Raw genomic sequence first — 72,089 nt, forward strand, 5'->3', positions numbered from 1 at the left:
TCCGCCTAACAACAGTTGGCCACTACTTCTATCCCTAAAGTAAACAAATAATGTAAGCATAAAAAACAATATCAAATCTTAATGCTTGGATCTCATCTCTTCATAAAAACACACGCATATAATTTTCAACCGCTTCATTTCTTCCTAGCAAAGTCATTACATTAAAAAAAGCATAAACATTCAACTTAATCTAGTACTTCTTCATGCAAAATCTACTATATCTTCTTAGAACCAAAAATAAGAATAAGAAATTGGAATCAAAGGACATGTAACTATTTACTTTTTAATTTTATTTTAGTTTCAATTGGAAATCAAAACAGGAAATACAATAGAAACACAATAGAAATGATAATATCGATTTTTCTCTCTCATTTTATAAACTGAAAGTAAATTTTTCAGTTACTTTAAGCAAATCAAAGTCTTCCAAAAGGCAAAAAAGAAGATTTGGTAATTAAAATGTGAAGTGGTTCACACTTGACACAAATAATTGTGCCATCATTATTACCTAAGCCATATCAAGCATATTTATATGATTTCATGTACATTCAATAATTTCACTTACCATTTTAGTTTCATAATTGTTTTTCTAGAGAATATTAGTTAGTGAATCCCTTAAACCTATTATTGTAGTCCAATTTAAATGCAAACTCAACCAGAAAGGAAATTAAAAGAAGAAGAATATGGGTAGAGTTCTTGAATGAGCATAGACCTTATGATTTTGTTGATGTGTTATTCTATGATATTTGAAAATAATCAAAGCATATATATACAGTTGACAAAAGGGGGAAGCTCCCCCAAAATGGTGAACTTTTTTGGTACAAACATAATAGGGAATAGAATTAATTAAGTTCAGTGATCCACCAATCGACGTGGGTGCCATGAAATACTGTTTGGTTAGTTTCTGTATCAAGCATATTTATATGAGAAATTGAAAGGACACATAACATGAAAATTCAGATAAATTGATATAAATCAAGCAACTAAACCTGAACTACATTACAACACCTTTAACATTATAGAAATCAGACATTCTACTCTATTTTTTCAGCAAAGGAACAAAATCTAAACTACATTACAACACTAGGCAAAGAATTTTGATAAACCACTATTTTATGGTTTATCTTGTGCTCAATTGAGTGGATTTTATCAATCTTTCATACACTTATTCATACAAAATGCATGGTTTTACAATTTCCTTCCTGATTTTGTGCTATGATTGAAAACATGCTTCGTTGCTCTTAAATTTTACTAATTTTAATCCTCTCTTATTATCATTCGATACCATGATATGTGTGTTAAGTGTTTTCAGAGATTACAGGGCAGGAATGCCTTAGAGGATGGAAAGGAAGCATGCAAAAGTGGAAGGAATACAAGAAACTGAAGGAATTGTAGAGCTGTCCAACCTGACCTCTTCGCACTAAATCGATCATAACTTGAGCTATAGAGGTCCAAATGAAGCGGTTCCAGTTGTGTTGGAAAGCTAACATCCGGGGCTTCGCAACGATATATAAGTTTTCATAGCTGCCCCGAAGATAGGTGACGCGCATGCGTGGATCACGCGTACGCGTGACCTGGAGAAAATGCAATCCACGCGTACCCGTGGACGACACGTACGCGTGACTTTGCCGCGTGGTGGACGTATCAGAAATCACTGGGGCGATTTTTGGGCTATTTTTGATCCAGTTTTTGGCCCAGAAAACACAGATTAGAGGCTATAAAATGGGAGAATCCATTCATTCAATCATACAACTTTCATATTCATAATTTTAGGTTTTAGATGTAGTTCTTGGAGAGAGAGGCTCTCTCCTCTCTCTAGGTTTTAGGATTTAAGATTTCTCTTAAGGTTAGGATTTCTTCTTCTTCCCAATTCCAAGTTCAATGTTCCTTTAATTTAGTTTCTCTTCTACTTTTATTTATTCTAGTACTTTAGTTTATCTATTTCACTTGTTAATTACTTATTTTCCCAATTTGGTTTATGAACCTTCCAATGTTAGATTTGATTTTATATTTAATGCAATTTGAGGTATTTCAGATTCATGATTTTAATTTCGCTTTTTATATTCTTAGCTTGAATTGATTAATTAGTGACACTTGAGTTATCAAACTCCTTTGTTGATTGATAATTGGAATTTGCTAGTTGATTTGGATTCCTCTAAAGCTAGTCTTTCCTTAGGAGTTGACTAGGACTTGAGGAATCAAATTGATTAGTCCACTTGACTTTCCTTTATTTAGTAAGGGTTAACTAAGTGGGAGTAATGAACAATTCTCATCACAATTGATAAGGATAACTAGGATAGGATTTCCAGTTTTCATACCTTGCTAAGAGCTTTATTAGTTGTTAATTTAATTCTTACAATTTACTTTTTCTTGTTCCTTATTCAAAAACCCCAAAAATATATTTTTCCATAACCAATAATAAATACACCTCCCTGCAATTCTTTGAGAGACGACCATAGATTTAAATACTCCGGTTATCAATTTTATTAGGGGTTTGTTACTTGTGACAACCAAACTTTTGTACGAAAGGATTCTCTGTTGGTTTAGAAACTATACTTACAACAGGGATTTATTTATGAAATTTTTTACCGACAGAAAATCTGGTTCGTCAAATTTCTTCAACTTTAGTGCTACTACTTCACACCATTAACAAAATAATGACAAACCAATCAAAATAGTAACTTGTCTCGTTTCAAATTTTAATTTTCCCAAATCAAAGTAGCCAAACAAAACAAAAGCTTAAGAGTTTCTGAGTACAAATACACCTTTCAAACACAAATAAATTTGATTTAAGCATTACACAATAGTAATGGTTAAATCCACAGATCAAATTGAATATTAGAAGAAGAGAGAAGTCTTATTGCTAGGTCACAAACAAATCCATAGATTAGGACAGGACCGAAAAATGAAAGGAATTAGTAAATTAAACAACATTTGTATAGAACTAACCTGGATCAGAGCAGCTAGGACGACAAGTTGGTGGTTGACGTCGACAGCACCGGGGAAAGGCGGCAATGCAACTTCGTCCTTCGATTGTCCTTTGAAGGAGAAAACGAGGAGATGAGAAGATGGGGGCTACAAAGATGAACTTGAAAGCAGCAAATCACTTAACTAGCGGTGGCTATGCCAGCGACGATGAGGTGGCTATTCTTGAAATGGTGCTTCAGAGGCTGTAGTGATGACCTTGAAGAAGAATGAGAAGATAGAGTCACGAGGGTTAACAAAGAATGCCCTAATTTATATTAGGGTTAATGTTTGAATTATTGAATTAGAATGGGGGTAATATAGGTACAAACTATAATTAAAATTTCTGTCTCCGTCTTTTAAATTTTCTGTCTCCAGTGTCCTTATTTTTTGGAGGTACTGAAATACTGAAATTTTGAATACGGAGACAGAAATTTAAGTACCAATTTAACATAATACTAAGTCTCTGTCTCCCAGTCTCAGTTCCAGTCTCTGCAAACAAACGCTACCATAACAAGTAAAGAAGGAAAAGTCTTATAAAAATTTAATTTTATTTATGAGTTTTATTATTTACTGTAAAATACTTTTGGAAACTTTTTTTAACCTTTCAAGGTTTCACATGGTTAGACGATTTTTTTAATTTAAATATAATTACTGATGTGGTGATGTACCACAAAATAGTATATAATATGGTATTTTTTTCTTACACAATACACACCCTCCCCCACACACACACTGCTACTACTATGGGTTTTATACTTGGAAAGTTCTGTGGTGCTTACCAACATAATCATCATGTCATGCGGAATGTACGTGTCACTGTTGAAATGTGATGCGTGGTTGTGGATAGTGGTCAAATAAACTTTGTTTATGCAGTAACAGTAAGGGAGCGTCATCGTGGTTCAGTTTTTGTTTGTGCTAAATTTGTTAATTAGGGTAAATAAAGTGTTTATATTAATTAATAGTTTGGGTGGGTTCATTGTCTGTTACTGGGCTATGGGTTTTGATCTCTAGTAGTTGGATTTTTGGTATTTTGAGTTGTAATACTAATTTAGTCTAGTAGTGTTGTCACAAAAATAATGAAAATGAAGTTCTGGTTCAAAGGTCCAAAGCAGCTCTTATGTCAACTTATTGAAATCCTAAACCACTATATTTGCTAAACATGCTAAATCCCGACGTCTTAACTAATTACCCTAATTATATACGCTCATTTAAATCATAAACTTGAGTCTAATGTATACTGCATGGTTTATTATGCACGTATATCACAACATATGCTACTTTATATGATGCAACTAAATGTATTAATAATTTATCAAAAATTTATTACCCTAAAAAAAACTACAGTGAATCATAACTTAATGCCCTTAACACATTTGCCCTTTAAATCTTTTTTTTTCCGTAAACATTATAGAAAGGAATAAATTAAGAATTCATATTAATATTTTTCTTAAAAAAAAGATATTTGATATTTTTACACAATAAATAAAAAAATATTTTTATATTATTATACCTAAATATAATTAATAGATAAAAATATCTTTTTATATGAGATATCTAAACATAAAATTACTTTAATTTTTTTATAATATATTTAATAAAAGTTATAAATTTTGTATAATTCAACATTGTTAATTACAAATAAAAAACAAAATAATAAACAACAACAGTAACAACAAAAGCTTTGTGAAGTTAGTCTTTTTTTTAAATATTAACCCGTATATGTTTTTAATACTTTTATGTAATAAAAAACTTCCTTATATACTTTATTATAAAACATAATCAATTTTAAGAATTTATGTTTATTTTTATTTGTTCGTGTGAATATTTTTCATAAACAAGTGATTCAAACTTCGAAACATAAACTATATTTGTTTATTGATAGTTTTTAGTAGATGATCCTGTGTAGTGTACTTTCTGAAGTATTTTTTTTAGTATACATGATTTTTTTAAAAAAATAAAAAGAGAAAGAGAAAATATTTAATTGAAATCAACAATTTTAGTTACTAAAATATGGATAATTTAGAAACATTTGAAAAATTTATTATAGTTTATAGTATATATGTCAAGTTAATAATTACATTATATAACAGTTAACATTCAGTAACATACGTTAAGATTTTAATATTTTTAGATTTTTTAAAGTAAATTTTCAAGCAACTGTCTTTTTAATATACATAATCGTAAAATTAGATTAAAAATAATCACCTTTTATCTTATTTTCAAATTTTTTTAACAGCCTTTATAGTCAGAAACTGTCACTCTCTTATTGTTATTGTTATAGAAAGTAAATAAAAAAAATAAAATTTGGTTTCTGGAGAGTATATGGTAAAACATGAAATAAATTTAGTTAAAAAATTATAAGTTTATTTTATTTGAGTCAACTTAATTTTTAAATGAGCTAGCTTAATATTGTTGAGTTAACATATTTTTATTATAAATTTATCACATATTCATACATAATATATTTGTACTCTTTATTATTATTATTATTATTATTATTATTATTATTATTATTATTATTATTATTATTATTATTATTATTTGAAAGGTACTTTATTGATATATTATAATACACGTCATGCATATTGAGTTGTTTATATGTAATTTTTTTATTTCTAATATATTAACATATAACTAATTAATAATATAATATTACATATAATAATAATAATAGTATTAAGTTTTTTGAAAAAATTGTGGGGCCATGACCACCTTAGATCCTCCTTTAAATCCGTCATTGATCATAATATGTACTACAATAGAGTTAGTCCTAATATAGTACATGAATTCGAGAGAATAGTTCTAATAGATTTGGTTGAAATTAATTATAAATACTAAGTTCTGTTAAAATTTGTTGTTAGAATTTATGGTTAATGGACTAGGATTTAATGTGTAGTTGTTTTACAAATACATTTTGATGTACAGAGGTTTAGATCTTAGGCATTTGTTGCAAGTTTTTTATTAGAATTTTTTAAATAAGGTTTAGTGGTGAGTTGAGTAGACGATGTTTAGGTTATATATAGGCTTAGGGGTTGAGAGTTCAGTAGTAACTTAAGTAGGGAGTTTACGGCCTAGGAGTTTAATGTAAAGTTGAGCATGGAGTTTACGATCTATAGTTTTTGGAGTTTTGCTTTAGGCTTAAAATAATTTGGTAATCGAAACTTACAAAATGGTATCTTGTAATTGAGTATATAATTAAATTGAAATATTAACATTGAAATATAGGTATATTATATTATTAACCTTCAACCAAAATGTGTCAATTAACACACTCTGATTAAAATTGAGGTGAAATATCTTTTTTTTACCAAAATTAATAACTCTTCTTCTTCTTTTTTTTTTTCTTTTATCTACTTGTCCCTCTTTCTCTATTATTTGTTACTTTTTTTTGTTCTATTATTAGCTTATAATTTATTTGTTATGTTAATTATTTATAAATGTTATTAAATATAAACATATTTTTTCAATGCTATTTATTTTCAAGTAAACTTAATAAGTTATGTTCAAAATATTCTTTATATGCAAGAATAAGTGTAAAAAAAAATATTACTTCAATCATGTTATGCGGAGTATATTTTTAATAAATAATTGAATTTGAATGATTAATAAATAATAACATTTTTATTGAGAAGTTTTTTATATTGTTAATAAACAATAATTTTTGGAATAAACTTTTTGGGATTAAAACCAAGAAAATTAACAAGTAATATATTATTAAGGAATTAAAAAATAAAAAAATTTATAATTTATTCAATTTATTTAAGGTGAATTCTATCATGTAAAAGAGAGATTCTTTTTATATGTGTAGAAATTTGTTGTTCTTCTCCTAGTAGGACAAGTGTCTAGAAAGAAAGTACAATTAAAGCTATAATAAAAGACAAAAACTGATTTTGATGCAAAGTGTAGACTCATTGCAGTAGATAAATTAAAATATTTAATGATATAAAGTTGATTAGTTATTAATTATGAATGATAATGATGGACTGATTTTTGTTTTTTTTTTCTTTAATAGATTTAAGTTTCTGGGCCAAGCCTTTTTTTTTTTATTTGGGTCTTAATTAAATTTTTTTAATAAAAAACGAAAATAATAAACATAATATCTTATGGATTTGGGGTTATTTGAATTTTTTTTGTTTGGGTCTTATTTTTGTGTAAATGTAGGTGTTGATTGATTTTTTTTAATAAAAAGTGGACAATTTTTTTGTCATAAAAGATGTATTTTTGTGTTCTTGAAAATATTAATTTAGTCTTATTTTCACATGTTATTTTTATTCTAATACTCTCAACAATCTTATTCTTAATAATGTGTTAGACTATAATCATTCATTAATTATGGTTTAATTATTAGTTATATGGTTAATTTTTGTAGCAGGATAAATAATTTACGTTATAAAAAATTATAATAGTGCACAAAAATAAAATGCTTTAGCAGCATTTAGAATTTAATTTTGGTTCGTTTAGGGTTTATTTTGATAATAATATTTTTTGTACGTGATAAAATTTTTGTATTGTAACATTTTTTTAAACAAAAATATCTACCAAAGTCAATTAATTTAATTTATATTACCTTTTATATATGTATAAATATTTTATATTTTTAATTATTAATATAAATATGTCTATCTACATATTATTAAGTGATCACTTACATATTAATATATACATAGTTTAGCCACTTATAGGATACTTTTTAATTGATGCATGATTTTGTTTGATTTATTTTTGCTAATAATTTTTAAATTATTATAATTATTTTACTTTTATCTTTTTAAATCTAAAATAAACCATTTAATTTTTTTTGACAATTTGACCAAAAATTTTAGACACCACAACAAATATCTACATAATTATATATAGTAAAATACTCAAATATTTATATTATTAAATTAACCTTAAATGTATCGAATATAAATTATTAATTAAAACATATCTTCTTTTATTAATTCAAACGCCTCCTGCCTAACGAGAATCACTTTCAGTATTTCTTCGTCAACGAAACTCAACATGTTACTATCATTATAATTTGTCACGTCCCAACAACAATCCTCCATCAAAGCAAAAATAAAATTTTGACAAGTAATAAGCATACCTATCATCAAAAATTAACTGCTTTAAATTTAACTAACACACAAAAAATTAAATTCTAAATTCAAATAACCATTCTAACCAATAAAATAATAATTTTTTACAAATTCAGTTATTCACCGTATCTTTATTTTAAAAATAATTTACTAGCAAGTAAAAATTTAAATAACAATTACTTAAATATTTTTGTTCACATTAACCATTAACCTACACATAACTTACGTTATTATTAAATTAACCTACACATAAATGAATTAACAACTAAATTAACATTGTTAAGTATAAAAAATCTAGTCATCAATACTGTATCTAATTTTAAAATTTTATCAAAAATGTGAATCTAAACACTAAATCCCTTATCATTAAATAGTAAAATACTTAGCAATCCAATTTTAAAATAAAAAACTTAAACTATCTAATTTTAATCTCTAAACAATAAACCACAAACCCTGATTTCTTAATCATGAAACTTAAACTATCCAATCTTGAGCTCTAAACCATCCAATCCTAAATTCTAAACAATATATTTCTAAATTCTAAATTCTAATAAAGTTTTTTACACTAAAACCTAAACTCTAAAGCATCTTACACTAAACATAAATCAAGTAACAATAAATTTGAATAACTAAACCATTTTATTCACAAGTTTAAAACCTACAAAAATCCAATAGCTTTGATTTAATAGGAGCAACTTCCATGGAGATAAATCGAAACTATAAAAATCGAATCCCACTCAAGGTAAATCAAATTCATAAGTTTCGATTTAATGGTTTTGACAAAAGCATTTTATTCTTGTGCACTATTATAAATGCTAAAGCATTTTATTCTCGTGCACTATTATAATTTTTGTATAACGTAAATTATTTATCCTGCTACAAAAATTTACCATATAACTAATAATAAAATCATAACTAACGAATGATTGTAGTCTAAAACATTATTAAGAATAAGATTGTTGAGAGTATTAGAATAAAAATAACATGTGAAAATAAGACTAAACTAATATTTTCAAAAATACAAAAATACATCTTTCATGACAAAAAAAATTGTCCACTTTTCATAAAAAAAAATCAATCAACACTTACATCTACACAGAAAAAATCAATTAAGAACCAAACAAAAAAAATTCAAATAACCCCCAAATCCATAAGATATTAAGTTTATTATTTTCGTTTTTCATAAAAAAAAATCAATTAAGACCCAAATCCAGGAAAAAAAGTTGCCTGGCCCAGAAACTTAAATCCATTAAAGAAAAAAAACAAAAACCAACCCATCATTATCATTCATAATTAATAACTAATCAATTTTACATCATTAAATATTTTAATTCATTTACTGCAGTGGAGTCCACACCCGGTACTAAGTTCAGCTTTTGTCTTCCACTATAACTTTAAGTGCACTCTCTTTCTAGAAACTTGTTCCACTAGGAGAAAAACAACAAATTTCTACACATATAAAAAGAATTTCTCTTCTACATGATAAAATTCACCTTTATTTAATTTATAAACTAACTAAATTTAAATTAATTTATATATAACATTAAAATTTTTACGCTGTTAGAACATGTAACACTCGAAGTAAAAATTTATACATGTCTGTCAATTCATTTATTTCTTACTCTTATTTAATTTGAAGCAAATACAGAAATTTATATTTATTAAACTCCTGTCGCTTAATTTTGATGGCTAACAAATTTTTTTAATTTATATTCGAAACCATATATTATTTTTAGTTATATTATTCTTTGATGATTTTTATATTGTATAACCATGATTCTATGTTGTTACCAAATTGTATTGAGTCAATTTTATTTTTTTTTATAAGAGTACGACAATTACATGAAAGTTTTAATATTCCATGTAATTTTTAGAAAAGGGAATAACTTGATATTTTATCTTTGAAACATTCGACACTAGAAAATATATGCTCCTATAGTTATGAAGTAAACTTAACTTCTATTATAATAAATATTTTTGAATCATCTAATTTAATTTATACAAAGATCACATATTCTTATTGATTCTAAAAATTACAAATAAAAATTAATATTAGTACTTGTTATTAACAACGTAAAATAAAATCGAAAGCAAAAAGCATAATAATACTACACAATTAGTTTTTGTCATATGAGGTCATTCAAGCAAGCACATTTTAGCAACGATGGTTTCGTTTTAGGATTTCAAAACCTCCACTTCTAATTCGTTGTGGGTCCACTCGTTGTGTAACATGGCTTCATGTGCTTAGAATGTACATAATATTGTATTTAAGAGGGGAGATAGCTTCATCTTCATGTATTAAAATACATTGAGTGAAGGTACATAAGGAGGGAGGTTATGATCTCTATTTCTGAAGAGAAGTTGAGTTTGTGAATTTTTGGATCATGATTGGAGGTAGGTATCTGTTTTATGCTATTAGAAAGGGGAAGGATCCTGATCTATACACGGACTGGGATGACTGCAAACATAAGGTGATTGGCGTGATTAATAGTGAGAACAAGGGATTTAAAGATGAGCAGAAAGACATTGATTGGCTAAAGAGAGGCAGGTCCATGTAGCTGGAGGAAGGCACAACGACAGCAAAAGAACGTTGTTGCTGCTGATGGGTGGTCTCCGCATCACCGGTGGAGGCGGCAGGCTTCTCAGTCAACAAGAAGAAGGTTCTGGCAGCTCTGGCGAATTCATCCCTGTAGAAGCAACATCCAGTGGCTCTGGTGAAGGTTCTTGTTGTATATTCCTTGATGATCAGTTATACTTCACGTGTTTTTGACATCGTCACAAGGTATCTTGTGTGTTATTGCGGTGAAGGGATGAAAGAAGATATAATGGCTATGGCGGACGCATCGGTGTTCGTGGAGGACATGGAGGGGGGCTGCTCCTAAGGGTGTGCTTGTTTTTATGTATCGGTCCTCCCAACTTCTATCGCCGTGAGTGCATGATGGATGATGGAGAAAGTGCTTTGGGGTTTGTTGTTGTTCTTCCCCACACCAGGTTTGGGATCAAGGTTACCGCAGAGGATATGGTTTCCACGGACGAGAGGAAAGCGAGGCAGGATGCGTCATCGAAGATGCTGGGAGAGATAGTCCTAGCAACAAAGTTGAAGATAGTTGATTGCAATCACCAACGTGTTCAGGCTCTAGAGGGTGAGGTTGCTGACTTAAAGCAACATGTTGAAAGCTTGCACCAATGGCTATGGTTGAAGTGATATGCGTGGATGAATTTAGTGTTTATATAGTTATGTTAAAGTTGTATAAATTGGTCAATGTGTAGAATTAATGATGAATTATGAGCTGTTCAAACCTGTAATGCTTTCTTTTGGTGAGTGCTATGAATTATTCAATTATCCTGCGTAACAATTTCATCTTTGGCACATTATAGTGCATGGAGTTCTTAATACATAACTATGGAAGGATGGGGAGGTGTTTGTCCTTTACTGGGTCATTCATATGCAGGGTATTAAGGCTGGCAATATATATGTAAAAGTTATGTATGTAGTGAAGAAATTGAGTCTTGTACTCGCAATCTTCTTCTTATAAAAACTTAAAATAATCACTAAGCTAGTTGATGATCATATTATTTGTAATTTTATGTTGGATTTCTTTATGATTTTATTGTTTTTAATTTTAATTTGAACTTAAATTTTATTTTCTATTTTTTTAATATGTATGAAATTCGGAATTGTTGAATTTTATATTTATTTAAATTTTTTTTTTGTTTCTGCGTGTAGGATCGGATAGGGTAGGGTTAGGGTTGAGAGATTCTCAACCTGCGGGTAAGGTAGGGTAGAGTTTTAAGAAAATTTTCAACCCGCGGGTAGGGTTAGTGCAGAGTCTAAACCCTACCCTACCCTACCCATTGCCAGCCCTACAGGGTATGAGTTGTTGCACGTGGTCTTAGTCTTTTTTTGAAAAAATTATATTAATATAATGTGCATGGTTAGACCTTGTTTTTTAAATAAAAAAAATATATTTTCAAATTCAATGTAGTCTCTTCTTTTCAAAGAGAAGAATGAGTTGTGTGATTTTTTTTCTACAGCGAAATCTTCACACCACAAAAAGAAGATTTTTGATTGACATCTTCTGACAATACAATGAGACTTGCAATGGAAGTAGAGTTCAGTGTGTTGTCACTTCAAAGAAAAAGTTGTTTTGTCTGACTGGTGTTTTACTATGCATTTCTTCTTCATAGTAATTAAGTTTTAGATACGAAAAATAATATGTAAGTCTCTCTTAAGTATGACTAACCAATACATTACGAAAAAATGATTAGTGTGTAATATTTAATATTCTGGAATGAATTATGTAAAATTTTTGTGAGAGGTAATTGTTTCCTAAATAACGAAATTTTAGCCAAAGTGAATAAAATGATAAATCAATTTCTGTGTTTAATTTATTTACAATCAATTAATAGTGGTAAAAATATTTTCTGACAATTGCGGGATTTGTGAGTGATAAGGGTTGTAGTGTGAAACACAGTGTTAGTTAGAGTGAGATGGTTTTCATTCGAAGACGTGCCTGGACCATTTATATGGTCTTGTTGGGCCAGACTATCTACCAAAGTTCACCTTACGTTAGTAAGAGTTGATGTGCCCTCCAAGTTAAACTTAGGGAACAAGGTGCTGCATGAGTGACACTTCAAGGCAAACAACAATGGAGGGGTAAAAAAGGAAGATGAAGACGAGGCTTGTAGACGTCGGAACCTCCACGGATGATCCACCGGTGGAACAATCGATTGTTGAAAGGTACAATACATGCAGTAGTTTCATTCCATGTAACACTAATAATATGTTATGGGGATTGTTATGTGTTTACTTAAGCGGTGTGCTTGTAGGGATGGCACGGAGGAAGGGAGCAAGGTTAGTGAAGGGATGGACACACAGATTCTGAACCTTCTCGATTGTGTCGAAGAGGTAACATAGTTGTCCAACACCTGTTTCATCTTTCATGCCTGTTGTACATGGTAATGACACATGCTTATATGGAACAACAACAGCAGCTGGGTCAGGAGGACAAGGTAACTGGAACAGTTATCAAAACACACACAGAGCAGATCAAGAAGCTAACTGAGGTGATCGTCGGGCATGGTAAGGTGCTGGAGTCATTCCTTTGAGCCCAAGGAACGGCCTAACATGTGGCAGTTGAGGCTGGTACAATGTCGCGATGGTCAGTCGGTGCTCATGTGCTGTTCAGAAGAGCGAACTACCAGCCGCGACGAAGTCCAGAGGGAGATCTAAGAAGAAAGACCCAAAAGGAGAAGATACTTTATTAACAAGGGCCAAGTGTAAAAGACATGTTGAAGTGGCTGTGAAGACGTGCAAGTCTACGAATCCTCCGTTGAAGGTAATGTCATTATAATCTCTACACATGATGCCATATCTTTACCCTTTTTTGTAGTAATTGTGTGTTGACTTTTTTTCCACGCTGCTAGCGAAAGCTTGACTTTGACAATGACGAGGATGACGACTGCACAATGGAGATCATGCAACAAGACCATGGAACGCCCTTCACTTACGGGACAAACATGGCCATGTACATGGAAAGTGCGAACATGCCTTTGGTTAGTTTGAAAATGCCTAGATTGGGTGTTGGAGTTTTTGCTATTCAGGTTTCACACTCTGATTAAACTCGATGATGCTTTCAGTGCCTTGACTTGTTATTCCGGCCTCCACCTAGAATGGAGTTCGTCGAGTCAGAACTTGCCGTTGCAGCATATATATTTGGGAATGGATTATCCAAAGAGTAAGACTCACACATTATAACTCATTCCTTGTAATGCCAGTTTCAAAACTGCATAAGCTTTTTGTAGAAGTAGTTTTTGTTTTGTCACTGAGTCAAATACCGAGTGGTCAGGGAAATCCTTATTCCAGATGAACATTGTTACAGAAGTAGGGGAGCACTTCATTCATTGTTACCTGGTGAAGAAGTGGTGGACAATGTGAGGCTTGTTGAAAGTCTTTGAGTGTAAATTGTTGTATATTTTTATACTTCGATATCTTTATTTAGCATTGGGATTTGACATATTTTGTGTTTCAATTTGGCATGTAAGGTTCTGAACCTCGTTGCCTCAATGATGACAGCTAGCAACCTGGATGAATTCGGTAAGCGGTAGTGGCTTCCTACCACTTTGCGGTAAGCAAATGATGCTACTATCCATGTTTTGCACAGTAATTATACGTGGCTGGTTTCCACTTAATTTCTATGTTGACATCCGATCACAGCAATTTGCTTTCAACCCTACTAATCATTGGCCGGAGACGTTGGCATTCATTAGGAACAAATACATGAAGAAGGCTGATGAGCTTGTCAAGATTAACATCTTCTAGTTACAATAAGTTGGTTGTCACGTTATAAATTTAGGCTTATATGCCCCTCTAATTTATTTGTTGGTTGTTGTTGTTACAGATTTACGTTTGCCTTAACAAGGATAGGCATTGGTACCTGGTTGTCATCGATCTATTGAACGGGGCACTAGTATACCTAGACTCAGCGAAGGCTGAGACGGTTACCGAGCGAAAGGCCCGGCTTGACCAAATCAGATATGTGGTGAGTAGTATACGTGTTAAATCATTTATTTTCCCTTTAATGTTTACCTCATTTGCTCTATTATGCATGCCAACAAAAACTCCCTGGGATGTCATGTTATGTTGTAGGCCTTCTTCTTAGAGAACATGTTTCGTGATGGAAATTTCTTTGAGGACAAGGAACACACACCTCAACCCACTCCTGTTTCTTTGAACCAGAAACAGGACAGCAGGACCCTTATTCGTGAGTCGTGTTATCCTTTTAATTCAAATACCAATGGGGTCATGTGCCACATCATATAACTATGAATTAGTTACTTTATACATTTATCAAGCTTTGTTATTGCATCTATTTTAATTGTAGCAAGGACTGTTGCGTTTGGGTAGCACAGTGGATGATGCAAGCACACGTATGGGGTGACTATAACTTGTAAGTGCTATTCATTTTCTCAAATTTTTTATTATCGTGAGGTTGACGAGATATTATGCACGTCTTGAATGTATTGGTTAAACCTACGGGTCCAAGAAAACATACCTTTTTGTTATCATCCATGCATGCATGTTAACATGTGGTCAACAATGTGACAAGGATGTGGTTAGCCGTGGATCTTGTGATGGGTAGGCATATGCCAAAAGGAATAAAGTCACTCGCATGACCGAAGAGGATTGGGACCAAAAGATAAGGCGGTCGGCTAAAAAGAATACAAATACATTTGCAGATCCACCTAGTCCCAGTGTGTCCTTCTGAGTAAATCTGACTCCCAGTATAGCATGGTCATTGGAGTTACCTCTTCTGGAAGAGTGTAGTAACAACTTATTCATTCCTATGCATACGACGCACCTTTTTGACATTCTAGCCTTGAGGCTCAATTAGGAAGCAGCTCCATACAATTGCCAATTATTTTGTGTGAATTATTTTTTGGTTTCATGGACACATGCAATTGCTAATTATTTTGTGTGAATTATTTATTGTTTCCTTAGACACATTAGTGACCTACTGACGTCGTTGCATACATGTTAGTATCATTCTATGCTATCTGTTTTTATGTTCCATGATCACATATCAAGACATACTAATTAGTTTATTTTTAGTGCATATCCAAATTTTGTTAGCCACCTCATACATATCAACTTTTGCGGGTAGATAAAAAAAGCATGAGGCAAAAAATAAGCCAAATCAAGTTTAGCTATACGTGTTGGGTTATCAGTTACCACGATAGTTCTCTTCGTTAAGTAGAAACTCTTAAATAATACGTCACATGTTAGCATCTTGGTTTTAATTTTTCAGTGAACATAACGGCCCAAGGCTCAAAGAATCCTAAACATATAACCACTCTCTGTATGAAAGGGAATAAACTCCCTTTTTTTCTTACAATCCAGCAACATGACAACATGATGCGGTGGTAAATCTAAAATGATAAAATCAGATATCATCCATCTTTGCTCGCTTTCTGCAAGCCGATCAATATAAAAAATAATTGAAACTAAGTAAACTTAGTTATAAACTTGTCACATGGTCTCACAATTTAAAATCATATATCCCTCTCAATGGATAACATTATCAACAAATCACACATCAGAGTATCCTGTTCAGCCTCAGTACCATCCTAATCAGCTGCATATTAACAATCACAAAGTCATGGTTATATTTCCTGTAGAAAAGTGCATATTTCTAATGTATCCAAGTACACAATATACATGACCACATGCTGTCCCAAATAGAATACAACTACCATGACATCGCAATCACTAGAAAAAATCAGATGCAACAACTTATAACTACTCTTACCATGTCATCGTTATCATTGCATTGTGCCTCAGCCGATGAAGTTTGTGTTGTCACGTAATTATTTGCTCCCACACCCTGCATATCCATTTTATGTACCCCGATATGGCAAGCCTTGTCTTCATTTGTGCATTGAGTGCCCTCATCATTGTAATTAGCCCCAACAACAGCATCATTACCGAACTTTCAATATGCAAATATTTTTTCAATGTTGTAGACACTATAACCCCAACGAAGTCTACAATAAAATCAACGGGATACTCGAAACAAATAACAAACTACAACTCACACAAGAATGTTAACTTAGACAACAATTTACTAACCTCTTCCATGTGGTTGAACATTTTAATCTCCTCCAACGCATATGAGTCAAAACCAGCTGTGTATCCATCTTCCATTTCCTTCCCATGGCCATTTTTTTTTCCCGGACAATTTCTCTTCGTGTGACCAGGATTCCTACATTCGGTACACTATTTTTTGCGCCCCCTACAGTTCTGGGTTTTCGGAGCTCCCTTTGTCCGAACTGCCATCGAATCACGAATGATTCCTTTACCCTTGGTAGAAAACACATTATCCTCGGTTGTAAAGTGACCCTCCAGGTGGACACAAAGATTGCGTATTCCTTTCATTGCCTTTTGAAATAGATCATACTTTTGTGATCCCAAAAAGAACAGCCAATGGCAAGCCGAATGAATCGTACCATGGCGTAATAAGCAGGCCCGGTCAGCGCCAACATTTATCTTCTCTTCATATGCTTCAAGTGCCTTGGCATTTTTGGTCCATCGCTTGAGAACTAATCCATCCGGAATGTTAGGAAGGTTCTCATTGTTTCATGACGAAAAACATGTGCTTGCAGGGGTAGCCATGTTTATTCCAACAGTTGCAGCCACATTTCATTCTTCCCATATTCTTATCGTATAAAACTACAATCTCTCTTCCAAGTTGCCCATACTCATCAATAGAGTAAATCTTCGTAGTCAAAGACCTTTGTAATCTAACCAGATTGACTGATGCAACACCTATGATCTCGTTTTGAACATCACCAAAAATTGCACGTGTGTAAACTATCGTAGCGCAACGCTCTAGTGACTCTAAGCTTTTCGTCATCGCTGGAACACTGCCAATTGATCTAAATTGCGCCAACAACTCGTTGTTTTGATATTCATGGAACATTAGTTCCAAATTTTGAACAAGTTCAAGCATCCCATGCTTCGACTAAAGGAAGTTCTTTGCAACGCTATTTATACCTTCACACCTTGACGTCATTCTTATACCAGCATAAAATTTATCCCTCGGGTACGCATTCACACACATCTCCTTCTTCCCGAAGACCTGATTTGCCCAGAGGCTATCTTGCAAACGTCAACAGCATGCCTCCATTCCGTCAAGCATTTGTTAAGTGTAATGTCCGCATAAAGCCACTGATTAAATCGTGCGCGCAATTCTGCATCTTTTATATTCGACTGACATTCTTCTCAATGTGCCACGCACACAACTGATGAGTGGATATTTTATACGCTTTTTGGCATCATTTTCATAGTGTTTTCGTTATGTTTCGTTTAAGTTTTATTATGTTTTCATAGGTTTTAGTGCAAAATTCACATTTTTGGATTCTACTTTGAGTTGTTGTGTTTCATGATGATTTTAGGTTCTAGTTGAAATTGAGGAGCTTTGGCAAAGTCTGATTCAGAGGCAAAGAAAGCATAGCAGATGTTGTCAGATTCTGACCTTTATGCACTTAGACAAGCAATTCTGGAGCTACAGAGGTCCAAATGACGCGCTCTCACGGCGTTGGAAAGCTAACTTCCAGAGATTTCCAAAAATATATAATGGTCTATACTTTTCTTCAAAGGAGCCTGCCCATATTGGGCGTTGAATGCCAAGGAGATACCCCCTTGCTGGCGTTCAACGCCCCAAGGAGACAAGCCAGCGTTGAACGCCCAAGAACTACCCCCTTTGGGCGTTCGACGCCCACCAAGATGCAAGGCAGCGTGGGTCAACTCCCTAATGGGCATTCAACGCCCATTTCTCAAGTTGGACGCCAAGCTCAGCCCAAGTACTCAACCAAAGTGGGCCCAAGGATGGATTTTTGCACCTCTAGTCTAGTCTATCATAATTTTGTACTTCTTAGTCATTAGGTTATTATATATAGAACAAAGATCACCTTTGTTAAAAAACTTTATCAATCTTTGCCCATTCATACATTTTACTATTACTTCTGTAAGCTATGAGCTACTAAACCTCCTAAGTTAGGGTTAGGAGCTCTGCTGATTCTCATGGATTAATAATATTACTATTTCTATATCAATACACGTTTGATTCAATTCTCTTGTGCAATTTCGTTCTTCATCTCATGAATTAAGGATGACCCGTGACAATCATCCTTGTTCTACATGGGTTCTGTGTGAGTCCTGACTTGGATAGCATTGAACCGCAACTAGAGAATGCACTGTGGATTCCAAGAGAGTGCCTAGGCGACTTTGGATAAGTGACATAAAATCCCGTTGACCGTGGGTTGCTGAGGTCTCTGTGGCGTTAAGGCTACAGTCTGAGAAGAAACATTCCCTGATCCGGAAGATCTAACCTTGTCTGTGGCATTTTGAGTAGGATCGCAAAGGGGAGTGAATTGCTTAGGTCTTCACCTTCGGCTATAGTGGGAAACCATGAGTTAACTTGATGAGGATGCTACATGAGTTTCTCAGATATGGTGGACTGCTATGGTTTAGAAGAGGCTAACTTGATGAGGATGCTACATGAGTTATTCAATTATGGCTGCCATTGAATGAATCCTTCGTTATTGGAGTAGACAGTAAAAAAAGTTAATCCGGAAAGAATACGCATCTCCCAAGCCTTAACTGAATCTCTATCATTGCTTTCAAATTAATCTGGTATTTCGTTTCCTTTACTTTTCGTTTATGCTTTTAAACAAACAACCATCTTTTCTAATCGCCTGACTAAGATCTACAAGATAGCCATTGCTTGCTCAATCCGACAATCTCCGTGGGATTCGACTCTCACTCACTTGAAGTATTACTTGGACGACCCGGTGCACTTGCTGGTTCATCTGTGCGAAACTTGCGGAGTTGAATTTCGCGCACCAAGTTTTTGGCGCCATTTCCGGGGATTGTTCGAGTTTGACAAACTACCGGACTATCTTGTTACTTAGATTAGGTACTTTTTACAGTTTAGTTACTCTTTTACATGTGTTTCTTGTTTTCTTTTCAAAAATTTTTCAAAACCTTATCTTTTCTTTAGTAATCTTTATCTTTTATTTGAGTCTTGTGTCAGTTTTTAAGTTTGGTGTCCCCCTTGTTATCTTTAAATTTTCAAAAATTGTTCTTAGTGTTCTTCTTGGGTATTCGAATTGTTCTTGTTTTTTTTTTCGTTTGATCTTAAAATTTTTAAGTTTGGTGTCTTTTGGTGTTTTTCTTTTAAATTTTTGAAAATTAGTGTCAATTGGTATTAAATTTTTATGTTTGGTGTCTCTTAGTTATTTTTCTTTTTCCTTAAAATTCGAAAATTATATATATATTTCTTTTATCTTTATTTCAATTTTCAAAAATCTTTGCTATCTTTTCTTATCTTGATTTAAAAATTTTAAGTTTGGTATTTTCTTGTTAGTAAAGTCTAAATTTTAAATTTCAAATCTTATCTTTTCAAATATTTTTCAAATCTTTATCTTATCTTTCTTTGAATTTCAAAAATCTTATCTTATCTTATTTTAATTTCAAATTTCAAAATCAAATCTTTTCAAATTTCAAAATCTTTTTCAAATCTTTATCATATCTTTTTTATTTAAATTTTTCCTATCTTATCTTCTTTCAAATTTTAAATTTCAAATTCATATCTTTTTAAATCTTTACTATATTTTAAATTTGATTTTCAAAATCTTTGCTTTTCTAAATCTTATCTTTTCTTAATATTTTTAAATCTTTATCTTATCTTTCTTTTTAAATTTTAAAACTTACTTATCTTATCTTCTTTTTAAATTTAAAACTTTCAAATTCTAAATCTCAACTTTCATTTAAAATTGAATTTCAAAATCAAATCTTTTATTTTCAAATCTTGTTGGTTAACTATTTACATGTTTTATCTTATTCTTTTTTTATTCTCTTTTCTCTTTCTTCTTTTTCAAAACCTCTTAACTACTTTCTCTCTCCTCCTTTTCAAAAATTTCATCTCCATTTCCCTCTCTATTTTTGAAAATATCCCCCCTTCTCTCTCTATTAATTTTCGAAAACTATCCTTGTTAAAGGACATCTTCTTTTTTTTTTCTTCTTGATCTATCTCCCTCTAACAAAGGACCTCTATACTCTGACATAGAGAATCCTCTTCTTCTTCTCTTCTAGCATTCTTTTTTTTTTTGTTTATGAGCAGGAACAAGGATGAAGAACCCCTCTTTAATCTTGATCTTGAACCAGAGAGGACTCTTAAGAAGCGTTTGAAACAAGCTAGAGCACAACACTCCGGAGAAAACCTCACAGAGATTTTCGAACAAGAAGCTAAAAATACAGACATAGCAGCTGATGAGCGGATAATTTATACGCTTTTTGGCATTGTTTTTAGTATATTTTAGTTAGTTTTTATTATATTTTTATTAGTTTTTATTTAAAAATCATATTTCTGGACTTTACTATGATTTTGTGTATTTTTTTGTGATTTTAGGTATTTTCTGGCTGAAATTGAGGGACCTGAGCAAAAATCTGATTCAGAGGCTGAAAAAGGACTGCAGATGTTGTTGGATTCTGACCTCCCTGCACTCGAAGTGGATTTACTGGAGCTACAGAAGCCCAATTGGCGCGCTCTCAATTGCGTTGAAAAGTAGACATCCTGGGCTTTCCCGCAATATGTAATAGTCCATACTTTGTCCGAGATTTGATGGCCCAAACAGGCGTTCCAAGTCAGCTCAAGAATTCTGGCGTTTAACGTCGAAACTGGCACAAAAGCTGGAGTTAAACGCCCAAACTGGCACAAAAGCTGGCGTTTAACTCCAAGAAAAGTATCTACACATGAAAGCTTCAATGCTCAGCCCAAGCACACACCAAGTGGGCCCGGAAGAAGATTTCTACATTAATTACTTATTTCTGTAAACCCTAGGCTACTAGTTCTCTATAAATAGGACCTTATACTATTGTATTTTAAGCTTTGATAAGTCTTATGCTATCTTAGACACGTTTGAAGGCTGGCCATTCGGCCATGCCTAGACCTCATTCTTATGTATTCTCAACGGTAGAGTTTCTACACACCATAGATTAAGGTGTGGAGCTCTGCTGTTCTTCATGAATTAATACAAGTACTATTGTTTTTCTATTCAACTCAAGTCTATTTCTTCTCCAAGATATTCATTCGCACCCAACAACATGATGAATGTGATGATTATGTGACACTCATCACCATTCTCACCTATGAACGCGTGACTGACAACCACTTCTGTTCTACATGCAAACAAGCTTGAATGTGTATCTCTTGGGTTTCTAATCTTAGATTGGAACCTTCGTGGTATAGGCTAGAATTATTGGCGGCCATTCCTGAGGTCCGGAACGTCTAAACCTTTTCTGTGGTATTCTGAGTAGGATCTGGGAAGAGATGGCCGTGACGAGCTTCAAACTCGCGATTGTTGGGGGTGTGACAGACGCAAAAGGATCAATGGATCCTATTCCAGCATGATCGAGAATCGACAGATGATTAGCCGTGCGGTGACAGCGCATTTGGAACGTTTTCACTGAAAGGACGGGAAGTAGCCATTGACAACGGTGATGCCGAACATAAAGCTTGCCATGGAAAGGAGTATGAATGATTGGAAGAAGGCAATAGGAAAGCAGAGGTTCAGGAAGAACAAAGCACCTTCATACGCTTATCTGAAATTCCAACCAAAGAATTACATAAGTATCTCTATCTTTATTTTATATTTTATTTATCTTTTAATTATCAAATCTCCATCACTATCTGAATTCGCCTGACTGAGATTTACAAGGTGACCATAGCTTGCTTCAAGCCGACAGTCTCCGTGGGATCGACCCTTACTCACGTAAGGTTTATTACTTGGACGACCCAGTGCACTTGCTGGTTAGTTGTGCGGAATTGTGACAAAGTGTGATTCACGTTTAAGAGCTCCAAGTCCTTTGGCGCCATTGTTGATGATCACAATTTCGTGCACCAAGTTTTTGGCGTCGTTGCCGGGGATTGTTCAAGTTTGGACAACTGACGGTTTATCTTGTTGCTTAGATTAGGTACTTTTCTTTTTATTTTTCAGAATTTTTAAGAATGAATTCTAGAGTTTCAAGGTGATGTTCTTATCATCACAAAAGCTGATTGATTCTCATCAATTTAGCTGCTGAATGTAATGTCCTGCTGAAGCTTGGCCAACCATGTCTAATCTTTTTAGACTGAAGCTTTAGACTAACATTGCATGATTCCTGGAATTCTTATTAAAAGTTTTGATTCTCTTTATTTTCTTTTCTATATAAGTTTCGAAAATCACAAAAAAAAATTATAAAACCATAAAAATCAAAAATATTTTATGTTTCTTGTTTGAGTCTAGTATCAATTTTTAAGTTTGGTGTCAATTGTATGTTTTTATTCTTCTTGCATTTTTCGAATATATGCATTATGTTCTTCATTGATCTTCAAGTTGTTCTTGATGATTTCAGTGTTCTGATCTTTAATTTCTCTTATTCTGTGTCTTTTGTTGTTTCTTACATGCATTTTCAATTTGTTATAGTCCTTAGTATACAAACTTCTAAGTTTGGTGTCTTGCATGCATTGTTTATTTGATCTTAGCTGCATTTTTTATTATTTCTCATCATTAAAAATTCAAAAATATTTTTAAAATTGTGTCTTTTCAAGTCAATAATACAGAGCATTGAAGATTCAGAACATTCAGCAGAGGAATCAAACAGAAAAAGCTAGGCGTTCAAAACGCCCAGTGAAGAAGGAAAACTGGCGTTTAAACGCCAGCCAAGGTACCTGGCTGGACGTTTAATGCCCAAAAAGGTAGCATTTTGGGCGTTAAATGCCAGAATGGATGCCATTCTGGACGTTTAACGCCAGAAGGACACTAGAGGGAAGATTGTTTTTAATCCAAATTTTTTTCAAATATTCATAATTTTTCAAAATCAAATCTTTTTCAAATCATATCTTTTCAATCATATCTCTTCAAAATCAATTTCTTTCCATTTTTTTTATAATTTTCGAAAATCCTTATTATAATTAATGATTTACTTCAAAATTTTCTAGTTGTTACTTGCCTATTAAGAAAGGATCAAAAGTTTTAATTCTATAATCATATCTTCTAATTTCGTGTTAATCAAGTAATCAACTTTAATTTTAAAACTTTCTCTTTTTAGTCTGATTTTCAATCATATCTTCTCAATCATATCTTTTCAATCACATCTTTTTCAAAATTAATTTTCAATCATATCTTTTTAATTTCTAATTTCAAAATCTTTTTTCAAAATCACTTAATTTCTTTCCCAATTTTAGTTTTCGAAAATCATCAATCAAATTTTCAAAAATTTTTTTAATTATTTCAAAATCTTTTACTTTAATTTTGAAAATTCTTCCCCTCTTCTCACATCCTTCTATTTAAATGACTAACACTCTTCCTCAAGGTGCAATTCGAACTCCCTCCTTCTTTATATGTTCGAATTCTCTTCTATCTACCTTCTCCTTCTATTCTTCTTTTCCTCTGACACCTCAAGGAATCTCTATACTGTGACATAGAGGATTCCCTACTTTCTTGTTCTCTTCTCTTTCATATGAGCAGGAACAAAGATAAAGGCATACTTGTTCAAGATGATACTGAACCTGAAAGGACCTTGAAGAGAAAGCTAAAAGAAGCTAAAGCACAATTCTCTTTAGAAGGCCTAACAGAGCTCTTCAAGGAAGAAGAAACCATGGCAGCCGAAAACAACAATGCCAACAATGCAAGGAAGGTGCTTGGTCACTTTACTGCACCTACTCCCGACTTCTATGGGAGAAGCATCTCAATCCCTGCCATTGGAACAAACAACTTTGAGCTTAAGCCTCAATTAGTTTCTCTAATGCAACAGAATTGCAAGTTTCATGGACTTCCATTGGAAGATCCTCATCAGTTTTTAGCTGAATTCTTGCAAATCTGTGACTCTGTCAAGACCAATGGGGTTGACCCTGAAGTCTACAGACTTATGCTTTTTCCTTTTGCTGTAAGAGACAGAGCTAGGACATGGTTGGATTCACAACCCAAAGAAAGCCTGAACTCTTGGGAAAAGTTAGTCAATGCCTTCTTGGCAAAGTTCTTTCCACCTCAAAAATTGAGCAAGCTTAGAGTGGAAGTCCAAACCTTCAAACAGAAGGAAGGTGAATCCCTCTATGAAGCTTGGGAAAGATACAAGCAATTGATCAGAAGGTGCCCTTCTGACATGCTTTCTGAATGGAGTATCATAGGTATATTCTATGATGGTCTGTCTGAACTATCCAAGATGTCATTGGATAACTCTGTTGGAGGATCTCTTCATCTGAAGAAGACGCCTGCAGAAGCTCAGGAACTCATTGAAATGGTTGCAAATAACCAATTCATGTACACTTCTGAAAGGAATCCTGTGAATAATAGGACAACTCAGAAGAAAGGAGTTCTTGAGATTGATACTCTGAATGCCATATTGGCTCAGAATAAAATATTGACCCAACAAGTCAATATGATTTCTCGGAGTCTGTCTGAAATGCAAGCAGCAACAGGCAGTACTAAAGAAGCTTCCTCTAAAGAAGAAGCTTATGATCCTGAGAACCCAGCAATGGAAGAGGTGAATTACATGGGAGAACCCTATGGAAACACCTATAATCCTTCATGGAGAAATCATCCAAATCTCTCATGGATGGATCAACAGAGACCTCAACAAGGTTTCAACAATAGTAATGGTGGAAGAAACAGGTTTAGCAATAGCAAACCTTTTCCATCATTTTCTCAGCAACAGACAGAGAATTCTCAGCAAAACCACTCTGACTTAGCAACCATTGTCTCTGATCTAATCAAAACCACTCAAAGTTTCATGACTGAAACAAGGTCCTCTATTAGAAATTTGGAGGCACAAGTGGGTCAGCTGAGTAAGAAAATTACTGAACTCCCTCCTAGTACTCTCCCAAGCAATACAGAAGAGAATCCAAAAAGAGAGTGCAAGGCCATAACCATAACCCACACGGCCGAACCTGGAGAGGAGAAAGAGGCAGTGATCCCCCATTGAGAAAGACCTCAATGGACGCCCACTGGCCTCCATGGAGTTCCCTGATGAGGAACCATGGGAATCTGAGGCTCACACAGAGACCATAGAGATTCCATTGAATTTACTTCTGCCATTCATGAGATCTGATGAGTATTCTTCCTCTGAAGAGGATGAAGATGTTACTAAAGAGCAAGTTGCTAAGTACCTTGGAGCAATCATGAAGCTAAATGCCAGGTTGTTTGGTAATGAGACTTGGGAGGATGAACCTCCATTGCTCATCAACGAACTGGATGACTTGACTAGGCAGAGATTACCTCTGAAGAGACAAGATCCTAGAAAGTTCTCAATACCTTGTACCATAGGCCCCATGACCTTTGAAAAGGCTCTGTGTGACCTAGGGTCAAGCATAAACCTCATGCCTCTCTCTGTAATGGAGAAGCTAGGGATCATAGAGGTACAAGCTGCAAGAATCTCACTGGAGATGGCAGACAATTCAAAGAAACAGGCTTATGGACTTGTAGAGGATGTCTTGGTAAAAGTTGAAGGCCATTACATCCCTGCTGATTTCATAGTCCTAGAGACTGGAAAGTGTATGGATGAATCCATCATCCTTGGCAGACCCTTCCTAGCCACAGCAAAAGTTGTGATTGATGTTGACAGAGGAGAATTGATCATTCAAGTGAATGAAGACTCCCTTGTGTTTAAAGCTCAAGGATATCCCTCTGTCACTATGGAGAGGAAGCACGAAGAGCTTCTCTCAATACAGAGTCAAACAGAGCCCCCACAGTCAAACTCTAAGTTTGGTATTGAACCCCCATATTCAAACTCTAAGTTTGGTGTTGGGAGGTTCCAACATTGCTCTGAACATCTGTAAGGCTCCATGAGAGCCACTGTCAAGCTATTGACATTAAAGAAGCGCTTGTTGGGAGGCAACCCAATTTTTACTTATCTATGTTAAATTTCAATTTTCTTTTATTTTATGTTTTCTATAGGTTGATGATCATGTGAAGTCACAAAAACAATTGAAAAAGCAAAAACAGAAGGAAAAATAGAATGAAAAACAGAACACCCTGGAGGAGAAACTTACTGGCGTTTAAACGCCAGTAAGGGTAGCAAAATGGGCGTTAAACGCCCAGTCTGGCACCATTCTGGGCGTTTAACGCCAGAAATGGGCACCAGACTGGCATTTAATGCCAGGAATGGGCAAGAAGCTGGCATTAAACGCCAGAAATGGGCAGCAGCCTGGCGTTTAACGCCAGAATTGGCAGCAAGGGGCGTTTTGCACGCCACATGGTGCAGGGATGAGAAATCCTTGACACCTCAGGATCTGTGGACCCCACAGGATCTCCACCTACCCCACCTCTCTCTCTCTCTTCTTCACCCATTCACCAATCACCTCAATACCTCTTCCCCAAAAACCCCTCACCTGTCAAATCCCACCATTCTCTTCACCACTCACATCCATCCTTCATAAAACCCCACCTACCTCACCATTCAAATTCAAACCACTTTCCCACCCAAACCCACCCATAATGGCCGAAACATACCCCCTCTCCACTCCTATATAAACCCATCTTCACTCCTTCATTTTCACACAACGTACACACTACCTATCCCCCTTGGCCGAAACAATAAGCCCCCTCCATCTCCTCTATTTCTTCTTCTTCTACTCTCTTATTTCTTCTTTTGCTCGAGGACGAGCAACCTTCTAAGTTTGGTGTGGTAAAAGCTAAAGCTTTCTTTTTGTTTTTCCATAACCATTAATGGCACCAAAGGCCGGAGAAACCTCTAGAAAGAGGAAAGGGAAGGCAAAAGCTTCCACCTCCGAGTCATGGGAGATGGAGAGATTCCTCTCAAGGGTGCATCAAGACCACTTCTATGAAGTTGTGGCCAAGAAGAAGGTGATCCCCGAGGTCCCTTTTAAGCTCAAAAAGGGCGAATATCCGGAGATCCGACATGAGATCCGAAGAAGAGGTTGGGAAGTTCTCACCAACCCCATTCAACAAGTCGGAATCTTAACGGTTCAAGAGTTCTATGCCAATGCATGGATCACCAAGAACCATGATCAAAGTGTGAACCCGGACCCTAAGAATTGGCTTACAATGGTCCAGGGGAAATACTTAGATTTTAGTCCGGAAAATGTAAGGTTGGCATTCAACTTGCCTATGACGCAAGGAGATGCACACCTATACACTAGAAGGGTCAACTTTGATCAAAGGTTGGACCAAGTCTTCATGGACATCTGTGAAGAGGGCGCTCAATGGAAGAGAGATTCAAGAGGAAAGCCGGTTCAACTAAGAAGGCATGACCTCAAGCCTGTGGCTAGGGGATGGTTGGAGTTCATCCAACGCTCAATCATTCGTACTATCAACCGGTCTGAAGTTACTATAGATCGGGCTATCATGATTCATAGCATCATGATTAGAGAGGAAGTAGAAGTTCATGAGGTTATATCCCAAGAACTCTACAAGGTGGCGGACAAGTCCTCTACTGTGGCAAGGTTAGCCTTCCCTCATCTCATTTGTCACCTCTGCAATTCAGCCGGAATTGACATAGAGGAAGACATCCTCATTGATGAGGACAAGCCCATCACTAAGAAAAGGATGGAGCAAACAAGAGATCCCACTCATGGACAAGAGCATGAGGAAACTCCTCATGAAATCCCTGAGATGCCTCAAGGGATGCAATTTCCTCCACAAAACTATTGGGAGCAATTCAACACCTCCCTAGGAGAATTAAGTTCCAACATGGGACAACTAAGGGTGGAGCACCAAGAGCATTCCATCCTCCTCCATGAAATTAGAGAAGACCAAAGAACCATGAGAGAGGAGCAACAAAGGCAAGGAAGAGACATTGAGGAGCTCAAGCACTCCATAAGATCTTCAAGAGGAAGAACAAGCCGCCATCACTAAGGTGGACCCGTTCTTTAATTTCCTTGTTCTTTATTTTCTGTTTTTCAAAAATTGTGCTTTATGTTTATTTATGTTTGTGTCTTTATTACATGATCACTAGTGTCTTAGTGTCTATGCCTTAAAGCAATGAAAATGAATCCATCACCTTTCTTAAATGAAAAATGTTTTTAATTGAAAAAGAAAAAGAAGTGCATGAATTTTAAAATTTTAAAACAGTTTAATTTTTTGATGTGGTGGCAATACTATTGTTTTTCTGAATGAATGCTTGAACAGTGCATTTTTTGAATTTGATTGTTTATGAATGTTAAAATTGTTGGCTCTTGAAAGAATGATGGGAAAAGAAGAAATGTTATCTGATGATCTGAAAAATCATAAAATTGATTCTTGAAGCAAGAAAAAGCAGTGAAAAGCTTGCAGAAAAAAAAAGGATATATGCGGAAAAAAAAAAGAGAAAAGAAAAAAGAAAGAAAAAGAAAAGCAAGCAGAAAAAGCCAATACCCCTTTAAACCAAAAGGCAAGGGTGATAAAAAGGATCCAAGGCTTTGAGCATTAGTGGATAGGAGGGCCCACAGGAATAAAATCCTGGCCTAAGCGGCTAAACCAAGCTGTCCCTAACCATGTGCTTGTGGCGTGAAGGTGTCAAGTAAAAACTTGAGACTGAGCGGTTAAAGTCGTGGTCCAAAAGCAAAAAGAGTGTGCTTAAGAGCTCTGGACACCTCAAATTGGGGACTCTAGCAAAGCTGAGTCACAATCTGAAAAGGTTCACCCAGTTATGTGTCTGTGGCATTTATGTATCCAGTGGTAATACTGGAAAACAAAATGTTTAGGGTCACGGCCAAGACTCATAAAGTAGTTGTGTTCAAGAATCAACATACTTAACTAGGAGAATCAATAACACTATCTAGATTCTGAGTTCCTATAGAAGCCAATCATTCTGAACTTCAAAGGATAAAGTGAGATGCCAAAACTGTTCAGAGGCAAAAAGCTAAAAGCCCCACTCATCTAATTAATACTGATCCTCATAGATGTTTTTGGAATTCATTGTATATTCTCTTCTTTTTATCCTATTTGATTTTCAGTTTCTTGGGGACAAGCAACAATTTAAGTTTGGTGTTGTGATGAGCGGATAATTTATACGCTTTTTGGCATTGTTTTTAGTATGTTTTTAGTATATTTTAGTTATTTTTTATTATATTTTTATTAGTTTTTATTTAAAAATCACATTTCTAGACTTTACTATGAGTTTGTGTGTTTTTCTGTGATTTCAGGTATTTTTGGGTATTCGAATTGTTCTTGTTATTTTTTTTCGTTTGATCTTAAAATTTTTTAAGTTTAGTGTCTTTTGGTGTTTTTCTTTTAAATTTTTGAAAATTAGTGTCAATTGGTATTAAATTTTTATGTTTGGTGTCTCTTAGTTATTTTTCTTTTTCCTTAAAATTCAAAAATTATATATATATATTTCTTTTATCTTTATTTCAATTTTCAAAAATCTTTGCTATCTTTTCTTATCTTGATTTAAAAATTTTAAGTTTGATATTTTCTTGTTAGTAAAGTCTAAATTTTAAATTTCAAATCTTATCTTTTCAAATATTTTTCAAATCTTTATCTTATCTTTCTTTGAAATTCAAAAATCTTATCTTATCTTATCTTATTTTAATTTCAAATTTCAAAATCAAATTTTTTCAAATTTCAAAATCTTTTTCAAATCTTTATCATATCTTTTTTATTTAAATTTTTCCTATCTTATCTTCTTTCAAATTTTAAATTTCAAATTCATATCTTTTTAAATCTTTACTATATTTTAAATTTGATTTTCAAAATCTTTGCTTTTCTAAATCTTATCTTTTCTTAATATTTTTAAATCTTTATCTTATCTTTCTTTTTAAATTTTAAAACTTACTTATCTTATCTTCTTTTTAAATTAAAAACTTTCAAATTCTAAATCTCAACTTTCATTTAAAATTGAATTTTAAAATCAAATCTTTTATTTTCAAATCTTGTTGGTTAACTATTTACATGTTTTATCTTATTCTTTTTTTTATTCTCCTTTCTCTTTCTTCTTTTTCAAAACCTCTTAACTACTTTCTCTCTCCTCCTTTTCGAAAATTTCATCTCCTTTTCCCTCTCTATTTTTGAAAATATCCCCCCTTCTCTCTCTATTAATTTTCGAAAACTATCCTTGTTAAAGGACATCTTCTTTTCTTTTCTTCTTGATCTATCTCCCTCTAACAAAGAACCTCTATACTCTGACATAGAGAATCCTCTTCTTTTTCTCTTCTTGCATTCTTTTTTTTTTTTTTTGTTTATGAGCAGGATCAGGGATGAAGAACCCTTCTTTAATCTTGATCTTGAACCGGAGAGGACTCTTAAGAAGCGTTTGAAACAAGCTAGAGCACAACACTCCGGAGAAAACCTCACAGAGATTATCGAACAAGAAGCTAAAAATACAGACATAGCAGCTGATGAGCGGATAATTTATACGCTTTTTGGCATTGTTTTTAGTATATTTTTAGTATATTTTAGTTATTTTTTATTATATTTTTATTAGTTTTTATTTAAGAATCACATTTCTGGACTTTGCTATGAGATTGTGTGTTTTTCTGTGATTTCAGGTATTTTCTAGCTGAAATTGAGGGACTTGAGCAAAAATCTGATTCAGAGGCTGAAAAAGGACTACAGATGCTGTTGGATTCTGACCTCCCTGCACTCGAAGTGAATTTTCTGGAGCTACAGAAGCCCAATTGGCGCGCTCTCAATTGCGTTGGAAAGTAGACATCCTGGGATTTCCCGCAATATATAATAGTTCATACTTTTCCTGAGATTTGATGGCCCAAACAGGCGTTCCAAGTCAGCTCAAGAATTCTGGCGTTTAACGCCAGAACTGGCACAAAAGCTAGAGTTAAACGCCCAAACTGGCACAAAAGCTGGCGTTTAACTCCAAGAAAAGTCTCTACACATGGAAGCTTCAATGCTCAGCCCAAGCACACACCAAGTGGGCCCGGAAGAAGATTTCTGCATTAATTACTGATTTCTGTAAACCCTATGCTACTAGTTCTCTATAAATAGGACCTTATACTATTGTATTTTAAGCTTTGATAAGTCTTATGCTATCTTAGACACGTTTGAAGGCTGGCCATTTGGCCATGTCTAGACCTCGTTCTTATGTATTCTCAACGGTGGAGTTTCTACACACCATAGATTAAGGTGTGGAGCTCTGCTGTTCTTCATGAATTAATACAAGTACTATTGTTTTTCTATTCAACTCAAGTTTATTTCTTCTCCAAGATATTCATTCGCACCCAAGAACATGATGAATGTGATGATTATGTGACACTCATCACCATTCTCACCTATGAACGCGTGACTGACAACTACTTCCGTTCTACATGCAAACAAGCTTGAATGTGTATCTCTTGGGTTTCTAATCTCAGATTGGAACCTTCGTGGTATAGGCTAGAATTATTGGTGGCCATTCCTGAGGTCCGGAACGTCTAAACCTTGTCTGTGGTATTCTGAGTAGGATCTGGGAAGGGATGGCTGTGACGAGCTTCAAACTCGCGATTGTTGGGCGTGTAACAGACGCAAAAGGATCAATGGATCCTATTCCAGCATGATCGAGAACCGACAGATGATTAGCCGTGCGGTGACAGCGCATTTGGAACGTTTTCACTGAGAGGACGGGAAGTAGCCATTGACAACGGTGATGACGAACATAAAGCTTGCCATGGAAAGGAGTATGAATGATTGGAAGAAGGCAATAGGAAAGCAGAGGTTCAGGAGGAACAAAGCATCTTCATACGCTTATCTGAAATTTCAACCAAAGAATTACATAAGTATCTCTATCTTTATTTTATGTTTTATTTATCTTTTAATTATCAAATCTCCATCACTATCTGAATTCACCTGACTGAGATTTACAAGGTGACCATAGCTTGCTTCAAGCCGACAGTCTCTGTGGGATCGACCCTTACTCACGTAAGGTTTATTACTTGGACGACCCAGTGCACTTGCTGGTTAGTTGTGCGAAATTGTGACAAAGTGTGATTCACGTTTAAGAGCTTCAAGTCCTTTGGCGCCATTGTTGATGATCACAATTTCGTGCACCAGCAGCCAATCCTAATGATGGAGAAGACGCAAGGAAGGTCCTAGGTGACTTTACTGCACCATCTTCTGATTTCCATGGGCGTAGCATTTCTATACCCGCCATTAGTGCAAACAATTTTGAGCTGAAACATCAACTAGTCACTCTAGTTCAACAGAACTGCCAGTTTCATAAGGAAAGCCTAGACTACTGGAAAAAGGTGGTCAATCCATTCTTGACCAAGTTCTTTCCACCTCAGAAGCTGAACAAGCTCAGGATGGAAGTCCAGACCTTCAGACAGAAAGAGGGTGAATCCCTCTATGAAGCCTGAGAGAGGTACAAGCAATTGATCAGAAGGTGCCCTCCTAACATGATTTCAGACTGGACCATGCTAGATATCTTCTATGATGGCCTCTCTAAAATGTTCAAGATGGCATTAGACCACTCTGCTGGTGGATCACTCCACTTGAAAAAAATGTTGGAAGATGCACAAGAGCTCATTGATATGGTTGCTAACAACCAATACATATACACTTCTGAGAGGAACCCTGTGAACAGTGAGGCTACTCAGAAGAGATGAGTCATGGAGTTAGACACTCTAGATACCATATTGGCTCAAAATAAGGTCCTGACCCAACAGGTCTACATGATTTCTCAGCATTTAACTGAAATGCAAGCTGCAGCTGGCAGCATTTAAGAGGCATCCTATGAAGGAGAAGCCTACAATCCAGATCAACCCATAATGGAAGAGGTTAACTATATGGAAAATCCCTCAGGGAATCCCAACAATGAGCCCCATGGAAACACCTACAACCCATCATGGAGGAATCATCCTAACTTTTCATGGAGGGATCAACAGAAGCCTTAGCAAGGCTTCAACAACAATCAAGGTGGAAGAAACCAAAATAGGTTCAATAACAGACCATTCCCACCTTCTCAGCAACAGATGGATACTTCTAAGCAGAGCCTCTCTGACTTAGCCACTATAGTCTCCGATCTCTCTAAGGCCACTCACAGTTTCATCACTAAAACAAGATCCTCCATTAGGAAGAGGATTGGTCAGCAGAGTAAACCCAAGAGAAGAGTGCAAGGCCCTCAGTATAGGATCTGAGGCCAAATCTAAAGGGGAGTTTCTGGCGTTGAACGCCAGCCAGGGAGTAGAGGCTGGGTGTTCAACGCCCAAAGAGGAGCAAGTCTTGGCGTTAAACGCCACAATGGGAGAGGATGGGCGTTCAACGTCCACTAAAGACCCCCTTGTTGAAGAACTGAAGGAAACTAGAGCTCAAGAGGAGACCATAGAGGTTCCCTTGAATGCCTTGTTGCAAATTATATACTCTAAAGATTACTCCTCCTCTGATGAGGAAGAAAAAACTAGGGAAGAGCAAGTTGCTCGGTACTTAGGAATTCTGATGAAACTAAATGCCAAGTTATTTGGAACAGAGACATTGGAGGAAGAACCTCCAGTGCTCACCAAGGAACTCAATGCCTTGGTTCAGCAGAAACTACCTCAAAAGCTGCCGGATCCCGGGTGCTTCCTAATTCCCTGCACCATAGGGACAATTACGTTTGAGAAGTCTTTATGCGACCTAGGATCGAGGATAAACCTCATGCCTCTCTCTATAATGGAGAGGTTGAAAATTTTTGAGGTTCAAGTTGCTAAGATCTCATTGGAGATGGCAGACAAATCACTGAAAAAGGCATATGGTCTAGTAGAGGATATCTTAGTGAAGGTTGAAAACTTTTATATCCTTGCAGATTTTATAATCTTAGATATTGGAGAGGACGAGGATGAATCCATCATCCTTAAAAGCCCTTTCCTAGCCACTGCCAATGCCATAATTGATGTGGCAAGGGGAGAGCTCGTTCTGTAGTTATGGGAAGACCGCATCTTGTTCAAGATGCCTAAACCCAATTCCCTCCATAAGGGCGAGACAACTGTGCAACACGTAGTGTTCCAACCCTTTCTCTCCGTACAGAGCTTTACAGAGCCCCTAGACACCAAATCTAAGTTTGGTGTTGAGGAACCATCATCAAGCACTGAGAATAAAGGCACTAAGAAGAAGATACCTAAAGGCTGGAGGGATAAGAAAATTCCCACTGAAGGCCTCTCACCTGGCATGAGAGCTGTCTTCACAGATAGCCCAGTGATTCCACACACTGTGAACAAGATCTTGTTTCTAAAACACGTGGAGCTCATCCATGAGAGCATAGGAAGGAAGTTCACTATAAGGGGTGAAATTCTGAGCCCTTATCCATCTCCGTAAAGGAGCTAACAGTCAAGCTAGTGACGTTAAAGAAGTGCTTGTTGGGAGGCAACCCAACCATAACTAAAGTATTTCTATTTTCTTTAATTTTATTTCTTTTGAGTAATATTAGTTTATCTTCGTAATTGTTCCCTTTGAGTTTGTGATCATGTTCAGTAGTCAGAATAGAGACAAAGATATTCAGAGATGGAAACGGAACACCCTGGAGTAGACCCAACGCCAGACAAGGAGGCAGGAAGGGCGTTCAATGCCCCATATGGGTAAGAAGGCTGGCGTTGAACGCCACATAAGGAGAAGTGTGGGCGTTCAACGCCCAAGAGGGAGTAACTTGCTGGCGTTGAACGCCAGAATGGGACCATTCTGAACATTCAATGCCTTACAGGGAGCAGAAACCTAGCGTTGAACGCCAGGAAGGGAGTCCCCAGAGGGTGTTCAACGCCTACTTGGAGTAGAAAGCTGGCGCTGAACGCCAGCCAGGAAGCAAAGGTTGGGCGTTCAACGCTCACAAGGGGGCAAGAAATTCGAATTCCCTAGCCTCTCAGGACCAGTGGGTCCCACAGAATCTCCACCTACCCCATCTTCTTCTCTCTCTTACTTTCCCTCTTCCCCACACACACTCTTCCCCATATACCCTCAACCAATCACATCCACATCACCTTTCTCTCTTCCCAAAACCTTCATCACTCCCATCCATCAATTCCCACCAACCCCACCCACTTCAAATCCAAACCTTTCCCACCCATTCCCCCACCCCATAACCGAACCCTTACCCAAACCCCCCTATAAATACCTCCTCATTTACCCCTTTCTACTCACACAACAATCTTCTTCCCTTTCCCACACACACAATCGAAAGCCTTCCCCCTCTCTTCTCCATCTCTTTCTTCTTTCTTCTACTATCCTCTTCTTCTCTTGCTATTTTGCTCGAGGACGAGCAAAGGTTTTAAGTTCGGTGTTAGAAAAGCCTTACTTTTTGTTTTCTATTCTCACTTGTGGAACCCAAAGTCAGAGAATCCTCTAAAAAGAGGAAAGAAAAAGCCATAGCTTCTGCCTCCGAACCTTGGAAAAGGGAGAGATTCCTTACTAAGGCTCATCGAGACCACTTCTATGAAGTAGTGGCAAAGAAAAGGGTGATTCCTGAAGTCCCTTTTAGGCTAAAAAAGAATGAGTACCTGAAGATCCAACAAGAAATTCGGAAAAGAGGTTGGGAAGTTATGACCAACCCTATCCCGGAAGTTGAGATCTTAATGGTGCAAGAGTTTTATGCCAATGCTTGGGTCACTAAAAAGCATGACACTAGTGTGAACCCACATCCCAAAAATTGGCGCACCATGGTCCGAGGGCAACTCTTAAATTTTAGTCTGGAAAGTGTAAGATTGGTGCTCCAACTACCATTAATGCAAGGAGACCCACACCCTTACACTAGAAGAGTCATTTTCAATCAGAGGCTAGACCAAGTCCTTTCAGACATCTGTGTGGAAGGAGCTCAGTGGAAGAGGGATGCTCAAGGCAAGCCTTCCCAACTAAGAAGGCTTGACCTCAAGCCCGTAGCTAGAAGATGGTTGGAATTTATCCAACGCTCTATCATCCCTACTAGCAACCGGTCCGAAGTGACCATTGACCGAGCCATCATGATTCACTGCATAATGCTTGGGAATGAGGTGGAGGTACATGAGGTGATACCTCAAGAGCTATACAAGGTGGCAGAAAAGCCCTCCACCCAAGCAAGGTTGGCATTCCCTCACCTCATATGTCACTTATGAAATTCAGCTGGAATTGTCATAGAAGGAGACATCCCCATTCAGGAGAACAAGCCCATCGCTAAAAGAAGGATGGAGCATGCTAGAGAGCCGGCACATGAATCACAGCAAGAGCATGTGGAGCCGCCTCAACAAGAAATTCCTGAGATGCCTCAAGGGATACATTTTTCTCCCCAAGGTTATTGGGACCAATTGAATACTTCTCTAGGAGAATTAAGCTCCAACATGGATCAGTTGAGGATGGAACACCAAGAGCACTCCACCATCCTCCACGAAATAAGAGAAGATCAAAGAGTTATGAGGGAAGAGCAATAGAGACAAGGACATGACATAGAAGAAATCAAGCGTTCCATTGGATTCTCTAGAGGGAGCAGTAGCCGCCATTACTAAGGTGGTCACGTTCCATTACCCCCTTGCTTATGTTATTTTATTTTTCTGTTTTCCATTATATTTCAGTCTGTTTCCTGTTGCTAGTGCATGATCATCTTTATTTATGACTTAAAGGTATGAAATATTCCATATATCTCTCACGATGCTTAAAAAAATTATTTGAAAAAGAAAAGTGAGATACATAATTTTGAGTTATATAATAAGGATAGTCCAATTATTTGATGTGGTGGCATTACTTTTACTTTCTGACTGCATGAATTAATAGTGCATATGTGATGTTGAAGTAAAGTGTGTTGACTCTTGAAAGAATGATGGAAAAGGTGAAGTATTATTGGTAATCTGAAAAATTAAAAAAAAAAAATTGATTCTTGAAGCAAGAAAAAACAGCAAAAAAAAAAGAAAGAAAAAGAGAAAAAAAAACACAAAAAAAAAGAGAAAGAAAAAAAATAAAAAGCCAATAGCTCTTTAAACCAAAAGGTAAGTGTAAGGATCCAAGACTTTGAGTATCAATGGTTAGGAGGGCCTAAAAGAAACAAAATATTGGCCTAAAAAGTTCAAATGAGCTCCTTCCCCTAACTAAATGCTTGTGGTATGAAGGTGTCAAGTGAAAAGCTTGAGACTGAGCAGTTAGAGTCGTGATCCAAAGCAAAAGAGTGTGCCTAAGAATTTTGGGTACCACTGTCTGGGATTCTAGCAAAGCTGAATTACAATCCAATTGGGTTCACCCAGTTAAATGCCTGTAGCGTTTATGTATCCAGTAGTAATACTGGAAAACAAAGCGCTTAGGGTCACGGCCAGACTCAAAAAGAAGCTGTGTTCAATAATTAAAAAAAAAACTAAACTAAGAGAGTCAATAATATCATCTAGATTCTGAGTTCCTAAAGACACCAACACTTCTGAGCTTCAAAGGATAGTGAGATGCCAAAATTGTTCAGAAGTAAATAGTTACTAGCCCCGCTCATTAATTGGAACTAAGCTTCATTGAAAACTCTGAGATTTATTGTATCCTTCTCTTCTTTCTAATCCTAATTTGTTTTTGGTTGCTTGGGGACAAGCAAGAGTTTAAGTTTGGTGTTCTGATGAGCGGATATTTTATACGCTTTTTGGCATCATTTTCATAGTGTTTTAGTTATGTTTGGTTTAAGTTTTATTATGTTTTCATAGGTTTTAGTGCAAAATTCACATTTTTGAATTCTACTTTTAGGAGTTGTGTTTTATGATTATTTCAGGTAATTTCTAGCTGAAATTGAAAAGCTTTGACAAAGTCTGATTCAGAGGCAAGGAAAGCATAGCAGATGTTGTCAGATTCTGACCTTTATGCACTCAGACGAGCATTTCTGAAGCTACAGAAGTCCAAATGACGCGCTCTCAACGACGTTGGAAAGCTAACTTCCAGAGCTTTCCAAAAATATATAATGGTCTATACTTTTCTTCAAAGGAGCCTGCCCATATTGGGCGTTGAACGCCAAGGAGCTACCCCCTTGCTGGCGTTCAACGCCCTAAGGAGACAAGCCAACGTTGAACGCCCAAGAACCACCCCCTTTGGGGTGTTCAACGCCTACCAAGACGCAAGGCAGCGTGGATCAACTCCCTAATGGGTGTTCAACGCCCATTCCTCAAGTTGGACGCCAAGCTCAGCCCAAGTACTCAACCAAAGTGGGCCCAAGGATGGATTTTCGCATCTCTAGTCTAGTCTATTATAATTCTGTACTTCTTAGTCATTAGGTTATTATATATAGAACAAAGATCACCTTTGTTAAAAAAAACTTTATCGATCTTTTCCCATTCATACATTTTACTATTACTTCTGTAAGCTGTGAGCTACTAAACCTCTTAAGTTAGGGTTAGGAGCTCTGCTGATTCTCATGGATTAATAATATTACTGTTTCTAAATACACGTTTGATTCCATTCTCTTGTGCATTTTCGTTCTTCATCTCATGAATTGAGAATGATCTGTGACAATCATCCTTGTTCTACATGGGTTCCGTGTGAGTCCTGACCCGAATAGCATTGAACCACAACTAAAGAATGCACTGCGGATTCCAAGAAAGTGCCTGGGCGACTTTGGATAAGTGACATAAAGTCCCATTGATCGTGGGTTACTGAGGTCTCTGTGGCGTTAAGGCTAAAGTCTGAGAAGCAACATTCCCTGATCCGGAAGATCCGACCTTGTCTGTGGCGTTTTGAGTAGGATCGTGAAGGGGGTGATTGCTTAGATCTTCACCTTCGATTATAGTGGAAAACCATGAGTTAACTGTATGAGGATGCTACATGAGTTGCTCGGATATGGTGGACTGCTATGGTTTAGAAGAGGCTAATGTGATGAGGATGCTACATGAGTTAGTCAATTACGGCTGCCATTGAATGAATCATTCGTTATTGGAGTAGACAGTAAGAAAAGTTAATCCGGAAAGAATACGCATTTCCGAAGCCTTAACTGAATCTCTATCATTGCTTTCAAATTAATCTGGTATTTCGTTTCCTTTACTTTTCGTTTATGCTTTTAAACAAACCATCTTTTCTAATCGCCTGACTAAGATCTATATGATAGCATTGTTTGCTCAATCCGACAATTCCATGGGATTCGACCCTCACTCACCGGAGGTATTACTTGGACGACCCGGTGTACTTGCCGATTCATCTGTGCGAAACTTGCGGAGTTCAATTTCGCGCACCAACAACTGGTGGGTTGCTCTAGGGAATACCACTCTCACAACTTCCCGCATTGCTTCATCACCGTCGGTTACAACCACAGATGGCATCTTTTGGCATATTACCTCCAACAGGCTCTTCAACAGCCAAGTATATGACCCTATCGTCTCATCCAACACTAGCCCAAAGCCAAAGATCGTGGCCTGCTTGTGATTGTTTGATCCTGAGAATATAACCAGTGGTCTGTTGTACTTATATTTTTTGTAAGTCAAGTCAAAAGCCAGAACATCTCCAAAATATTGGTAGTCCAACCTACTTCCCCCATCGGCCCAAAACATATTTGCAAGCATTCTGTCCTCGGTCAAATTATACAGTGCCATCAGCATAGGATCAGCCTCTGCCTTTCCTTCTAGATAGGGTATCGCAAATTCAACATCTCCATCAACAATTGCTCACACCTTTGCTTGTCAATATAATTGTACGCGTCCTTTAGAAATCCTACCAATGAATACCCACCTACCAATCCTGCCATATATCGCATTGTTTTTGCCGTCGATATCCCGCACTCACGCAATCCATCTATTTGCGCTTTCGCACCTTCAGTCAATGACCTATACTTTGGGATTAGGTGCACCATTACATGGGGAGTCAGTTCATGGTTGTGGTTGTTGTTGATCTTTCTTACTCGCCATACGGAAGCATTCTTATCTAGGTGAATGGAAAACTTCGCCTTGCAATTTGTTCTCGTCTCAGGTTTATGTACCCGCCTCCTATCCAATCTATTATAGTGCTTGGGATCTCTCAAACCCTCATTATTACAAAAAAAACATCCTCCTCCTAACATTTCTATCGTCATCCTTTTTTGAGTCTCCTTTTCGGACACCAAAACCATGATACCTACTAGAGTTTTTGTAGAACTCATACACATCATCATCAGTTCTAAAGGTCTTTTGCATAATATCTTCAACAGTCAAATCCTCAACATCTCCAAAATCCGAACACATTTGACCCTCTGTTTCGCTCCATAGTATCATTTAAAGTGTCCTCCGCCACCGCCTCATCACAGCGCCCATTTTCTTCAAATTTTTTTCCCTCGCCACCATTGTTATGCACTGCATCCATCTACATTTCAGAAAATCAGAATCTTCATAATTTAGCTAATGGAAAAACCGTAAATATCCTTCTTATTACACCCGCATTATTCCCCCAATCAAAGTTTAACACAAACGTATTCCACTACAGCAAATAGATCACATAGCCAAATTTCTACAAAGCCAAGAGCACATGCAAGGTTATCACAAAACACAACAACAATAGCTCGCAAGTTCAATAACACGCTAAAAAATTAACAACCATAGTACCCCTAACGCAAACCCCAATTTCCATAAACAACATCAATACCACATTCCCTCGTGTGCATCAACAATAACCACATCAATTAATTTAATAACAATTTACCAAAAAAGTTCTAATTACAGCAAATAGTCAGTTTATTGGTAATCAGAACAAGAGACCATCACCAGTAACTAGAACAATAACCAAAATAGTCAATGAGCAATAATTTCAATTTCAGAAGCTCCGGCTTCATTAATATGTTCCAGAACAAGAAGATAATACCATCACTCATAATCGGAACAAAAAATCTCAACAGTAATATGAATTTTAGACGCTCAACTTTAATTATTTATTTTCTAGAAAATTAATTATTTTCCAGAACAAAAAGACAATACCATCACTGGTAATCAGCACAACAATCAAAGCAATAATCAGAACAGTAATTTTAATTTCAAAACCTCAACTTTAGTTAACTTTTTTCCAGAACAAAAGCTCAATACCATCACTTGTAACTAGAACAATAACCAAAATAATAATCAGAAAAGTAATCTAAATTTCAGAACCCCAACCTTAGATAATTTTTTTTCCAGAACAGGACAATACCATCACTGGTAACCAGAACAATAACCAAAACAATCACTATCCACAACCACGCGTCACATTCCAACAGCGATACATACAGTTCGCATGACATGATGATTATGTTGGTAAGCACCACAGAACTTCCCTTTATACTTTTATATGTCTTATTGAGGACTCGAATCCGTGTAGAGCTCCCAGTGAGGCAGCCAGGCAGGTAATGCTGCTGTTTATCCAAGACCTCGACTGCGTACAATATGGTGTTTTGCATGAATATGATGCATGATATAATTTGTCGAAAGCCTATTCAGAATTCGCTCCATATTTTGGAGAAACACTCCCAAAAAAAGGGTTATGGAAATCATAGAAATTTCCTCCATATATAAACTTTTTAGCCATGGTTAAAATCACATGTACACCACTTTGTTATTGTGTTTTTTTTTTTAAATATATATAGACAAGAAACCATACACATCATATTAGCAATCAAATCCTCAAAAGAATCAAATGTATAAATACTCAATGGTTTTCAAGTTATTTCTAAAATATCACTTTCTGCATCAAAACTTTGTTTCATTGATATTATTCTGGACAAAGTTAAGATATGGCAGTGTTCACAACTTCATATCCATCTATCTCTTATATCCTGAAAAAACTATTTCTATTAACAAGTATATGATAATTGAATATACACTTTCTAACCTCAAAATTCTGCTACTAATATATAAATTAAGATCATGAAGAGGAGGACATTTGAATCCACCCTTTTATCAACTGCTCTAAAAATCTGAGATCTAGAACTTGAGTGACAAAAAGCTTTACAGCATATGCACCGAAGCAGGCCCAAACACATCGACCCATACTCGATTCAGTCATCACTGGATCACAGAAAAATTGTTTATCAGCTTTCCTTGTCAAGCATGTTTCTCATATTCAGACATCATTTTCCACAGCAGTGTTGACATGCAGCTAAGAAAACGATAAGCGGTTTTGTTTCCGTAAAAGTTCAGCATATGGTTTTTGAAATTCACATAAAAAAACATAGGGTCAGATTTTATAAAATACATCGGTCATGAGTGTCGAATAATTTAAATCTTTGCAGAGGCTAATGTAAGTGTGTCAATGTACTATCAACTAATCTCTAGGAGTTATGTGCACAAAATACATGCAATCAGCATAAATCGTCTCAAATAATAATCGACATTTGACAATATAAACAACATAATCAAGCCCATCTCGATACCCATGTGAGAGAGAGATGAAAAACTAAAACATACAAGCCTTTCACTAGGTGGAATCGCCTATATGAATTAGACTAGTGTGTTATCATTAATGTTGATGCTTATATTCAAGGTACCAAAATTAAACCTTTCTTAACATATATTTGAAGGAACATCATTTAAAGAAGAGAGGGGAGGCGGAGGGGAGTTGTTTTATATGAGAGAACATCATGATAAGTTGATTACTAACCATTCAATGCCACAGCATTAGATGATAAACAAAATAATTCTATGATGAAGATGACAGAATTCGGAAATTCCCAGACCTACATGAAAATACATACTTGGAAGGTCAAAGATGGTTGACAAATTCAAAACACATCAAAGACAAGAACAGGAATGTGTTAACAAAGAAATAGAATAAGAAACTTACCATCATAGCAATAAGAAAAATCTTGAAGTAACACGATATCATGATTGTGAGCAAAAGGTCATTGAATCTGCATGATTGAATACATTTAAGCTGATGTTTAATTGATGATACTAACATATGAATTTGGTATGCATGGAATGTTTACTGAAGAATCAACTTATCAGTAATCAATCCTTTCAAAATTTAAATTGGCAACTTGTTAGCCTTTTTGTGCAAATCACTTGTACATCCGAATCATTTTATCAGATTCAAATTCTCATTTCAAAACCAAAACTAGAGAATATTTTGATTCAATATTTACCATGGCCAAAAACTCTGAATATTCATGATACACAGGACTCCAAACCCAAGTCCATCACAAACACTCAGAAAAAATAGATTCTTTAAAGAAAGACTGATAGGGTCATTGCATTCCCAATGGACGATTGGTTACTCAAATTCTTCAAAATGCAAAAAAAGTTAAGGGATGAATGATAACCAAATATATATATACCTGGAGATGTTGATTGATGCATTGAGAAATATCTTAAACATAATGAAGAAAGTCAGAAGAAACATGAAGTTTCCAAAGACGACATACATGAACACCTGCTAATGAAAACCATAAAAACCTCCATAAAAAATAGCATGAAAATTCAAACCAACCAAGTTGAGTGAAAGGTTAGACATAATGGATACATATGTGTGAACCTTGCAACATGTTGACACTAATGAAGATGAGTTCCTTGCTTCTACATACAAATGAATACAAGCATCGAAAATAAAATAAATAATGGCCAATTTCCAGTGTAGCCCCTGCAAAAATTACCAAGTGACCAACTTCAGTGATAGAAAATGTGAATCATGAAAGTAGTATGAAGCAGCATATTTATTTACAAAATGCATTGTAACACAAATTAACACAGCCTTTAGATTATAAAAACACAGCTCAAACTTCAAAATGCTTAAGAATTCTTATTCTCAAACATGATCTCCCAAGGGAAAATGAAAAATCATTATCCAAAAACCAATGCACATAATATTTCCTGTAAAAATAACCATAGGAAATTACTAAAGGAAGCATCAAAAGAAGAAACCATAATAATAATAATAATAACTAGGGTTTATTATTATTACATAGCAACATAGTGCAATACCTCAAACTTCAATGTTTGTTGATTGAGGACATTGTACAGAAGATGTCTATAAGCCTTTTGCTTGTGAAGCATCAAATCTATCATAAGAATCTGAAAAAAAAAATCAAATAAATAGATAAAAACGAAGGGGAAGAAAAACAGGGCAATCCTTGCTCCTATCATATAAAAGACTAAAAAAGAAGGAATAAAGATTTGAACTTCGAAACCAGTAGTATAAAGGGATATATCAGAAACCATGATTTCACACTCTATATATTCATCTGCAACAGCCTTGCATTTCTCCTACACAGAAAAACAAAATAGGGGGTAAACGAAAATTGAAAAATTCAAATTCACTAATTCTAAGTAATTGAAATGAAAATGAAGAGAAAAAGGTAATTAACGGAAAAGAGTGATTGAAAAAGCAAAACTTTACGCATTTCATCAATCGAATGTTGCCGGGGGAATACTGAACGTAGAGTGATTTAATTGGGAAGCTACACTGAACGCATTGGTAACCCATTGATGATGCAAGAAAAGTTGCATCACAGATTCGATCAAAACTAAAGGTTGATTAAAAATGATTTATTTTTATTTTATGGAAATTTTTGGTGTTCTGAATCTGTGAAACCTTTGTGTTCTTTCTGCAGCTGAGCAGTAAAGTGAGAAACAGTTAGTTGTCAGAACCGAACCGGTAATCAAACCGGTCCTAGTATACTGATTTATTAGTTCTACCAATAGATCATTGGTTAAACCAATAAAACCAGTCCAACATAAATAAAAAATATAAGATAATCAATTAACGAGTATCAAACCTAAATTAATATAAAATACATGACTACAATCAATTATCAATTTCTAAAAGGGTTTATCTATCATGTGCCCTAAGGGCATATGTTAAGATTACAAAATAAGAAAGTGTTCATTTAAAATATACAAAATTTAAGTTTCTAATACATTTGTTTTGCTTCATTAAATGAAAATATTTAAAACTTTCTACTAGTGGTAAGCTTATCATGTGCTGTTAGGACAAGTGTTAGCTAAACCCTTTCTAAAAATACCTAATAGAAAAATTTCAATTTGCATTAAACCTACATTGAAACAATTAAATAAGAATAACAATCAAATATTAAAACCTAAATTAAAACAGTATCAATCAAGGATTAAACCTACATTAAAACAGCAATAATCAAGTATTAAAATAGTAACAATCAACTGCAACAATCAATTCTATACAAATTTCAATTAGCATTAAATTTCTATCTTAAACTTACATTAAAACAATAGCAACAGTTATACACAAATTCCAATTGCTTTCAAATTTGCTATCAAGTGTCATTCTATACAAATACAAATTCCAATTAACATCGATTTATCTTTTCTACACTACGTTGAAAAATAAAAGCTCACCTCTGCAGAAGTCCAGAAACAGAATCAAAGCTCGGTGTTCCAATAAAATGTCACAGTATTCCGATCACAGAACCAAAGCCAGAAGAGGCACGAGGTAGAGATTGTCAAAATCAGCAAAAGATAACCATTGCAACTGCATCAAACCAGGATCAGCAGCAACATTCACCCAGATGGCTAAATCATTAAAAATTAATGATTGAATAACTAAAAAAAATTGAAAAAACTCACCTTGATCGCACGCAGAGAAGAGGGAGACAGAGAACCGAGATACGGCCGGCGGAACAGTGTAAGCACAGCCGGAAGACGCGAGCAACACGGTGACACTGAGGAAGACGCGTGTAGCGCGGTGATGCAGAGGAAGACGCGTGCGGCACGGTGACGCGGCCGGCGAGAGGAGAGAAATCAAGCTGAGGCGAGACGACGATGCAGCGACGAGGAGGCTGAGGCAACGAGGAGGCAGAGGAGCCGGAATCGTGAGTGTGAGAGAGAGAGTGCCTCTGCGGCTCTGCGGAGGCTGAGTGAGGATGTGAGATTGAGAGAGAGAGCAAGCTTCACTTCACTGATGGAGGCATGGAGCCATGGAGGGCACTTCGAAGGTTAGGTTAATTTTTAAAAAAACCACCAAAACGACGTCATTTTGTTTTTTTGGGGGGGAAGGAAAAATAATCAAACCGACCAGTTAGATAAAGTATGTTGTTACGTGACTAAACTAAAATAACTACACTAAGAAAATTGAACTAATGACTAAAACGTTATCAGAACGGAGCTGGCAATCAACCCGGTCATATATAGAACTTATGCTTGATAGAAACATTATTATCATCCTATATAGTTGACGGATGAGATAAAGCCGAAGCTGAGTTCGTTCATTAAATAAAGACGAAAAATGGCAAAAAAGAAAGCATTCATTCCCCTTCGATTCAATAGGAGTCAAGTGAAATAGCCGACATCTCTGTATGAAAGAAACCTAACCCGCCATTTTACAGTAAGTAGAGTTACATCGATTTCAGGAAGCGTGCCGATACACATCGCTAGTAGCATTGGAAGCAGCATGTCTGTCGTCTTCTTTCAAAGAGGCCATTCTTGGTCTTTCGTTATTGGTTTAACTGATGGATCACTGATTTACTCGGTTGATTTGGTCATAATCTAAAAAAATATAAAATTATATAAATGAAATTAAAATTATGTATTAAAAATTAAAATGCAAGTCTTTACAAATATAATAATAATAATTAAATATTAATTTTTAGACATAACTAATGATGTAAAAAGAGATAATAAACTAGTTTCTAGCATAGTTGTCAGAACTAAACCGGTGATCGAACCGATAAAGTTACTGGGTCACTGGGTCATTAGTTCAACCGGTGGGTCACTGGTCGAACCGGTTAACTCGGTATAATTAAATAATTATATAAAATTTAATTATCTTTTTATTATTAGTATTTTTATAAAAATAATTATCATTTTTAAATTTTAATACTTTATTAATTAGTTTATATTTATTTTATTATTATATTATTATAGGTGAAAAGTCACATACAATTGTTTTTTTGTGAAGTTGATATTTAAGAACCGTTGACTAGTTTAACTAAATATCATCTAGCAATTTTCAACTATTAACTTCATATGAAGACAAAAAATAAAATAATATATTAAAAAAATAATATTAATAGATATCAATTATCATATAATCATGAAAAAAATAAATTGTGATTAATTAAATTTTTTGTTTATCTTTTTAATTTGTATATATTTAATAAAATTTATAGTTAAATAAAATGTAATTGATTTAAAAATGAGTGACTTTGAAATTAAAATAAATTGAATATAAATGAAAAGAAAGAATGCTATATGTATTATAATTTGTATATTAATTGATGAGAATCACTTCAGCTTGGTGGTAGAAGCATGCTTGCTTTATCCCAGAGGAAGGGGTTCGAACCCTGCGCTGGAGGGTTTAGAGCACGGTGGAGTTGCAGATCGATAGTCCATTGTAGATTCACCTTCAAACCGAGCGGCTCGGATCGATCCGGTTTTCACCGGGTTTGACCGGTCCGTACCGGTTCTCTACCTTAATTGATGAGAATCACTTCAATTTGGTGGTAGAAGCATGCTTGCTTTATCCTAGAGGAAGGGGTTCTAACCCCACTGGAAGCATTTTGGAAAATTTTCCAAAAATTATCACAAGCCTTGACGCCTTGACACTTGGCAGCGCTGGAGGGTTTAGAGCACGGTGGAGTTGCAGATCGATAGTCCATTGTAGATTCACCTTCAAACCGAGCGGCTCGGATCGATCAGGTTTTCACCAGGTTTGACCGGTTCTCTACCTTAAACGGTAGAAGCTTAGACTGGATCGGTATTGGGTTCGGTTTATCGGCCGGTCTGGTCCGGTTCTGACAACTATGGTTTCTAGTATAAATTTAGAGCATCAGAAAAAGATTTGGAGTTTCGTATATATCTTTATAGGACAAATTGAGAGCTTGATCAATATTTTTTTCATTCTAATTTGCGTCTATATCTTCCATAAGAAACATTGTATTATGCAGAACATCAGAAATAGAGAAAGAAGAGTTTGAAAAGAGAGCTTCAAGAAACTAGTGAACTGAATTAACTTCATCTTATTCTTCCATCAATGAATCAATTATACACACTTCTTAGAGGGATGCAAGAGTTTTATTTATAACAGAGTTAGAAAAGAGAGAAAGATCAGAGATCAGAACAAATTCAACACAACAACAACAAGGATCAGTAACAATTTCAACTCAACTCAATTATCCAGCAACAACCACATTTATGATATGTTCAGCATCAAATTCAACTTACAGTTGACAACAAATTCTACTTCTAGAGTTCTAGCAACAAATTCAGCTATGATAAGCAACAAAAACTTAAACTATGATAACTTTTAGGCAGCAACAAAAACTTAAACTATGATAACTTTCAGGCAGTAACAAAAAAAACTCCAATTCTCCAAATATGATTTATAGCAAATTAACTTTAGCTAAATCATAATTTCAGCAACATACTCAACTTTGAACAATAAATTCATGATGTACGAATAATTTACAGCAATAAAATTGAAAGAGGAATAACAGGGCTGAAGCTGAAACTCACATAGGCAGAGAGACGAAGCAAGTGTTGATGGAAGACCCGGGCCGAAGCTGAAACCCTAAACCCAGACTCAGGGCCGAGGAAGCGTTGATGGCCGAAGCAGGAAGGCGAGCTTACGAACTATGACAGAGCGCGACAGAGCTTGAGCGGCGACGAGCTTGATGTTGGGTATATGAGTATGAGAAGATGACAAAATCTTATATTTATGTAGTGGTTTCAAGGCACGATTAGATCGCTTTCTTTAGAGAGATATTTGTCCCCACACTTAGTTGCTATAGGGTTGATGACAATACTCTCCCAGGATACAATGAAACCTAAGAATTTCTTAATTAGCAATAGTAAGAAATTCTCAACTCTCTTGAACAAAGAAAATCTCTTAATGGTTGAGTAAATTGTACACTTAGTACTTTTTTTTTTTTTGAAATAGTGGACAAGGACTTATTTATACATATTGCACGTAGCAATTATGATTAGTTACGTATACAAATGGTTGTGTCTTTTCTATTGCCAATAGATACAATATTTTGAACATATACAACTCTTAAAGAGTTGTGTCCCTTTAGCCAATAGATACAATATTTTAAACACACACAATCCTTAAAAGGTTGTGTCCTTTTAACCAAATGGTACTAAACGGCTAGTAATCGTTTATTAATATTAATAATATTAATAATAATATCAATAATATTAATAATATTAATTAATCAAATTTGTAAATACCCTTCAATCCCCCACTATTTATAAAATTTAAATGTCATACAAATATATGCATAAAGAATGTGTCACTAAGATTAAACATTCTTTTAGTGTAAATTTTAAAGGTCTAACGAAGTAATAGGTGTCTAATCGATTAAACCTATACTCCATATGCTAGTACCAAAAATCACACACATTACTTATACCCTCCAAGTTCAAGAGTTTACAATTTTAAGCACTTATATGGCCTTGTGCTCATCCTGGTTTCATGAATATTTACGAGAATAAAACCTCTAAAATTCTCGATTAGAGCGGCACCACTCTTATATTCATATAGGTGGAATCTTTTGATAGATAATATTATCATTCCATTAAGAGTTTAAACTCACCCTCCTAATTTATTGTAAATAGCACTAAATCCTATACCTTAGTGCTCCAATTGCTAAATAACTTGTTATTACCCATTAAACCTTGAAACTAGTGGTCTACTAGAATAAGGTTGGGTTCCCATCATTTAGCAATAATAGGTTTTAATCCCATTTTAGCAGTAGTTTCTTTGATTTTATCCCTTGACAAACCTTTAGTCAAAGGGTCTGCTAAATTTCCTTGAGATCTTATATAATAATGGTAATTACACCATCATCTATTAGTTGCCTCACAAACTTATGTCTCAAACTTATATGTCTAGACTTTCCATTATAAACCCCGTTATATGCTCGAGACATGGTTGATTCACTATCACAGAAGATTGAAATGGCTGTCATCTGCTGTGGCCACAGCTTTATATCATATAACAAATTTCTTAACCATTCCGCTTCTTTACCTGCGGCTGATAAAGCTACAAACTCAGCCTCCATAGTAGAATGTGTAATACATGTTTGTTTCTTTGAGGCCCAACTTATTGCTCCACCACCTATGGTGAAAATCCATCCTGAAGTGGATTTGTTATCACTAAGATTTGTAATCCAACTTGCGTCGGAATAACCTTCTAAAACTGTGGGATAATCACTATAATGTAATCCCAAGTTTATGGTTTTCTTGAGATAACCAAGAACTCTTGTTATAGCTTTCCAATGTTGATTGCTAGGCTTTCCTGTAAACCTTGATAATTTGCACACAGCAAATGCTATATCAGGTCTAGTACAATGCATTGCATACATTAAACTTCCTATAGCACTAGCATATTCTAATTGTGCTATAGGTCTTCCCATGTTTCCTTCTAATTTAAGATTAGGATCATACGGCGTATTGGATTCTTTAATTGTGAGATGATCAAACTTTTCCAATACCTTTTTAATATAATGAGATTGACTTAAAGTAAAGCCAACTTCATTCTTATGCACCTTTATGCCTAATATTGTATCAACTTCATTCAAATCCTTCATCTTGAATTTAGAAGTTAGATACTCCTTCGTTATACGAATTCCTTCTAAATTTGTTCCGATGATCAACATATCATCAACATATAAACAAATAATTACTCCATAATCTTTAGTAAATTTTGAGTAAATACATTTATCCGCACTATTATGTGAGAAGCCATTTGATAACACCACTGAATCAAACTTCTCATGCCATTGTTTAGGCGCTTGTTTTAGCCCATACAAAGACTTAATTAATTTGCAAACTTTCTTTTCATTTCCGGGTAGCACATAGCCTTCCGGTTGCTCCATATAAATTTCTTCATTAAGATCTCCATTTAAAAAAAACCGTTTTAACATCCATTTGATGTATATGAAGCTCATGTATGGATGCTAATGCTATAAGAGCCCTAATAGAAGTCATTCTTGCCACAGGTGCGTAGGTATCAAAATAGTCTAGACCTTCTTGTTGTCTAAACCCCTTGGCCACTAACCTTGCTTTAAAGGTTTGTAATGAACCATCAGTGTTATACTTTCTTCTAAATACCCACTTACATCCTATAGGCTTTAATCCTGGAGGCAAATCAACCAAGACCCAAGTATTGTTAGATAATATTGAGTTCATTTCATCGTTTATTGCTTCTTTCCAAAAAGCAGAATCCCTTGAAGCCATAGCCTCTTTGAACGCTTGAGGATCACCCTCTATGTTCATCACAATAGGAATCTTGTTTGTTACAGAATTCCTAGTTCCTTCTACCAAAAAGGTGATAGCCAGAGAAGAAATAAAATATGGACCCAAGTCCTTTTCTTTTCTTACTCTCAAGCTCTTCCTTGGTTCAATCAACTCTTTGTCGTTTAGACGTTTATTATTTTGATTATTTATTTCTTGTGAAATATTAGTATCATTTTGGAGATACTCTGAATTAGAAGTTGAATCATTGATAAATTTATTTTCAATAAATTCTACTTCTCTTGATTCAACAACTACATTAGACACTAAGTCTAATATTCTATATGCTTTAGAATTTTGAGCATATCCTATAAAAACGCCTTTTATGGCTCTTGGCCCCAATTTGGTTCTCTTTTGATTAGGAACTCGATAAAAGACTAAACACCCCCACACTTTAAGGTAATTTAAATTAGGTTTCCTTCCTTTCCAAATTTCATAAGGAGAAACCTTTCTATGTCTTGATGGTATCCTATTATGGATATGACATGATGTCAATAATGCTTCACCCCACAAATTGTAAGGCAATTTTGCATTTAGTAACATTGAATTAACCATATCCACTAAGGTACGGTTTTTCCTTTCCGCCAAACCATTTTGTTGCGGAGTATATGGAGCGGAAGATTCATGCACAATACCATGTAATTCACAAAAGTGATCAAATTCATTAGAAAAATATTCTCCACCTCGATCACTACGAAAAACTTTTATTTTCTTATTATGCATATTTTCTACTTCCATTTTATATTTCTTAAACATTTCAAAAGCTTCATCTTTATTTCTAAGCAAATACACATAAGTAAATCTAGAACAATCATCAATGAAGGTTATAAAGTATCTTTTTCCTCCTCTAGTAATATTGCCATTTAGTTCACAAATATCACTATGAATCAATTCTAATAAATGTGTATTTCTTTCAACCTTAGGAAAAGGTTTCTTAGTAATTTTGGATTGTATGCAAATATCACATTTCTTATTAAAATCCTTGTTACTAAGATCAATATAGTTATTCTTTTGCATATATTCAATTGATTTATAATTTCAGTGTGTTAATCCACTATGCCATAAATCACAAGAATCAACAACATACAAGGAAACATTCACTTTATTAATACTAAGTTTAAACATACCTTCAGTACAATATCCTTTTCCTATGAATACATCATTCTTAAGCAAGATCACTTTATCGGATTCCATTACAACTTTGAATCCTTTCTTACACAAGAGACTAACAGAAACTAAATTTTTTCTCAAATCTGGAACATGAAGTACATTTATTAAACTTAATTTCTTTCCAGATGTAAAATTTAATTCCACACTTCCTTGACCACAAACTTTGGCTGAGTTATCATTGCCCATCAAGACTTCTCTATTGTTCACTTCTTCATATGTTTTGAATTGGTTGCGATCATTGCAAACGTGAACAGTAGCCCCAGAATCTAACCACCACTCAAGTGATTTTCCTTGTGTTGCTATGTTGACTTCTGTAACCATGCCAATATGCATGTTTTGTACTTTTTCTACAACCATAGCAATTAGATCCTTCTCTTCAACTAAGTTGATCTTTGATGCTTCCTTTTTTAGAAGTCTACATTCTTTGATATAGTGTCCTTTCTTGTGACAATGATAACACTCTCTTTGTCTCTTCTTATCTTGCTTTGAATCTTTAGAGAACTTTTTTTTCTTCTTATTGATGTTATTTTCATCAATATGATTCACTTTAGAACTTTGAGAAAGATACACAGCATCACGTTTTTGAGTTTCCTCCTCTATACGTATATGCCTTGGTAATTTCTCAATTGTGAAATCCTCACCAAGATGTAAAAGTTTCTTCCTATAACCATTCCAAGATGAAGGCAATTTTGAAATAATTGCTCCAACTTGTAATGATTCAGGGATCACCACTTGTAGATCACGGAGTCTACTTACAAGGATTTATAATTCATGAATTTGATCCATGACAGGCATAGTATCATTCATAATAAATTCAAAATATTTCATCATGATAAACTTATCTGTTCCTTGTCGTTCGGTATTGTACTTTTCTTCCAAAGACTTCCAAATCTCTAATGGTGATTGAATTGACATGTAGAGATCATAGAGTCGGTCGGATAAAGTGTTGAGGATATGACCTCGACATGCGAAAGTATCTTCATCATGTTTCTTCTTCAATTGAACGATCTTTTCTTTCTCTTCCGGTGTGACATTTTCAGTGGCATCGGCAATTGGTGTAGTCTTTGGGTCAATCACATATGCAAGATTGAGAACCGAAAGAAGAAACATCATCTTGTCTTTCCAACGGTTGAAGTTCGTTCCATCAAAGCGATCTAATTTGACAAACTCTTGATTCATGACCTTGAACGTAGTGTTTTGATCTTGTGCCATCTTCAAGAAATATCTCTCTAAAATTGTTGGGTATATGAGTATGAGAAGATGACAAAATCTTATATTTATGTAGTGGTTTCAAGGCACGATTAGATCGCTTTCTTTAGAGAGATATTTGTCCCCACACTTAGTTGCTATAGGGTTGATGACAATACTCTCCCAGGATACAATGAAACCTAAGAATTTCTTAATTAGCAATAGTAAGAAATTCTCAACTCTCTTGAACAAAGAAAATCTCTTAATGGTTGAGTAAATTGTACACTTAGTACTTTTTTTTTTTGAAATAGTGGACAAGGACTTATTTATACATATTGCACGTAGCAATTATGATTAGTTACGTATACAAATGGTTGTGTCTTTTCTATTGCCAATAGATACAATGTTTTGAACACACACAATCTTTAAAAGGTTGTGTCCTTTCAACCAAATGGTACTAAACGGCTAGTAACCGTTTATTAATGTTAATAATAATATCAATAATATTAATAATATTAATTAATCAAATTTGTAAATACCCTTCACTTGAGGCGGCGACGCGAGCTTGAGGCGGCAACGCGAGCTTGAGGCGGCGACAGAGCTTGAGGTGTCGACAGAGCTTGAGCGACGACGAGAGCTTGAGAGGTCGGCGACGGGTTTGAGGGAGAGAGTGGCGAGAGAAGAGAGAGGTAAGATGGGTTCTGATTCTGGGTTAGGGCACCACGCAAAGGGGGTAAGCGAGGTAGAGAACAAAGAACGACACCATTTTCTAAAAAGAAAAAAAAAATAATTCAGTCCGAGTTATATGAACCGGTCCGGATCACCAATTTTTATAAAATCCGGCCAGATCAACCGATTTTTATCAGGTTGATTATTTAACGGTTCGACGAGTGGTTCGATCCGGCTAAATGATCGGATAACCGAGTTTCCGGTCGAACCGGCCGATCGATCCGGATTTAATAACAATACAGTACTCCTTACTTAACAAGGAGGGTCTAAGGATGACACTGTTCACACTTCAAAAAAACATCACTCTTCCCAAAGAAATTCCCGATTGAAAAAACTGCAGAAGGACATGATAGCTCACTGACTTGCAGAAAACCCCTCTTCTTTCTCTCCGTCTCTTCTCTGCACTGCTGCCGGAAGAACCACTGGCGGCGCGCCAGGCACCCTGTCCGACTCCAGTTCCTCCTTCTCCGTCTTCCCTCTCAGCCGTTCTCTGTTGCGTTATCTCTGCCTTCTGCCGAAGCCGCTGCTCGCCACTGTAAGCCGTCGCTCTTCGACGTCGTTGCTCACCGCAGCTGCAAGCCACGGGTTCTCTCTCTGGTTCGTAACTTAGTTTCTGTTCCAGTATTCCCAGCCTCTTTTACATAGGTTCAGTGTTATAATTATAAACCTCGTCATTTGTTGGTTTAAAAACATGATGTGACAATGGCTTTGGTGTTTCTTTTGAGTTTTTAGTTTTTAAGTTCTATGTCTTATGTTTTATGGTGTGTTATGACTTGATAGTTGATATGATGTCTATTTGTTGAATTTACTACTGCTTTTGCTGATTAATTGGATGCCTTATGAGTAGAAAATTGCTTAAATTGATTAGATTTTATATTACGTTTGCAATTTTTGTGCATGTTTATATTTTGTTCATATACATGTATTTTTAGGTAATCCACCATTTCCAGCAACGCATGGCGGATTTTTGACTCGCCGCACCGCCATCGACAATAAAAAACTATGATGCCTCATAGCTTTATAACTTTGATGCTTAGTAATTCCTTGACCTAAACATTATTGTAGGTTAATAAACTTTTTTGGATTTTGTTTTGCAATTGCCTGCTCAAATCAGAATACGCCCTCACTCTGTTTTGGGGGGTGTCTATTCAAGAGTGGGCACAAGCTGTTTGAAGAAATGAATTGGAATGGCAAATAAATTGGTTGTGTAGCAATGATACAATTGCTATATCAGTATAGACCTGAATCTGACATGTGACAAATTTTCTATTTGTTTCTGTTGTGCAAAATGGTAGAGCATATAGTTGCTGCTACGGCTTCTAGCTGTGGTGTTTTTGTTTCATAAATTTTGGGTCTAAAACAAATATCTTCATGTTTGATTTAGGCAAATTTTTGTACTTCATTTGCAATGAGCTAGATGGAATCCACAAGATCCAGAATCAATGATCCACAGTTCCACACACTTTATGCCTATTTTCGTATTAGTTATTTTAGAAATTGAGATTTAATTGTTGTTAAAGTGTTAGTAAAGATATATATTTCAAAATTTAATTTTAAGTTTTTGACTATTTATATTTTTATTTAAGTAGGACCCGGTCAGCTAATTCAACTAGTAACCCATCGGTTGAACCAGTGACCCTAGTGACTTGGTAGTCTGACTGATTCGATCACCGGTTCGGCTCTGACAACTATGCTGTTGATAACCTAGAGCATTGTTGATTGATATATCCCAAAATACTTCAGCGGCAATGTTAATGGCTTCGGTCACTGGCATCTTTTCTCCTTTCCCTCCACCCACCATTAGCTGTCAGCTCGTTTCGAAACCAGCACTAGCCCTAACCCAGAACAAACCAGACCCAAAATCCAATTATTCATCTTCTTCCTCTAGGAAAGCACTGAGCAGTAGCATAAAGGCAGCAACGGAGGGGATGGACGAACGGACGCGAAGGATTGCAAAGGAAGTGGAGAGGCAGAAGGCTCAGGAAGCAAGGGAAAGGAAGGAGATCATGAATAGGAAGATAGCATCGCAGAAAGCTGTGTCGGTTATTCTTCGCAGAGAGGCCACCAAGGCAATAATTGACAGTAGGAGGAGGAAGGGTCCCACCAACCCCAAGAAGCTTCTCCCAAGAACCGTTCTTGAAGCCCTCCATGAAAGGGTCACTGCTCTACGTTGGGAATCTGCTCTCAAGGTGTGGTTTCCTTCTTTCCACTTTAAATTTTTAAATTATTATTATTATATTATTTTAGTAGTTTAGTTTAATGTTGTTGATATGTTGTTTTCTTTGCCTTGTGGATAAATGAGCATCTTTATCAATTATAGTGAGTTGAGTCTTGTGACTTGTGAGGTGAAAATGGAGAGTTGTTAAGGGGGGTAGTATTCAATTGTATTTAAATGGAGGAGTCTACTCTCATGGTTTATTTGAATTGAATATATATAATGCACGAGTACTTCATTTTCACTCACATATGCATACCATGTGTGTCTCGGACTTAAATTTGTGACTAATTTGATTATAAAATTTGTTGCATTAACATATAATGTATCGTATTCAATTCTTGTACCTGTATTTGTGCTATGTAGAATTGAATGATTGTGGAGTTCCATTAGGTCGGTTTTGCCACCTTGTGGAGAAATGTGGTATTGGGTTGTTCTATATGGGTGTCTGTTAGGGTTCTGTTTGATAGAGAATGATATCAAAGACTTTACATCAAATAGATGCTAGGTGTCTAATCCTATCCCATACAACATGCTTGTTAGAAAATTTGTCAGGTGCGTGATTATGCTCCAACCAATTAGTCGAGTAGTGGCGAAAGCTGCACAGTGCGACAAATTTGACTCTTTTCTACTACCAAACCCAGGAAACCTAGTCAATAGAAACTGGCTACGATTGCAGGACACACCTAGCATTCACCAAACAATTGTTCCATAAAAGCATATGTGAATTTGACTTTGAATTTGCCCCACATATAATACACACATTAGGGGAGATAGCCTTATATGGCTTTCAAGGCTGAAACGTGTTATTGGTATTAATTTTATTGAGCACGTCTATCCAATATAAAAGATTTGGCTTTAGCCTTTAGGATGGCAAATGTTTCTATACTCCTCATTTCACAAGGAAATCGAGATGCTTCAATTTAATTTCTTTCATTTTGAAATATATTTGTTTAGGTAAAGTAATATATTAAGAACATTTTCAGAATTTTCTGTTTGGTTAATAAAGTGGCGTTACCATCACTTTGCTGTCTGATGGCAGCTGATGTTGACTGCGGTAGTTGGTGCGGACAGGCGGTAGCCATCGGAGTCAATCAGGGGATGGCAGTTTCTGACAAACAATGGCTTGCAACTAGCAGTTTCTGACAAACATGGTAAAGAAGTGCAGAAATTTTAGTATTCTTTCATTCAAGGTGGAAGTTGAAATCCACGCTTTTGGGGTATAGAAAGTACCTTATAAAAGTACTTGAAATTTTAAAATCCATTTTATTAGAACCCAACATAGAGCTTTTCGTCATACAAATTGACATCTCTTAATAAAAAAGACACCTCCAAAATAACCTCATTAAAAATACTCTTAGAAAGGGGCTGATTTATGAAAAGAGTTCATCAGGATCCTTGTTGCCTTTATAGATGTAGATTGGGCCCGATCCCCTAGAAATAGGAGACCAATTCCTGGATAGTGTGATCTTATTGAAGATGAAAAAAAATTAGTAAATGTTGCTACTTGCTAGATCGGGTCCAGTCGGAGAATTTCTAGCTATGGTTCTTACTTACTATGTGTGAACTTTGTTTGTATCGAGTTGTGGTCTTTATTTCAGTTTTTTAGGGGAGAACCTAAAATATATAGATTGGCTACCAATTCATCTGTTCAATGACTATGGAGATATCATTACCTCCTTTGTGAACTCTTGTAATCAACTAGCAAACATCACCATTTGAAATTAGTACTCGTATATGGGAAAAAGTCGTACTTAGTTACATACATTTTTCGGATGGCATATGATACTTGCTTAGTATTAATCACTCAAACAACTAAGAAAGCCTTTGTCTTCCAACTATCTATTTATTTCTCAAGTGAGACATGGTTCTTAGCTTTGCAAATTAAATGATCAATTGGAATGAGTTTGGTTCTGCTTCTTTTTTTTTGTGGACAAAAAAAATCAGGTTTATTTATTTATTTTTTCTTTTTTACTAACGAACCAGTTTTCATATATTTGTATAAAATTTTAAAATAACAAAATTCAAGATAATCAATTTTAGCTTTTTCTGTGAAAGCTAAACAGAGTAGCAGCTTCATATTAAAATCAATTAAGACACCCAAAAAAAACATCAAATTGTAAAAGTGCTTTTTGAATAATCAAAACCCAATGCACCCTCAGTTGATGCTCTTGCTATATTGATCCTTTACAGATCCTCTGGTACATTCTCTTTGTAGCAAGCTTGGTGCAGATAATGTATATGCTCTAGGCCTCCAGCTTTGTAGAACAGTATATAACGTCTAATTTGAGTTCTTTGTAATACTAATAGTATATTGTAATTAACTAGTCATACGCATACCAAGAAATTTAGCATATTAACTTACCCAACTTTATAGTCAAGGTTTTGTTGTGTAGTTGACACATGATTTCTTCATTGATGCTTCTCTCTCACTTCCTCACACTTACTCATACACACTCACTTAGCGCTTATGCTGCTTTACACAACTATATTCAGTCAATTGAGTAGAGAGGGCAACTGAATCAGTCATCATCCTTCGCTCTTGTGGGACTCGAATCCACAACTAAATAGGCTCCCCCCCCCCCCCCCCTTCTTCTCGAACTAAAGAGCTTCAAGGTATTTAGCCTTATTAACCGAGGAGCCCCCATAAGTCAATAGCAAAGTGAAGAGGGTACAAACCGCCCATAAGAACCATTGTCTTTATTTAAATACTTGATAATCATATCAAAACATTCTTTCATGGTTTCAGATTTTTGAACTGCTGCGTGAACAACTCTGGTACAGACCTAACTCTGGTATATACATCAAATTAATAGTCATGCTTGGAAAATGCAAGAAACCCGAGAAAGCTCGTGAACTCTTTCAATCTATGATTGATGAGGGTTGTGTTTTGGACTGTGAGTCATACACTGCTTTGTTATCTGCCTATAGCAGGAGTGGTCTCTTGGACAAAGCTTTCTCTCTCCTTGAAGAAATGAAGAGTACACCTAATTGTCGGCCAGATGTCCAGACTTATTCAATCCTGATAAAATCTTGCTTGCAGGTTTTTGCGTTTGACAAAGTTCACTGTCTCTTATCTGACATGGCCATTCACAGCATCAAACCTAACACAGTTACTTACAATACCCTAATCGATGCTTATGGGAAGGCAAAAAGGTATAATACTTGGGTGTTTTCTTGTTATAGAATTTGAAAATTTTAAAAGTGCCCAGGCTCACTTTGGCTGCTGCTGATAGAATTCCAAAAGTGATTTTATGAACTACCTGCTTTTCCATCATTTTCTAGATGCAAGCATACAATAGGTAGAGCAATTAAATTTGATTATGATAATTCTTATGGTAGAGTTCCTTCTTTTCAAAAGTTGGTTAAGGTAGCTAAAAAATGCATGGCGGCCTTAACCTTTCCTTTATGAGCTCTTTCACAGTGTTGTTTTTCTGTATTTGAGTATACACTGGTCATTACTACATTCTTCACTTCAAACTAAAACATAGATGAGGGAATTTATTGTTCATTTGTACATTTAATTTTATGAACCTGATGCTGTGCGATCAATTAGTACATTTAAACCTCCTCAATGTAAATTTTCTTGTTTTTTAAAGGTTTTCAGAAATGGAATCAACACTCATGGAAATGCTTGCAGACCGAGATTGCCAACCAGATGTATGGACTATGAATTCAACGCTTCGTACCTTCGGCAACATAGGGCAAATAGAAACAATGGAGAGGTGTTATGATAAGTTTCAAGGAGCTGGAATCCAACCAAATGTTCAGACTTTTAACATTCTCTTGGATTCCTACGGCAAGGCTGAGGACTACAAGAAGATGAGTGCTGTGATGGAATACATGCAAAAGTACCATTACTCTTGGACAATTGTGACCTTCAACATTGCGATCGATGCTTTTGGAAAGGCCGGGGATCTCAAACAGATGGAGTATTTGTTTAGGATAATGCGGTCAGAGAGGATAAAACCAAGTTGTGTCACACTGTGCTCACTTGTGCAGGCTTATGCGCGAGCAGGTAAACTAGAAAAGATCGACGGCGTCCTCCGTTTTGTCGAGAACTCAGATGTTTTACTTGACACCATTTTCTTCAATTGCTTGGTGGATGCTTATGGTAGGTTGGAGTGTTTCGCTGAGATGCGGAGTGTGCTTGAGATGATGGAAAAAAGAGGTTGTAAACCCGATATTATTACATATAGAACCATGATTAAAGCTTATTCATTTAAGGGCATGCATAGTCATGTTAAGGAGCTCAGAGAGCTCATCACGATGGTGCAAAGGCCTCCATTAAAAAGAAAAAAACCTGACTTTTAATGGGAAAATCTATGGATACTTATTTTCCAAAATGTTTGGCTTCATGATGTATATCTATGGCGTTGAATATCTAGAAGCTCATATATGGAATATATCTATCGCGTTGGTGCTTGTTGATACTAAATCTTTATCTGTAAAAACGTAGGAAGAATCGCTCGTACTAGGTATGGTGAATCAATATTTTAGTGCAATGTAGTGATAACACTTAATTGCATATTGTAGAGCGTAAAATGTAGTGATAACACTTTAAGTTTTGCTTATTTTTTTTAATAAGATATTACGCATCACTTGTTGAGTTAGAAGAGGATATTATTGCAGTATATCGATGGTTCCTAAGGAGAGAAGATGACACAGGGAAACATGTGTCTTTCAATTTTTTTAAACAATTAAAGGAATAAAGTATAATTTTTTATTATTAATTTTATAGGTAGAATCAAGAAAAAATATAAGAGAAAAAGCATTTGAAGAGTTAGAAAAAGCATTTGAAGAGTTAGAGATCATACTTTACGTTTTCAATTGTTAAAAAAATTGATAGAATTCATTCTGGATAATGCAGAATACTGGTAGTTGTAGGATTGGAATATGGCTGGTAGTTGTAGGATTGGAATATGGCTGGATCCTTAGAAATATAGATTCCTAACATGGCTAATGTTGCATGAAGCACTTCCATCAAATCATTATCATCAATATCAAAATTTCCCATAAAGTGCGTGAAAACTCCAACTGCTTGAGTATACGATTTTGTACAAATTATTGCAACATAAGGCTTTCTTAATGTTGATGCATATGATACTCAAGACATCTCTTTCTCCTTCACTTCAGTATTGGTATTTGGAATAATTTATAATTGATAGAAAGTAGGATGGATAAACGACTTATTATTTTGTATGTTGAAATGCCAAAAGATTTTCTTGAAGTAGTTATTCTAATATATGCGCACCCATGAACATAGCTGGTGCGAAGAAGTGGAATCTGGATGCAGAATCACTTAAGCAAACGGAGGAAGAAACAACAGAGTAATTTAGCTACCTTAACGTCAATAGAATTGACTTTATTGCTTTCTAAAAATACTACGTGCACACAAAATATCAGTCACCAAGTCATGATTGATTTCTATCACTTTATCATTCTATTTTGAAATATGTGGGTTGCCTTCATTGGTGAATAAATAAAGATGTTTTTGTTAAAATATTTATTGTCAAATGTGTGCACTACTTAACGTGGTTAATTTCTATCATTTTATAGTTGTATTTTGAAATGTATGAGCACCCTTCACTGGTGAATAAATATGTTTTTGTTTGTTTATTTATTGGGAGAACCATCCGCACACTAGTGAATTGAACATCCAATATATCAATTGTTCACATTGTTTAATATTTTCATTGTCTACCTATAGATAATGGTTTTTGTAAACAACAGGCTCTAAAATTGACCCAATAAAGTAAAAACACACCGTACTCCCAAATTACCCACCTAAATCTTAATATTAGGATAACAATCCGATATATCTATTGTTCACATTGTTTAGTATTTTCATTGTTTACCTATACTTTTCTAAAAAATAAAAAAGAGGAGAATTGAATTCAAATCTAATTGATTCGAATGCAAGTAATACAGAGAATTATCATGTGAATGTTATCTGATACACAAATGAGGCATTGCTATATATAGCAGCGAGTGTAACTAATTTTAGAAAGCCTAACTATCCTTGACCTATTCTAACTAATTTGGTTAGAGATGCTTTGTTAGTTGCATCTCTCTTGTTATCCCTCAAACTAAAGGGAGGTTTGTGAATGACCTTGAGTTTACACTTGAATCTATCAAAGACAGCAAAAAATAAAGGCTTTGTGTAAATGTCTGCAATCTGATATGTTCCTAGAACATGAACAATATTCAATTTATGCTGTCCCGGAGAAAATGCAAATTAAGTTCAAAGTGCTTTGTTCGGCCATGCATGATGGGATTAGCTAAAATTTTAGCTACACTTGCATTATCTAGATGATTGGCACACTAGATACATGAATTTGAAGCTCAGATAAAAGTGTTTCCAACTAAATTATTTCTATAGAGGCATCAGTAATGCTATGAAACACAGCTTCTGCACTGGAGCGACTGATCTAGTGTTGCTTGCGATTAGACCAAACAACCAAATTGCCTCGAAAATAAACACAGTATCTTGAGGTAGAGCACCTGCCATCCATACCTGATCCCCAATCAGTATCTACAAATGCGAAAATTCTCAAGTCAGAAGAAAGGTGAAAGAGAATCCCTTGATCTGGAGTGCTAGCATGGTATCTAAGGATACACTTGACTGATTTCTAATGAGTGATCAAAAGGTTATGCATGAATTGGTTGCATTTATTTACAGCGAAAGAAATTTCAGGTCTAGTGACGATGCAATACTATAAAGCACTTACAACACACCTATAATGTGTTGGATTAGTGTATGATTCAGCACCAAATTGAGAGAGCCGTTTTTAAATGATGCCATTGGGTTGGAACTGAGTTTTCATTTTGCATGCCAGTCCTTAAAAGAAGATCCTTAACATATACTTAGTTTGATATAAATGATAAGCACCTGAATTAATTTTGTTGCTTCAATAACAAGAAAATAATTAAAAATACCTAGATATTTTAATGAGAAAATGTTATTCGATTTCGATGTTAGAGATTAGATTTCACACTGTGACACTGAGTATTACTGATGACAAGAATATCATCAACGTATACCAAAACATAAATAATGAGTGAAGAATAAGGAAGGGTCAAAATTTGTATATTTTATTTAAGACTTGAGTATTTAAAGATTATTATTTTTATTAATGATATAATTAAAAATATTAAATTTATTTTATCTTTATTATATAGAATTAATATATTCTTCATTGAAATAAATTACCAGATGAAAATTGCATAGGATTATGTTTTTCTGCGGAAAATTCCTGTTCCGCTCCCTGTGTTCCCATCCTAGGAGTTACTTAGGCTATATCTTTAAGATGGTAGTTTTTTTTTTTACAAAGTTAGAACTCGAAACCCAAAATTTATAGGTAAGAATGGAAAGAATATGCTATTTGAGCTATATCTAATATCTAAAAGAATCTTCTACGTTATATACTTCTCCCTTAAATTATTCTTAACCAGTAACAAACTTCACCTTCCACACTTGATCGCAATGTATAGTGAATAGTCTACATATGCACAAACATAGGAAGCAAAACAAGAGTATACACCCAGCATTCAAGACTTGGAAAATAAACCAAGGAAGAACTTGGTCCAATAGCAATCAATAACTTCAAGATATGGAATGGCGTCTGTTCTTATCTACTTTCGTTTCGGAAGGGATTGTGGCAGCATAATTATAATCTGCACGTTGAAATAACGGCGAAAGGCGACCAAGTTTCTTTGACACTGAACTCATGAACGACTTTCGTTGAAGGGGAGGCTTCTCAGAGAAACAAGGCGAAGCACTAGAATTTGTTGCAGAACTACTACCACTTGCTGATACAAGTGCAAATTTCTGAATCTCTTTTAGTTTCATCTTCAATTTTGCAACCTCGACTCGAAGCTCTTCATTTTCCCTTCTCAAGTTGGATGCTTCATTGGATGTTGTTGTTGGAATAATAATGGAATCAGAACGATCCCATTCTTCGCTGGTTTCGCGAAGGCGTTGCTGTTCGTGGTAGAGAACTTGAACCACCGTTTGCACAGGAAGCCGATTGTTTTGCGCGGCGTGAGCGCATGCATCTCGTGATAGTTTCTGGCAGTCCATCAAACTGCAAATTTTCTTTCTCTCCATTTCACTTAGAGTAGGATGAGCCTGATAGATGCATCACAAATTCTTAAATAGGTTATCTTTCAAGGTCAAATTTGAGTTTCAGCCTTTAAAATGATTTGATATGTTTGACAAAATTATTATAGAAAAAATAATTGTATGTGATTCTTCAACTTAATTAAAACATAGAACAAATGTTAGTATAATAGAGCACCTTAAGATAGATGTCAATGGCTCTATACATTCCATCTTCAGCTGTTCTTTCTTGATCAGGAATCAATTCAGCAAGACTGATGAACTTGGACACTAACAAGTTCTTGTCTGAGGCTACTTCAGCAAGGTAGCCTTCCATCAACTTCCCAACGTGGCCGAGGTATGGCCGGGAAGGCAAAAAGTATTCATCATCTCCGTTGTAAATTGAACAATCAGACTCCAGATAATTCACCATGATCCGCTGCACCGTATCCACGTCGAACAACGTGTCGGAAGAATATGAATAAGAAGGAATAAGAAGATCATCTAAAACGGCCTGGTCTAACTGCACGGCCATCCTCCTCTCCAGATCAAGCCTGCAAGAAACGGTTGTTCCAAGATATATGGATGCTCGAAGTAGCATAGCGAGAAAGCTAACTGACATGGCGTTCTTCTCATTTGGTAAGAGATTCACTATTGTCTCTACAACAATCCTTTTCTCCTGCTCATCCGTTGGTTCATCAATTTTTTTCCATCCCTTTCCAAATATCTCCTGCTCCAAATAAAAGAGAAAAACAAAATGAATGTTATATCATATTCAATGGAACACACACTGTGCATCATATATTTCCGAATTGTGAATTGGTAACTAGTATGTTATACATGCTCAAGATCTTGAGTCATATTATTTATTACACGAGCAACAGTTTTAAGGCCAATATTTAACTACTATAAGAAAAAACAAGAAAAACAACTAATAAATATGTTCTCTGATTTTTTGGGGAGGAGCGAGAATGAAAGTGAAATTATTAGCTATATATTGACTAAAAAATTGTTAATCACCTATTCACCAATACTTTTTCTTTTAGCTAACGAGGAAAAAAGCAATCTATGAGTAGGGCAAATAATCTTTATCTTAGTATGCAACTGAATTCAACAACAACAAAAAACATAAAAATGCTGTATAAGTATACCTTGTAAATGTTTCTTTCCCCAAATCTTACTATTGATGTGATTATATGATGTACAAATTTATTTAAGCAAAAAAAAAACCATATTATTGGAGGAAGAGAGTATTAGATAAATCATTAATATAATGTTAACTAAGAGTATATTTACACTATCGATAAAGATAATTATTATTTTTTTTTGGACTATATCTTTAGATCATATTTAGTTTTTAAAGTTTACCAATTATCAGGAGAAAAATACAACACACAAACAGATTTGAATGTCTGTATAGTCTACACGAATTGAAATTAGCAAGGGGTCTTACCAAGCCTCTTAGAGATTTTTGTGCATACAACATTAGAATAGGACCAATAGCATGCTGCTTGAACCCTCTTGCCAGCATTGCAAGTATGACTCTCCGGAAAATATCAATTCTTAGAACCGTTAGATCTTCAGCCCACCATTCAACCACCGGCCGCAGGCGCGAATCCAAGGAGGAAGACATGACCCAATCATTGCTACCGCCATCACTTTTAGCCGACGAACAAAACTGGCTTTCCTTGCAGGCTATGTATGCAATAGCATCCACACACTGGCTCACCAATTTCGCCTTCTCCGCAGCTGGAAACAGAGTTTCCGACACACTCAGGACCGATACAGCCCCTGGAATGGTCTCCAATGCTACTTCATTCAAGTAAGATTCAGTCCTTGACGCCAAGTTTCCAATTGAGATATCCTCTGTCATTTCAAGATACTCTGCCACACAGTGAAGTATAGCAATGTTTTCGATACTTATTTCGAAATTTATGCCGTAGCAGAACTTCGCCGCGAGTTCAAATGCGTCTGCTCCACCAGGGACATCATTGATTTCAATGAAGGAAGCATCAACCTCACTTGATTGTGACACAAGTTTCCTTATGTATCCACACTTGGTGACTAACGGAAACTGCAAATTTGACAGAAAATGTGTCCAAGAATTTAGTAACCTAGGACTGCTCGTACCCAAACTCGCAAAGTTGATCGAAAAAGAGAACGAGTATAATCGGTGTATTCTTTTTGAAGGTAAAAAGAAAATTCAAAAGAATACCTTGTGTAACAAAAAGCAATCTTCTCCAACTTGAACAGTGATATCACTAGGAAGCTCATGGGAAAAAATCCTGTAATAATTAAGTAGTTAATTCAAGTACGAGTTCAAATACTAGTAGTAATAATGTAGCATTAGCATTTAGAAAATAGTAGTAGGTAACGAGTTGCATTAGTTATATGGTTTTAATAAAATAAGAATTCAGAAGCATATACCATTCACTTGTCCTCCTCATGTTACTGAAAGTAAGGCCCTTCTTATTGGAAAACAAGTTACCCGCAGCGGTTTTCTCTTGATCACAATCAATCATGCCAAGACTCAAGAGAGAGATTTAATAGAGTTTCTTAACCGTACAATTGATGATGGAGAGAACAAAAGAAAATTAAAAGAATAATGTAGGAATAAATTAAAGAGATCTCAGTTACATACATGCTTATTGCTTAATCAAAGTCATGCTTTTATATTGCAACTTTTTTTACATTCTCTCTATCATGAGGGCTAATGGGAGAAGTGAGATGGGATTTTAAAGAGTCCCAAAGAATGAATTCTTTACTTTACTTTTGGTATCTAATACTCAGTAATTACGGACATAATTACTTATATACCATATTCTCTTGTGAGTTAGCTTTAATATTAAGTAAGATAAATTAGATACAGCGATTTTTAAGTGTGTCATTTTCTTCCATTGAAAAGTCTAAAAAATCATGTTAGGTTTGTCTTCTCAGCCTCTATGTTACCTTTTTAAAATTCAAAATTCAATTAAGGAAAAGATTATTCCAATAAGCACCTCCTAGCTATCAATTAAAAACATGCATGGCCCAAGGTTAATTAATTGCTGCGAGTGAATTATATACCACGGTATAGAACTTGCTTAGAACTCAGGTGCAGTCAATTTATGTGAAGTTGATAATTGAGAATCTTACATGAAAATATAGTCAAATTATTCAAATTATTTAACGGCTTTTACTTATTAACTCCACATAAAGTTGACTATACTTGAATTTTCACCGTAAAACTTTTATGGCGAAGGTAATTAAAGATATCTTTGGTAAAATTATTGGCGTCAGCCTATGAATCAGACATATTTTAAATACGATACTCATCGACACTTGCCGGATACGCGTGTCTTCTATGTCTATCTGTGTCTTAATAAAAAATAAAAAGAAATTTCGAACACATTTAAATACACTTAAACACCATCGCAGGTCAATATTTTCAATCTTATTCTTAATATATATTTTTTAAATAAATTTAGAAATAGTATATATTATTATTTATTAAAATAAAAAATATTTTAAATATTTTATATAAATAAAAAATATTAAAAATAATATAAAAAGTAATTTATATTTTAATATTAATAAAATATAAAAATATTGTTATAATTTATCTAAAAAATACTTTATATTTTATATATATATATATATCGTATCTCCGTATCTTATAAGAATTTAAAATTTGTATACCAAATGTGAATATGTTAGTGTTGGTGCATCATACTTGCCACCAAATGTGAATGAAAGGGTCATGACATCTTTCTTTTGTACAGATCAAAAAGCATTGGTTTTGTTCTGCTCCCTTCGTCATGCATTGATCAGTCCCATTTAGGATCAAGACTAATCATCAGACAGAGGTGTATCATTTATATCGGTACGTACATTAGTGTTCGAACCATTTTCCCTGTGGACATTTTTCTTTGGCCTACTATATTGGTTCTCCAAATAATGCATCACTTATGATATTTTTTTGAGTTTTGACCATAACCACAGAAGGATCATCAGCTCAAGTGGTGTGAAGACTTCACCTCTTGATAACGAGTGAGGGGGGGTGTGTGTCTGTGTCTGTGTCTGTTTGTTTTTTCTTTTTTGGGGAAAATAGAGAGATGGGGGTTGGTTGAGTTTAAATGCTTAAATTATAAGATATCATATTTTATTGACATGCAAATTTATATTAATTTACTAATAAGGAGATAAAACTCACTCATAGACGCTTTCATTAGAAGTTGCAGGTATGTACTATTTGTCTATTTAATTGGTTTAATTAAAAGAAACGATTTTTTTTTTGTACAAATAATTCAATGTATTGCTCAAGAATAAACTATATTTTTAGGTGTTGTTGCGATAATCTATGATAGTTATGTCTAATATGATTTAAGGTATTAATAATTTATTAGTGATAAACAAATTAAACAATAATTAAATAATAAATTTTTAGTAATAATGTATCGATTAATATCAATTTAATTAATGAATAAATAATCTAATATTTCTAATATTTTTTTAAAACTCAAATGGTAACTTAAGTTTGCAACTTATTAAAAGATAATAAAATAAAAAGTGTGAATTCAAAGAACAAATACAACTGGAAGAACTTGAGATGCAAACAAAATTACTGAAAATTTTGAAAATTTTGAAGTATAGATGAAATTGTCAGAATTTAGAGTGCAGATGAAAATATTAGAATTTAGAGTGCAAATAGAACTGTTAAAATATAAAAAAATTGGTACTGCCAATAACAAATCAAGTGTTAAAAAAATGGTAAACTTAAGTTTAAAACAAGGACCAAAACATAAAATAGGATAAAAAAAGAATCGAGATAAATAAAAAATATGGTAGTAGTGAGGTGTCACAATAAAAACATTAGAAAGCAAATAAATAGGAGCAATAAAAATATGAACTAAACTTGTTATCAATAGAGCACTTAAGACAACAAATTAAGATTAAATAAGAATACCATGGTTTTGATATTATATTAGAATTCATGATAATAACTTAAAAATAAATTATGTATTTAGGTGTTGTTCTGATCATGTATGATAGTTGTATCTAATATGATTTAAGATACTATATGTTTATAGATGATGATGCTTAAATTAGTTACGTGGGCTAAACGTCGGTCTAAAATTTAAAAAGAATCTCGCCGCAAGTATAGTTCCAAACTAATAAATGACCCGTATCACAGTTTAATTTGTTTGTCACAAATTCAATTCAATAAAAACTGGGAGTTTTAAATTTGAGGTCGTTTCTCAAAAGAATTGGAGTGAGGTGTGCGTATTATTAGTTATGAGAAAAAAGGGTTAAAAGCAATTAATAAGAAATTAAATGACATCGTCTCTCAAAAGAATTGCAGTGAGGTGTGCGCATTATTAGTTATGAGGGAAAATGGGTTAAAAGCAATTGATAAGAAATTAAAGGGATAAGTACGATTTTGGTCCCTCACGTTCAGGGTCAGAATCGAAATCGTCCCTCGTGTATATTTTTATTTAAAATCATCCTTAATGTGTTTTTTTTGTAATAAAATCGTCCTTTTAAATTTTTTTGGACAAAAATGCCCTCCACTACCATTAGCACCTTTACCTCCATCACCACCAGCACCTTTACTCCCACCACCACCACTAGCACATTTACCTCCACCACCAAGAAAAACAACATCAATAAAATCAACACAAATTCAACAAATCCAAAAATTTAAAAATCAGAAATTCAACAAATTAACACAAATTCCCCAAATTCAACAAATTCAACAACCAAATCAAAAAATAACAAATCAAAATCAGAAGCAAAAACAGTCACAAATGCAGAAGCAAAGGCAGTCATAGAATCAGAAATAGAAACTCAAATAGAAGCAGATGCAGAAGAAGAAGATGTTAATGCAGAAGCCAAAGTTGCAAAAGCAGATGCAACAGAAGAAGAAGCAGAAGAAGCAGATGCAGCAGAAGAAGAAACAGAAAAAGCAGATGCAAAACCACCGGCGCTTGGCCACCCATCCCAGCGGCGGCAACGGAGCGTCCGACCACCGGCGACGCACTCCACCCTCGGATCCCTCTCTCTCCTCGGCCACCCATCACCCACGGACCTGCGACGGAGCATGCGCGGACCAGCTCAGCCTCGGATCCCTCTCTCTCTCCTTCGCGCGCCGCCCTCCTCGCGTCGTGCTCCTCTTCACGGCGACGCACTCCACGGCGGCAGAAGCATGCATGAACGGTCCTCCCTTCCACCGGCGCTCCCTCTCTCTTTCCCCTCTTCTCTGCTCCGCGTCACAACCTCTCTCCTTTCTTCTTTCTTCTGACGACGGCGACGGCAGTTCCAAGCTTCGCCGTCGCCGTCCCCTCCCCCTCCTCCCCCTTCCCCTTCCCCCTCTCCCTCCCCTCCCCCTTCGCATTTCCTTTCGGCCCCCACCCCCAAAAACGCGTTTCCTCTCCCCCTCCCCCCAAAACGTGTTCTTTTCTTTTTTTTTAATAAATTTTTTAATTTTTTTTATTATTAAAGTAGGGGTGTTTTAGGAATAAAATTAAATTTTTTTTAAAAGGACGATTTTAATACAAAAAAACATGTTAAGGATGATTTTAAATCAAAATATACACGAGGGACGATTTCGATTCTGACCCTCAACGTGAGGGACCAAAATCGTACTTATCCCAAAATTAAATGACAAGAAATTAAAGAGCAAACAAGAAAAAGTGCTAAAAAAGCATCTTGGCAATGATTGAGAGTTAATGTTTTCTATCCAAGTCATTAACCACAAACATGGTAATTAAGAAGAGTTAATCCCACTTCGTCATCATCAAACATCGGGTGAAAGTCAAATAAGCATAATTGATCTTAATCCACAAGTCTTAGCCAATTTATTAATTAGACTTAGTAAAAGACTAGCGTCATTGAAAACAAAACCAACTAACAACCATAAATTACCAATCAATATTGGACATTAATGATTCAAGGCCACCTAAGTCCTCAATTCCAAACAAAAAATACAAAATTCTACTCTAAAACTAAGAAAAGTTTTTTAATAAATACTTGCAATGCATAAAAGAAAAAGCATAGTAAATTTCATGAATTATAAAATCTATAACTACCAAAACAAAAAAGCAATAATG

The 72,089-nt window shown here is 35.2% G+C and overlaps 4 protein-coding genes and 2 non-coding genes across 17 annotated transcripts; 1 reads left to right on the forward strand and 5 right to left on the reverse strand.

Annotated features, from left to right (window-relative positions):
- Nucleotides 1-16,821: 16,821 nt before the first annotated feature.
- LOC140176086 (protein FAR1-RELATED SEQUENCE 5-like) lies at nt 16,822-40,464 on the reverse strand. The gene is made up of 4 exons (XM_072205952.1): nt 40,125-40,464; nt 39,590-40,017; nt 17,230-17,566; nt 16,822-17,144 (listed from the first exon to the last, which is right to left on the reverse strand). Exons 1-4 carry the CDS (start codon nt 40,462-40,464, stop codon nt 16,822-16,824), a joined length of 1,428 nt encoding a protein of 475 aa, XP_072062053.1.
- On the reverse strand, nt 24,649-24,756 carry LOC112724346 (small nucleolar RNA R71). The gene has a single exon (XR_003163513.1). It is a non-coding gene; the product is annotated as a small nucleolar RNA R71 (small nucleolar RNA).
- On the reverse strand, nt 32,810-32,918 carry LOC112725868 (small nucleolar RNA R71). Its single transcript, XR_003164949.1, has one exon. It is a non-coding gene; the product is annotated as a small nucleolar RNA R71 (small nucleolar RNA).
- On the reverse strand, nt 39,348-46,457 carry LOC112720649 (protein ARV 2). 8 transcript variants are annotated; one of them, XR_003162306.3, is made up of 12 exons: nt 45,929-46,457; nt 45,701-45,833; nt 44,727-44,940; nt 44,546-44,593; nt 44,312-44,401; nt 43,866-43,970; nt 43,669-43,763; nt 43,176-43,242; nt 42,993-43,068; nt 42,225-42,400; nt 41,513-41,768; nt 39,348-40,730 (listed from the first exon to the last, which is right to left on the reverse strand). XR_003162306.3 is itself a non-coding variant. In XM_072206703.1 (10 exons), the coding sequence occupies exons 3-9, from the start codon at nt 44,811-44,813 to the stop codon at nt 42,258-42,260; spliced, it is 855 nt and encodes a 284-aa protein (XP_072062804.1). In that variant the 5' UTR covers nt 44,814-44,940; nt 45,701-45,833; nt 45,929-46,457; the 3' UTR covers nt 41,513-41,768; nt 42,225-42,257. The 8 variants fall into 8 exon arrangements, 7 of the variants coding, with proteins under 7 accessions (XP_072062804.1, XP_025627453.1, XP_025627458.1 ...); XM_072206703.1 differs by lacking the exon at nt 39,348-40,730 and having other exon boundaries at nt 44,312-44,593; XM_025771668.3 differs by lacking the exons at nt 39,348-40,730; nt 41,513-41,768 and having other exon boundaries at nt 42,002-42,400.
- Nucleotides 46,458-54,939: 8,482 nt separating this feature from the next.
- On the forward strand, nt 54,940-61,246 carry LOC112720650 (pentatricopeptide repeat-containing protein At5g48730, chloroplastic). 5 transcript variants are annotated; one of them, XM_025771675.3, is made up of 4 exons: nt 54,940-55,282; nt 56,275-56,874; nt 59,650-60,056; nt 60,500-61,246. In XM_025771675.3, the coding sequence occupies exons 2-4, from the start codon at nt 56,434-56,436 to the stop codon at nt 61,212-61,214; spliced, it is 1,563 nt and encodes a 520-aa protein (XP_025627460.1). In that variant the 5' UTR covers nt 54,940-55,282; nt 56,275-56,433; the 3' UTR covers nt 61,215-61,246. The 5 variants fall into 5 exon arrangements, with proteins under 5 accessions (XP_025627460.1, XP_025627461.1, XP_072062808.1 ...); XM_025771676.3 differs by having other exon boundaries at nt 59,944-60,056; XM_072206707.1 differs by having other exon boundaries at nt 54,943-55,282; nt 55,618-56,874.
- A 3,058-nt stretch (nt 61,247-64,304) lies between these two features.
- Nucleotides 64,305-68,033, reverse strand: LOC112720651 (BTB/POZ domain-containing protein SR1IP1). Its single transcript, XM_025771677.3, has 5 exons — nt 67,429-68,033; nt 67,217-67,286; nt 66,455-67,075; nt 65,201-65,731; nt 64,305-65,031 (listed from the first exon to the last, which is right to left on the reverse strand). Exons 1-5 carry the CDS (start codon nt 67,521-67,523, stop codon nt 64,507-64,509), a joined length of 1,842 nt encoding a protein of 613 aa, XP_025627462.1. The 5' UTR covers nt 67,524-68,033; the 3' UTR covers nt 64,305-64,506.
- Between the last annotated feature and the right edge of the window lie 4,056 nt (nt 68,034-72,089).

Source organism: Arachis hypogaea, chromosome 11 (assembly GCF_003086295.3).
Source record: "Arachis hypogaea cultivar Tifrunner chromosome 11, arahy.Tifrunner.gnm2.J5K5, whole genome shotgun sequence".
NCBI classification, from domain to species: domain Eukaryota; kingdom Viridiplantae; phylum Streptophyta; class Magnoliopsida; order Fabales; family Fabaceae; genus Arachis; species Arachis hypogaea.

Coding starts and splice junctions, on each gene's coding strand:
- LOC112720650 (XM_025771675.3), top strand. CDS start 56,434: ATGTTAATGGCTTCGGTCACTGGCATCTTTTCTCCTTTCCCTCCACCC. Junction 56,875..59,649: donor GTTGGGAATCTGCTCTCAAG/GTGTGGTTTCCT, acceptor TCATGGTTTCAG/ATTTTTGAACTGCTGCGTGA. Junction 60,057..60,499: donor GCTTATGGGAAGGCAAAAAG/GTATAATACTTG, acceptor TGTTTTTTAAAG/GTTTTCAGAAATGGAATCAA.
- LOC112720651 (XM_025771677.3), bottom strand. CDS start 67,523: ATGATTGATTGTGATCAAGAGAAAACCGCTGCGGGTAACTTGTTTTCC. Junction 67,287..67,428: donor ATGAGGAGGACAAGTGAATG/GTATATGCTTCT, acceptor TAATTATTACAG/GATTTTTTCCCATGAGCTTC. Junction 67,076..67,216: donor ATTGCTTTTTGTTACACAAG/GTATTCTTTTGA, acceptor TCAAATTTGCAG/TTTCCGTTAGTCACCAAGTG.
- LOC140176086 (XM_072205952.1), bottom strand. CDS start 40,464: ATGACGATAGAAATGTTAGGAGGAGGATGTTTTTTTTGTAATAATGAG. Junction 17,567..39,589: donor AGTTTCGCACAGATGAATCG/GCAAGTACACCG, acceptor AACTTCCTTTAG/TCGAAGCATGGGATGCTTGA. Junction 17,145..17,229: donor AATGAAATGTGGCTGCAACT/GTTGGAATAAAC, acceptor CGGATGGATTAG/TTCTCAAGCGATGGACCAAA.
- LOC112720649 (XM_072206703.1), bottom strand. CDS start 44,813: ATGGGTTACCAATGCGTTCAGTGTAGCTTCCCAATTAAATCACTCTAC. Junction 43,971..44,311: donor AACAAACATTGAAGTTTGAG/GTATTGCACTAT, acceptor TAATTTTTGCAG/GGGCTACACTGGAAATTGGC. Junction 43,764..43,865: donor TAGTGTCAACATGTTGCAAG/GTTCACACATAT, acceptor TTTCATTAGCAG/GTGTTCATGTATGTCGTCTT.